Raw genomic sequence first — 69,018 nt, forward strand, 5'->3', positions numbered from 1 at the left:
CCCGCCATTCAATAAGGGAGGATCTCTGGGAACGCCAGCAGCTGTCCCTTCTCCCCCTAGACCCCCGCTTCTTCGCTCCTCTCCCCGAGCCCCCCCCACCCCCGCTCCTTCCCTCCTCCCTCCTCTGCCCCACGGACCCCGGCTCCTTCGCTCCTTCCCTCCTCCCTCCAGCTAGGACTGTGCAGCCACGCCCCACGGTGCTACAGCACCCCGTTCTGCCAATGTCGTCTCCGCTGCGCCAGGCTCCGGAGGCTGCGCACTGCTCGGGCACTGCGGTAAAGGCGGCGGCAGCGGCGGTTGGCAGAGGCTGCAGATGCCGAGAGAATGATCAGGGCAGCGGTCCTCCGGCAGCCGCGAGGCAGCCTCGGGCGCCGGCGGAGCAGGTCCCTGCCGGGGCTCCTTCTGCTGCAGCTGCTGCTTCTGGCCCCGCGGTCGGACGCCTCGGACCCTCAGGTGCCCCTGCTGCTGTGGTCCAGCATCCCGGATTTGCGGCCCTCGTTGGAGAACCCTTACGAAGGCCACATCTACACTCGTCCTGAGCTTTACTCCTGCCTGGACCCCATCTTGGAGAAGGGCCCCCAGGCTGTACTGCTGATCCTGCAGGAAAAACTGAGGCTGGAGGATTTCACTGCTTTTGGTGAGGTGCCTGGTGATAAGCCCGAGAGCCCCTTCCCCAACCTGCAGGAGGTCCTGAAAGGGGCCCCCTCCTCCTTGGTGCTGCCTGCGGTAGGCTGGTCGGCAGCTGCCACCTTGACCTCTTACCTGACCCAGAAGTTGGGTACAGGACCTCTGCATGTGGACCAGGCGTCCCTCAGGGAGCTGAGGCTGAACACCACGCACCCTCTACTGCTTCTGGTCTACATACCCTCAACGGCCAGCACTGACTTGGCGGCTCACAAGGAAGCTCTGGCAGGCCAAGATAAGATCCTTGGGCAGGTGCTGAGCAGGCTCCAGGCAGAAGGAAAACCCTACACAGCCTTGCTCACTGCTCTCCGGCCTTCCAGGATTGCCCGAGATGTGTCACTTGTGTCTGGGGGACTAGGACAGCAGCTCCTGGGAGAGAACCAAGAGTACAAGTCCCAGCCAGCCTGGCCATCAGTCCTGCCACCAGTAAGCTACGGTGACACAGAACCCCGCATCCTGTTCTGGGCCAGACAATTTACCGTGAGCTATGGCAAACAGACACAAGACCTCACATCACTCACCTTTGGAGCCCCAGAGCTCAATCTGACCGGCTCTAGCTGGAATGATTCTGCTGCCCAACTTGTGATGACCTACAACAACCTCTTTGGTCCATTCTTGAGGCTAAAGTTCAGAATGATCAATCACTTCTACCCTGGGTCACACAGGAGCTGGTTCACCATGGAGGGGCTTGAGATCAAGACCCACAACTCCACAGCTTTCTTCAGTGCTGTGCAGGTTATTGCACCCAGCACCTACTCCTACCACTGCCAGTATGTAAGCAGTGACCCCTCCAAATGGGGCCTTCTGATGCCTCATGATTTTCGCTCCCCCTGGAGTGTAACTCTCCAGGATTTCCAGATCCAGGCCTTCAACCTGTCTGGTGGCAGCTTTTCAGGGGCCAGTGACTGTGCAGCCTTCTTCTCCCCTGCTATCTGGATGGGGCTGGTCTCTTCTCTCTTCATGCTCTTCTGTATTACTTTTGGGGTACATATAATCTTTAAACTCAAGTCCCTCAACCGATTTGATGAATACAAAGGGGACCCCCTTTTTGAGCCTCTTATGGACTAATGCTGTGAGACAATCGTAGGTCTAGTTGTATGTCTATTTGCCTTGTCCCCTTATCCTAAAGGCTTGCAAAGAGCCTCTGCTTTCACCTTGTTCTTCCTCAGTATCTATGGTTCCCTATGTGTATTATCCTGCCTAACTCCTCACCTCTCCTATCTAAGTTAGCAAGCATTTATGAGGTGCTTCCTCTGTGCCCAGTGCTGGGGACACAAAAACAAAAATGAAGGAGATCCTGCTTTCAAGGAGAGGCAGTTATTGCCTATTTGGGGAGCATCCACAGGCAGAGTTAATAGATCTAGAGCTGAGAGGGATCTTATAGGACATCTAATATGACTCCCGAATTTCACAAGTGAGGAAACAGAGACCCAAAGGAGTTAAGTGGTATCCCAAGGTCATATACCTAGTAAGTAAAAGAGAGAAATGGGGTGGGAATTCATGACCTTCATCTCCAAATGACTAATTTCTCCACTTTACCATATTGGTTTCAATCTCCCTTCCCTTCCTTTCCTAACCATTGCCCATAACAAATATCCCCCAGTGGAAATCTGGAAGGCTAAAAAAAGATGTAGAAGAGATTTGGGCTCTGAGTCTCAGAAATACCTTAGGATAATGAATCCTTGCTGGCATGGAGAAGGGAGACTACAGTTAATATCCTCTTTCAATCCCATAACCAAATCTAGGTCCACTATAAGGATCTGTTTTATCATTATATAAAAAAGAAAAAAAATTTAGGGAGTGGAGGTTGGAGAAAACACCAAAACTATTTAAACTCCTTTGCCTTCATGCTGTCTGCCTGCTCTTATACATCCTTCCCAATGTTCCCAGTCAGGAGGTAATGTTTCCCTTCCTTGAAGATGTATAAGCAATGGCTGGATTACTACTTTGGGGTACAGTGTTAAGAAGTTAGTTCAGGGAATAGATTTAAACAGATGACATCTCTTTCAGCTCTAAGATCCTGTGATTCTATCTTTGATAATATGAGTAAGAAAGTTTATATAAGGCCAGATATTCTCTGCCTAATTTACTGGCCTGCTTCAGGTCAGATGAATGAGAACTTTGCATGATTGATGGCTTCCTTCCATGGAACCAGTATTTATCTTGTTTGGACTGATTTATATATTTAGTTTACAAAAGAGATTGATATTATTTACCCCCAGCACTTAATATGGTGGCTAATAAATGAGGTTTAATAAATGCTTTTTTATTCATTAAAGTTTCCTTTCTTGTCTGCTGAGCTATAAGAGCTCAGGAGACTCAGGGAGATACAAAGGGCTTTCATCCTTCCTAGCTGTGAATCACACAGAGTGGTTCCAGCTGGGTCCCCAGAGCTGGGTGTGAAAAAGGGCAAATGCCCTCTCTCTCACCTGGCCCCCATGCGGTCATGATGTGGCCGTCCTTGTATTTGGTGTTTGTACTTACTTAACCTTTGTTGAGTATCTCCTGGTGCATGTGTCCAGGACTAAGTCAGCTTTGAATTCCAAAAGTCTGAAGATTACCAGAGGCATATGTGTGGCTGTTAACTGTTTCCAAAAACAGGAAGTTCATCACCTGGGAAGCTGCTGCCTCCAAGAGTGTGGACAAAGAAAGACAAGAGGTCTGGTCCAATCCTGACACTAGTTACCAACAAAGGAGGGCTAGAAATGGTGGGAAAGTGTGGAATTCTATGAAATATGAAACACTGATATGTCAGTTTAGCACAAAATACAGTTTATTATGCTGAAACTTAAATGTTGGCCTCTCAATGTAACTAGTTATAATGTAAATCCTTATTGCTTTTATAACTGTTCTGTGACTGTGAACCGTGATTATTTCATGTACAGCAATTCTTTCATAGTAGGAATAAACAATGTTTCATACCCAATAACTGAGTATCATTGTTTAATGCTTCCCTCATCTTTCTGAAATACTAGTGTTAGGTATAAATGGAAGGATTCCCCCTGTGAATCTGGAGGGAGGAGGGTGGCACCTAATCTATGAACGGGACAAAAGGAAGCCCCCTCGCAGGTGAGAGTCAACCAACAGCACGCCATACTCCATGGATTCTAGAAGCTCAAATGACTAGTGAAAATAGAGGGAACGTAAAGGGTTCCTCTCGCTACAGCGGGAGCTCATCACCTCCGAAGTCTCAGGAAGACATAAAAAGCACCGCTTCTCCTGGACCAAAGGAAGGAGGGGTCTGACATCACCAGGGGCGGGGCACTCCTTCCCCGGCATTCCAGGACAGCTCTCCCGCGGGTCTGGCCACTCCGGGAGAGGGGTACGCAAAAGAGGGGTGGGGAGGAAACTGTAGCTGTAGCTAGGCAGAAGAATCGTTCTCGGAATGACCTAGCTGGGAAGCACGTAGCGGCCCTCTGGAAGACCAGACCCCTGCCTCTTGGGTAAGGCCGCCGAGCCTCGCTCCGTATCCATAGCGACGGCGCTGAGTAGTGGGGGAGGAGGGAGAGGCGGATCACGTGGATCCCCTTTCTGTAGAGTTCGAGACGGCGGCTGACGAGGGTTCAGCTGCAGTGCGGTTGGGAAGAGCTGTGCTGCTGGTCCGGGCGCGAGCCCTTTAAAGAATCACGTGCTACGCCCTGCGGCACCCTGCCCTGCCCCGCCACGCTGCTGCGCCGCCGCGCAGTCATCCAGGATTTTCTGGTCCCAGACCACGACCTTACTAACCGGTAAGAAAGGACAAGCTGTTGAACCTGGACCCGCCTCTGTTGAGTTGCGATTCCCGTTACGAGCAGTGAGGAATGCGGAGCCCAAGGGCGAGCGTCAGGGCGGGAAACTAAGGCCCAGTCCCGGGAGGGGACCCCCCAATTCTTTGCTTCGGTTAGGCCCCAAGAGAGCCTTTCCTGTTGGCTGGAGGCCTTCCTGGAGGACGCGGCCACCCGCTATTCTGTGTACTCCTCGGGACTGAGCTCCTGTAGCCCAAGGCCGAGAAGTCCCCCCGGACGCATCCTCCTAGGGCAGCCGGGGTGGAGGGGGAGGGAGGGGATAGCTGGGAGTTTTCAAGAGGAAGTTGCTTTCAGTTTCTGCCGAAAGTGACCTCCTGGGAGCCGGCTGGCCCTTTCTGCCTTTCTTCCTTTTAAACGGTACCCGGGGCGGTGGGTGATGCCGGCGATGTGGTCACCGGGCCTCTAGATCTATGTGGCCTGAAGAGGCCCAGAGCCCCGGCTTGTTCTGAATCACCCGCAGGAAAGGAGTGACGAGGCAATTCGATTTATTGACTGTGCAAGAATGGGAAGGGGCGCTGGGCCCTCTATGTTTCTCATCGTTGGTGCTCCTTTAAATGCCCAACTTATTTGTGTCTTGTGTTTCTGCCTCTGAGATTCTTGCCATTGGGGCCTGTGACAGGTGATATCTTAGTGCAGCTGGATAGAAATAAAGAAGGAGTGGCAGAATTATCCGACCTCTCAAATTGGCTAGCAGAAGAGAAGGAATGCAGTTTGGAGCTGTACTTAGCCAGCCATACCAGTTTGAAAAGCAGTCAGATTTCAGAGATCCCAGTTTGTTCTCTGCACAGTTTAATCGGCTCCCCCTTCTTGATGTCTGTTCCGGATTGTCCAATGTGACTATGAGGTTGTGAAGGCTCATTTTCTTTTTTCATTTTTTACTGTGCTGGGAATCATAGGCGGCCATGTTTCTATATAGCCTAATGTGGGACTACATCTCACCTTATAACATACCACTCTTTGATCTTTTCCCTTCTCTTATCCCTTTAAAGGGATGTCTGTGAACAGGGACCCAGTTTGAAGGACAGGTCACAAAGTTTTTGAATCAGAGGGCTCATTTTCTGACTTAAGCCCTGGGAGGCCTTGATCTAATGTCACTTCTCCCATTTGATCGTAGGTTTCTTTACCTTATTCCCCCATTGGTTGATAAGAGAAGAAAAAAATTATTAATATTTATAGTAATTCTTAACAAATCCCTCCATTTGCCATGTCCTAAAAAAAATAAAGAAAAGAAATACATGCTTCATTCTGCACTCTTTAAGTCTATCAGTTTTCTCACATTTTCCACAATATTATGTGCAATGAATTTTTTGGAATTGTGCCTGTTCACTGTGTTGATTAGAGATGCTGTACTAAGTTTTTAAAGTTCATTACCGATACATAATTGTTATAGTATAAATTCCTCTTTTTTGACTCTATATTCATTGGCATCTTCCTGGGTTTTCCTCAACCATCCATTCAACATTTCTTTCAGCACATTAGTATTCCATCACATTTGTGTACCATAACTTTTTTTTTAACCATTACCTTCAGTCTTACAAACAATACTAAGTATCAGTTCCAAGGTTGAAGAGGAAAAAGAATTAGGAAATTGAGGTTAAATGACTAGAATGTATCTGAAGTCATATTTGAACCTACTATCTCCAGGCCTGGCTCTCTATCCTCTAAGTAACCTAGAGACATCATATACTATAACTCGTTCAGTCATTCCCTAGTTGACAAACATTCCCATGTTATTCAGTTCTTTGCCACCACAAAAAGATTATGATTATTTTCTACATTTTCCTCCTTAAATTTTTATTTGTGGGATGCAATTCATTTGGAATCAAATACTATATGCAATTTCATAGATTTTTTGGCCATTTTCACAAGTCCTCCAACACTTTTCTCACAAGCACCAGTATTTTTCATTTTTCCTTTCTAATAGATACTTCATAGTCCTTTTCATTTATATTATTTCTCTAAGTATTCATGATTTAGAACATTTTTTCCATATGAATAATGATGGGTTGAATTTTTTACTTTTAAAGATACACATTATTATGCATTGATGATTTCTCAGGGAGACCATCGCATGACTGTTATTCCTGGAAATTTGATCAATTCCCTATATATTTTAGAAATGACATCTTTATCAGGAAAATGTCCTACTGAATGAGTTTTTTCTCAATTTCCTGCCTTTTCAAAAAAAAAAAAATAAATCCTAATTGGCTGCCTCTTTATATGTGAAATTAATTTTTAAGTTGTACTTTAATATAAAACAAAGCTATTAAGGATTGATTAGAAGTGCAAGTTCAGAAGCCCAAAGTGTCTGAGGAGGTCAAGCTTCCAACTTTCAATCCCTGATACCCTACTCTCCCCACAACAATCTGATTTGCTCACCCTCTTCTCTTTCCTAGTGAATGAAGCTTGCAGTTTCCCCAATGTTGCTTACTTATACTTGGTTGTAACCTTCCAGGTTGCAACTGAAATGTGAAAAAATCATCTCAGAGACTAGACTCATCTGCTGGTGTAGTGAATGGGAGCTCTTGATTCTCAGGAAAGTGATTAAAAGGAAGCCATGAAAGAAAACCTGACTGCAGCTTCCTAAGAATGGTGCAAGCCTGGCAGTGCAGAGGCCTCTGCCAAGGGATCTGGAATACAAATTGCCATGACTCTGGGGCTTCCTATGCCACATGACATTTGATCCNTGACTTAGCACCTCCTCTCTGCCAAGCCCTTTACCTAGAGCATCCTCTTGGGACACGTGAGGAAACAGAGGCAAACGCAGGCCTTCCTTCCTCCAGGCCCAGGAAGGGCCGGTCTCCACGGACTGGGCCTTCTCTTCCCCGCCCCGCCTCAGAGACCCCGAAATGGACCAGGTTTTCCTGACTCTGGCTTCCCTGGGAGGCGCGGCCTCTCACCTACCCAACCGCGTTTGGAGGTTTGACGTCACCGAGGGCGGGCCCTCCCTCTCAGGTATCCCTGAATGCTGCTCCTCCCAGTCTCTGTGAGTAGAGAATGGGTCGACGAGGGTACTCTTTAGCTAAGTAGAAGAACGGCCCTCCTACATGGTCCGGCCCGGCATGCCCCGCGTTTGCTCCTCGCTAGGAGACTGGTAGCGGCCCTCTGGATGGTCAGGCCCCGGCCTCTGGGGGTAAGGCCACAGAGCCGCTCTCCGTGTCCATGGCGACCGCGCTTGGGGAGGGGAGGTGGCGGGGTGTGGCGTGTTGCGAGCGAATCTCCTCCCACTCGTGAGGCAATTACGGAAGCTGAAAAGGCTCAGGCAACATCGCATCCAGGAAGGCTCGTGGAGCGAAGCCCGACGTGGGCCCTTTAAGTAGTCACGTGTGTTGCGCCTAGCCTGACCGTGCCACCTCCCAGGTGGGCTCGCGCCGCGGTCCTGCAGGCGGAGGCGGGGCGGAACCCGGAGGCGGCCGCTGCTGTCGGGTTTGGCCGCCCAGGACTCTGGTTCCTGCGGCTGTCCCTGGCGGCTGCCGGACAGCAGACGGGTGAGCAGGCTGTGGGGACCACGACGCTGCTCCCAGGTACGGAAGGATGGGCCTTGAGGTGGCCCGGCTGGGCCTGGGCAGGCGGGGCTGAACTTTGGCCTTGGGGGCCTTGGCGGGCCCCCAGCCTGCGGGGATGCGGCGCCTGCTGCGAGCGGTGGGGGTGCGGAGCCCAAGGGCTACAAGCAGCGCGAGAAACTGAGGCCCTGTCCTGGAATGGAGACTCCCTGCCCCCCAGCGCGCCCTTGAACTTCCTCGGTGCGGGCGGACGCGGGACTGAGGTCTCTCCCCTAGATGTAGGCCTCCAGGAGACATTCCTGGAGGACACAGCCACCCGCTGGCCTAGCTTCTCCTAGGCCCTGACTCCTGCGGCCCCAGGCCAAAACCGCTGGGTTGGGGGGGTCAGAGTCTTGCGCCGAGGGAATTCCTGTCAGTTTAGCAAATGGCTTTCAATGCATTCTCTCATCCCACTGCCCCGCCACCCCATGGCCGGCGTCGGGAAAAGAAGGGATCATTCCTATTTCCCAGTAAGGAACAGAGAGACTCTGGGAGCCCCAGCCACTTCCCGGGGACCCCAGATCCCTGACTGGGGTTAAGTTCTCCTCCCACTCTCCGTTAGTTTCTCTGCCCTATTTGTCATCATTAATACTCCCGTTGTAGTTTTATCCTCATTTTATTGTTGAATAATTAAATTTAAAAGTTTAGGAGGCTTCTCAGTCATAGAAGTGTCTCCCTGGTCCTCTGCTGCACATAGCTTGGATAATTGTTAACAAAATTGACTAATTGTGGCACAAGTGCCATTTTCCAGAGCAGGGGAGGGTGACTGATAAATTCAGTAACTGAAGTCAGAATTCAGCACAGCTGAATTCCCAAGTAATTCCTTCCAACAAGAAATGTTTCCTTAGTGCCTAATATATATGCAAAACACTTTGGTAGAGTCCACGGAGAAAATAAAATCAATTCCTATTCTCACAGAGTTTATCTTCTACTGGGAAGAACTGTTTATATAATAAGTTTTTATATAATCTAGAAGAAATAATTTCATGGTGAGCTGAAAAGGGAAGAGAGCAGCTGATGGTGCAGTTGGTAGTGTTGAGCCAGAGTTCAAATCCATCCTCACACATTTATTAGATATGTGACCCTGGACTAGCCAGGTAACCTTTTGTGGTCTCAGTTTCCTTAACTGTAAAATGGAGATAAGAATAGTATCTAACTCATGGTTGTTTTGACATAATATTTTTAAAGGATCTTAGCACAGTGTGTGGTCACTTATAGCAACTATATAAATGCTTATTCCCTTCTCTCTTCCCTGCCTCATCACTCCGCCTCAGTAAGACTTTGTCTGAGAAGTGGATCTTGAGCCATTGCTAGGAACATATATCCAAAGGTTATAGTAGCCTGTTTATGGATAATCAGAAAGATATTGAAGAACAGTATCCATTTGTCTAACATGGGCACTCTCTGATCCATCTTGCTTTCTCCTCTAGTTGTCATAAGTATTGCCACCAATATTTTCCCTCAGTTCAGTAACTGGTGGACTTCTCAATCTGTCTTTGGGTCAATATTTGACAATCTTCTAATAGTAAACTTGGAGTAGTAACCTCACCTTGGAGCTGAGGTGGCATGTTAGTATTTTCATCCTTCCAGTATGGATCATTGATGAAGAGTCTGTGTAGAAATAATAGATGCATCATAGGATGACTTGACTCTAATCATATTTCTAAGAAGAAAGTTAAAGGCTTATCTCATTCTTACCTCAATCTAATTCATCTTCAGAAGGGTACTGAATATAGTGATTAGATTTACTGAAGATGGGACACTATATATTCTTCATCATTGATGCCACCTTTAGTAGCAAACTAAATTTTCTCTAGCTTGGATCTTGATCCCTGTGTTTCTGGTACTATGAGTTCTTCCATGGTCTGAGATAACTATCATAATATAGATTATTAAAATAAGGAGGAAGTTGCAAAACTGTCGCTTTTTTTTCCTTTCAGTAATATTAACTAGAAAGAAACAAAATAGAATGAATGGAATTTGAAGCAATACTGGATCTAGTGTCCTATAATTTTAAGTAATTTTACTTTGATCTTTTGGTCTTGGAAATGCCCACAAGTATCTCAGCTGTCACCTACCCTATCTTATAGTTTATTCTTAGTTTTTCAAGAGCCTCTGGGGCCTTTGTAGAAGTATTCATTGAAACAAATTTAACCCTTCTTATTAAACTAAATCAAACATATATTTTGAATGTTCTCACCAGAATTTTCTCCTTTTGATTTTTCTCCCATATTAATTTGCTATTCTTTGTTCTGAATAAGTATGAATTAGTCTAGTTCTTTTATTCAACTTTTTTTTTTTTTAATCTGCAAGTTCAGTGATCTTTGAACCATTTCTAAGCCAAGGTTTTTTGACCACAGCTGTTGATTCTCAATATTGTGTTTTTGTGTAGTGGTCCTAATTCATGATGCTGTTTTTCAAAGGCACAATTGTCTACTTTGGTCTAATTTGAAAGATCCATATCTTTTCATCAAAGACTCCATTTTTTTTTTCTACCAAAAGTTTTATTAGTTGGGGGCATGGGGGTTGGTGGAGGGTTTCCGTCCATTTGTCTTCTGCTTTTACCTAGACTAGTACTGTCCAGGTTTCTGCTGCTGAAACTCATGCCTATTCAATCATTTCAGCTCTGGGAAGGAAGAGAAATGGGAGTGAGAACGTTGAGCCTTTCCTGGCAGTTCTTGATAGTTCTGGTTTTGATCCTGCAAATCTTGTCCGCGTTGGATTTTGACCCATACAGAGTCCTAAGGGTCAGCCGCACAGCCAGCCAGGCTGATATTAAAAAGGCTTATAAGAAGCTCGCCCGGGAATGGTAGGTGGAACAAATCACAAATAGAAGTTTAATATGAGCATACATACCTCTTTCAGAAGGGCCATATAGCCTAAAGTTGGACTGATTAGCATTAATGTTTGTCTATTTACATTTATACCAAATATCTATGTGAAACATTTGCAGATATGTCACATTTTATTTTCTATATTTTTAAGTAATCAGGTCTAGAGTTTATGATAGCATTTTAGTATGATCAGAAACAGTGAGAGTTTTACAATTCACAATGTCCTTTCATACACATTTTTTCACTTGGCCTTTATAGCTTATCCTTGGAGTTTAGACAAGTAACATTTTCCCAGTTTTGCAGATGAGGCAGCTGACCCAGAGATGGAAAGTGACTTGCCCTTGGTCAGAGAGCCACAAAGTGTCCAAGGCAGGACTTTGTTCAGTTATCTGACTCCCAAGCTGTCTTCTGTCCACTTCACTGTTTCACTTCATTGTTTGTTACCAGTTTAGAGAGAGAGAATTTCAAAATTCACTAAAACTGAGAGAGCATTTTGATTTAAAAGGAAATACCATTTAGAAAAATAATTATGGTTAGATGCATACTGTTAAGGATGAGGGCAGGGGCTGTCTTTCACTTTTCTCTCTATCCACAGCACTTATTTAGCACAGAGCCTGGCACATAGTGGGTGCTTAATGAATGTCTATTGACTGACAGACCAATGGCAGGGAGAGGCTTAGTACAGAAAGAGAAATTTGATGTAATCCACAGATAATCCAAAATTAATATATGACTGTTCACTACAGCTTGGTCTAATGGATAGAACTGGCCTCTGAGTTGGAAAGAATTAGATCCAGATACTGGCCAGGTGTTGCTGGGCTGGTACTTCACCTCCTGAGAGAAATAGTATAGGAAGAGAGGGAAACAAATAGTAGGAAGGGCTTGGGCCACATTCTCCTTCCCCAATCCTTGCACACACATGCACACATACTCTCTCTCTCTCTCTCTCTCACTCACACACACACAGACACACACACACACACACACACACAGAGTTGTTTACTACAGTCAGTCATTTCAGCTCTCTTGACCTTGGTTTCCACATTTATAAATTCAGATCTCTGGCACCCCTTCCACTTCTCAACCTCTGATCTTATAATCTATATTAAAAAACTAGCAATAATGGAAAAGGGGGGGGGGGGTTCTTGATGAACAGAAGTTGGATGCCTAGTTCCCTAATAGAGAGTTAAGTGAAGTCATGTTACCTTCTGTTCCCAGCTTTTTCAAACTATAGTAACAGCATTATGTGACTTTATAGATTTTATAAAAGCTTTGCCAATAGTAGAAAAATTGCCTACTCAATTGAACAAAAGGAGGAGATTTGATGGCTGAGTATCAGGGAACCAGAAAAGTAGAATTGGGTAATCTGTCTGAGACACAGGACTGGCTCTGTGCCCCTGGCCAAGTCACTGCATTTCTCCCTCCCTCCCTCCCTCTCTCCCTCTCTCTCCCTCTTCCTCCTACCATCTTCCATCACTTACCTTCCCTCTTAGAATCAATGCTCTGTATTGGTTCTGAGGCATAAGTGCAGTAAGGGCTAGGCAGTGGGTGTTAAGTAACTTGCCCAGGTCACACAGCTAGGAAGCATCCAAGGCTAGTTTTGAACCCAGGACCTCCTCTCTCCAGATCTGGCTCTCTGTCCACTGAGCTACCAAGCTGCCCCCACAGTACATCTCTCTTAACCCAAGTTTCCTCATCTATAAATTGGGGATGATAATAGCACCTACTACACAAATGCTATTGTGAGAATCCAGCAAGATAATGCCGGTAAGGCACTTTGCAAGACTTAAAGAACTCTGTAAATGAGGGCGATTTATTCTCAGGAACGTGATTAGAAGGAAACCATGAAGGAGGATGGGGCTCCAGGGCTGCCTAGGGACCTCAGAGGCCCTGCCTCAGAGGCTTCTGCTATGGGGGTCTGGAATAAGAAAGAACTCCCATGTGTCTGGAGCTTCCTATGCCACATGGCTTTTCATCCCTCATAGCATCCTTGGGAGGGAGGGCAATTTACAGATGAGCATTATGAGGTTCAGAGAACTGAAGAGCCTTACTCCAAGTCCAGTGAGCAGAAGTGAGAGAGAAGGCAAGTCTCCTAGCCAGGTCCTTCCTCTTGGCCCAGCTCTCCTTCATTGGCTTCATAGTCATACCTATGAGTAGGTGATGAGCTACATTTTGGTTAGAGAAGCTGCTCTGGCAAATAAGAAAAGACTTTTTGGGGATTGTCATCTATGGTGTCAGGAAAACAAACTGGATTTCTAAGATCCTAGGCACTCGTGAAGCCTGACTCTACTCTGACTTTTTCTTGACTTGATAGCAATATTTCTTCCCAGGGCCAATCTTCACTCCAAAGTATGATGCGTTTTTGTCAATGATCAGTTACATGTTTTCCCTTTCATTATAATGTAAAAAGCACTCAACAAAATTGTAGTTACTTTATATGGCAACATTCTTCTTTTAGAACTTTAGGGTCTCTCCCCCTTTATAAGAACTCTTAATGACTGTTTTCTTATGAATGCAAGGAGACAGCATGAAGTTTCATCTTCCTGAGCTGAACAACATTGTGTTATATTAATTCATTGAATCGTGCTTTTTCCCCTAGAATTTCTTTTCCTAGAAGTATCCATTCAGAGTAGACATAGATCATGAATGACTGTGAAGTTTTTCTTTGTTCTTACATTTCCATTACACCTTTATGCCCAGTTACTGCAACTGTGCAAATGCTTCCTAATGGAAAGAATTGATGTTTTTGGTACAAAATAGTGTATACCTCTTATTTTTTACTAGTAGACCTTTATGTAAAGTATGAGCTTTAGCCAAGGAAAAGATGACAGCTTATGGTCTTTGGTACATCTTGACTTATTGGGTTTTGGTCTTCTAAAACTTCATCCTTAATCTTTACAAATCCATGTGGGAGAAAAACGTTTAAAATAATGTGTACTCTTCTTTTCTTGTGTATATTTGTGGTTGTGTTAGTCCATTTTTTCCCTCAGGAAGACTGTGTGGGTGCTTCCTGTAGATTATTCAGTTGGTACCAGAATTTTTTTTCCCAAGCCTTTAGCAAAAAGAGATATAAAATTAATTGAGTCAGATAAATACTTTAGAAACTGCATTATATGTGTTTTACATAATTATTATATGTTAGAGTTGGAAAGGCCCTGAAAAGGCCTCCAGGCCAACCCTATATGTTGGACTTCGCCATAACACTTTTCTTACTCCCATTTTTACTCGTAGAAATTGTCAGACTGTCCAGAAGTCACCAAATCCAGTATTTCCTTCCTGACCAGCTTTAGAGACCATTTGTTATTACTTTAAAGTGTAAAAACTCTACTTGGATTTGTGAAATTATTTCAGAGTAATTGAAATGGGCATTATGACAACACTTGACAACACTCCTATAAAGGGATGATTTCTAAGTTATGGCTCCTGGAATGAGGTTCCTTCCATTCCACTGAACTGAAAGCTATTTCCTCATGGCTTCCCACCTGTTTTTTTCTATTTAGCCAGCTTTGTTTAGTTATCAATCTAACTTGAAGCATTTTTCTTTTGACCCAGACTCTTTACAAGCTTAATTCTGCTTTGTACTAAAGAATTTTATTGAACACTATATTCTTAACAGCTAAGTTTAGGCAACTAAAACATTTTCACTCACCATCCAAAGGTGTAATCTAGATCCACTTTCATTTCCATGAAGCAAAAGCTTCAAAATAGCTGGCCACATTTCTTTTTTTTCCTAACACATCTCAGCTTTCTCTTCTTTTTACCCCAAATAATGTCATTGAGTCTTAATTTATGTTAAATGTTAAATTTGGAGTTGTTCAACATAGTGAAAATTTGGGGTATTTTACTTCTATAATGTCAAAGTATATCATAAAGTTGGTTTTGATCTTCAGACACTTTCCAAAGCCAGATTGACTAGTTTCAGGAGCTTCCTTATTCCAAGAGGTAGTTATTTATATCACTGAAGGAGTAAGTAGAATAGATTTTGTACAGGTTAGACCATATAGTAAACACAGTATTTCATTTCATAAAACAAAGATTGATTCTTTCAACTCACCAACACATAATTATTGAACATATCTACTGAGTGCAAACTATATTGTTAGTCACTGGGGTATATAGCCATGTAAAGTTGTCCCTGCTCCCAGGAAGCTTATAAACCCCTGTGTGAAGAAGAGGACATCAGCACATTACACAGGAAGGGCAGTAACCAAAGAAATGTCACAAGGCAGGATATCACTAATTGCCAAGTGAGTAGCTGGACCTTAGTACTGTTAGCTCAGGTTTATTATGTTTTTTGTTTAAATTAATTTTAATCATTAGATTTTGAAATCGTATGGATCCCTTTGCCTCGTAGAGAACACTAGTGAATACTTATGCTGTGGTGCAGCTAATAGCACAATATGGGAACCAAGGTGACTGCCTGATTCCATCACCCTCCTTAGAAGGTCAGCACCTAGCTACTGTGCAGAATATGACAGTTTCTGAGCAGGTTCATTGAGCAACATAAGTGCAACCTGAGCCATTGTATTCAAGCTTGTGTACACTATTCCAGGGCTGCAGTGATATTTTCTGTGTGTTCTTCTTGCTGATGGGTTCAACCATCAGCCAAATTTAGCACTGGTTGGTTGTCACTAGATTAATTTCAAAACATAGTTGTGTCCTATTTCTTTGTAATAGAATCCCAAAAGATAGACCTGTCAGCAAAAACAATATGGCACTTTAAAAGTTTGCCCTTCTTGTGAAGAAATGACTTTAACTATTCTAAGACTCCACCTGCTTTTTAGCCAGATGAGACACCATTCTAACCAAGTTTCATGCTGTTTGCCTCTGGCTTCACTAGCTATGTCCAAGGGCATTGAGGGATAGTGTCTAAGAGGACATCTGTTCTCACCATGGGCTTCTTGTTTTGTTTCAGGCATCCTGACAAAAATAAAGATCCAGGAGCAGAAGACAAGTTCATTCAGATTAGCAAGGCTTATGAGGTATTGTACCAAGCTTTGTCATTTATGTCTCATCATTCAGTACAAATAATAATGAGGATAATAATGACTTCTTAATTTCTACATTGCTCCGTAGTTTTAAACACATTTGTTTTTTGTTTTTATGTAAATCATCAGTTTTTTAAAAGAGGACTTTATAGACACACATACACATCGCTTGTCTTTGACCTAGGTGCTGTATAATGTTTTATAGATTCTTAAAAGTATTTTTACATCTATTATTTCATCTTTACAAATCTTCATGAGATAGTCCTTGTCATTTTCATTGTATATATGAAGAAATTGTCTCAGAAAGATGTCTTTGAAGTCACATGGCTAGTAAGAAACAGAAATAGAACTAGTAGTACTCATATCTACCTTTGAGTCCTAGTCCTTTCAGCTCAATCAATCAATAAGCATTTATTAAGTACTTACTATGTGTCATGCAGCTGGATGGCTCAGTAGATTGAGAGTCAGGCCCAGAGACTGGAGGTCCTAGGTTCAAGTCCGGCCTCGGACACTTCTGGCTGTGTGACCTTGGGCAAGTCACTTGACCCCCATTGCCCACCCTTACCACTCCTGGGCCAAGGACGGTCCCTAGCCCGGATGAAAAAGGAGGAGGGTTGGGCGTGGGGCTAGCAACCCCACCCTGTAAAAACTGCATCTGCTAAAGAAACTGCAACCTAAAGTGGAGGCAGCTGGGCTAGCTCAGTGGATTGAGAGCCAGGCCTAGAGACGGAAGGTCCTAGGTTCAAATCCAGGCTCAGACACTTCCCAGCTGGGTGACCCTGAGCGACTGTGTGACCCATTGCCCACTGGTTGTGGCCCTATGCTCCTAGAATGGAGTCCCAGGATAAAAAAAAAAAAAAAAAGTGTCATGCACTGTACTAAGCACTAGGACACAAAAAAGAGGTAAAAGCAATCTTTTTATCCCTCTAGGAGCTTATAGTCTAATGGTTGAAACAACATTCAAACAAATATATACAAAGCAAGCTATATACAGGATAAATAAGGAGGGGAGTAAGGAACAGAGGGAAGGTGCTAGAATTAAGGAATGGCATGTGAATCCATAACCTAATTCTTATTCCTTAACCTGTAGGGCTGTGTTAAATGAAATCAACTAATGTTGATTGAAATCTTCTATATTCTGCATGATATTCCTTAATTTTTTTAATCAGAGATTTGTTTTGATTACCCCTGATCAGTTAGGGGAGATTCATACTGTTCACCAGTACTATCATCTTTGATTTGTCCTATCTAATCTTCTTGTTTCAGGGTTGTAGAGTTGTAGACTTTCGAGTTCCCTGTAGGACTTAGAGGCTTGATTTGTAAAGTGTGTGTAGCTGTACATAGCATCCTCTTTCGTACATGGTAGAGCATGTGTAAATGGCCCAGCAGGGTGACTGTCCACTGTCATATTGTCCTTGGCCTGCTCTCTGAGGTGGCTTTGTTCCTCTTTAGCTCTTCAAATTTTGTTTCAACAGATTCTTTCCAATGAAGAAAAGAGGTCAAACTTTGATCGCTATGGAGATGCTGGTGAAAACCCTGGGTACCACCAGCCACAGCAGCCACAAAGTCACCACTTCCACCATTTCCATGACAGCTTTTACTTTGATGAATCCTTTTTTCACTTTCCGTTCCATTCGGAGCGGCGAGACTCATCTGATGAGAAGTACCTGCTGCACTTTTCCCATTATGTTAATGAAGTGGTCCCAGACAGCTTCAGAAAGCCCTACCTCATCAAGATAACCTCTGACTGGTGCTTCAGCTGTATCCACATTGAGCCTGTCTGGAAAGAAGTGGTGCAGGAACTAGAAGGATTGGGTAAGAGAGATGGTTCGCCATGCCAGCCTTGGAAAGATGCCTTATCTCTTTTTAATGTGACATTCCCTCTCCAGAGAGACAAGCTAAGGTGGTTTTGATTTTCATTCCCAAGTTCCTGTTGACTAGAAGAAATTCAGTGGGCATATGTTGAAAGAAACGTCTACAAGCTTCTTTCATGAACAAAAGATTATTTTATAATAATTACAATTACATAGCCCACTTATACATATAAGGAAATTGCATGTTATAGTAGCATACCAATCTTGAAGTCAAAAAACCAAACATTGGATCTTAATCTCTCATCTTTTTTTGCCTCTTTGAGTCATAGCATCTGGTGCTAGAAGGAACCATAGAGATCCCCTAGTTAATTTTCTAATTGTATAGATGAGGAACTTCCTGGCTATATAATCTTGGAAAAAATATTTCATTTTCAGGCTTCAGTTTTTACATCTGTAAAGTGAAATTAATAGTACTTAGACTCTAGCTCTACCATAGGATTCTTGAGAGGAAAGTCCTTGGTAAATTTCAAAGTCCTATAGCAATGTGAATAAGTATTATTTTCTCATCTGACCTTCTATCAAGCATGTAAGATAAATAGTGCAGGAGGTGTTCTTTATCCTTATTTTGCCAATGAGGAAACTGATGGAACTTGCCCAGGTCATTCAGGTAGTAATTGATGAAGCCAAGCCTCCAGCTCTGGCCTTCTGACTTCAGTATCCTTTTTGTTCCATCAGGCAGCCTTTCAGTAGGCAGGGTCTCTTAGGCTATCCATGGGAACATTTACCCTTGAGAGTCTGAGGCCCATGAGTTTTGCAGAATGCAAAATGATTTTACCACCAGTGGTGGTCATAAGGAATTTCCCTTTGCTCAAGATCTACCCTTAGTTGTTGAATTACTCCTTCCTCTTCCAAAGAAGTGCTGGGAAAATCCCATTGACCCAGGTAGAATATTGAATAACTCATAGAAATGCCTTGCTATTAACTCTTATTAGTTCTCAATTACTGAATTCTGTGACATTCCCTTTTTTCGAATGGGCACTCTGCTGCTCCTTTCCATTGGTTTTTGGTGCCTTGCACTATCTTACTTAATCAAATGATGTATTAAAAATTCCATCCTAAATTTTCTCAGGAAGTACTGACATTCACATGAACTAATTTCACCACAAAATCTCATAACTTTCATTTATTCCCTCTGTCCCCATCAGCATTCCCTAGCTATTGGTTCTTGTTCAGTGTTCCTCTCCCTGGCCTTCTTGTGTGTGCTGTTTTACAGGTTCACTTTTCTTTGCCCTAGCAAACCCTTGCAGGGACCTTTGTGTGTTATGATTTGGGCTTGCATTGATTCATGGTTTTTCGATAACAAAGTCAAAGGGCTGAGAGGTGAAGAGGCAACTTACATGTCAAGAGTCTGGTCTTGGAAGTCTTCAAGATTTCTGTGCTGTGCCTCATTCTTCATGCTTAACAGGCTTCATTACATTGTAGTTTTACATAATGTAACCTAATTTATTGAAGTATTTTCCTGTTTGAGCATATTTAGGTTCTTCCAGTCTTCTGTAATGATATGCCATGCAAATCTCTGAAAATACATTCTTTTTTTAATACAGATCTTTTAAAGATAAAATTTTCAGTATATATTTCCAATGGTGTAATTATTGGGTCAGAAGGCAAGAATATTTCTGTCACTTTTATTTCCAAATCTACTTTTGGCATTGCCTCTCACTGAGGTAACTAGCAAAGTGACTCCTGACTTCCAGGTGATCCTGTGTCAGCCTGCTCTTGTGATGAGTGTGTTTGGATCTTTCATTGAGGAGTAAACTTCTTTGAGTGCCTATAGGTAAGGGAGATAATTGTTTCAAATATCTTTGTGTTATAGGATCTTTGATTTAGAGCTGGAAGAGAATGAAGAGGCCATCAAGTTCTACCTCCTTATTTTACAGATGAGGAAAAAGATTCAAAGTTCAAATGGCAGAGTCATTAAGCATTTATGTAGCACCTACTGCTACCAGGCCAGTGCAAAGTGCAGAGATAGCAAGAGATAATCCCTGCCTTCAAGGAGCTCACACTCTAATGGGGGAGATAACCTGAAAGCAACTACATAAAAACAAGATCTAAACAGGATAAACAGGAGATAATTACAGTGGGAAGGTGCTAGAATAAAGAGGAAAGAAATAAAAGGAAAGACTTCTTTAAAAAAAGTGGGATTTTAGCTGGAACCTGGAGGAAGTAGAGATTCAAGGAATAGCCCGGAGGCCAATGTCATGGATAGAAGAGACTGGGTTAGAAAGTAAGATGTCGGAAGAAAAGGTTATAAAGGGCTTTGAATGTCAAGCAGAGCCTTTTGTATCTGATCTTGGAGATGCTAGGGAGCCACTGGAGTTTGGTGGAGGCAGTCACGGGGGATGACAGTCAGACCTGAGGTTAGGAAGATTACTTTAGGGCAGCTGGGTAGCTCAGTGGGTTGAGAGTCAGGCCTAGAGACGGGAGGTCCTAGGTTCAAATCCAGCCTCAGACACTTCCCAGCTGTGTGACCCTGGGCAAGTCACTTGACCCCCATTGCCCACCCTTACCACTCTTCCACCTATAAGCCAATACACAGAAGTTAAGGGTTTTAAAAAAGTGATGAGTAGATGAGTATGAGTAGAAGATAAAATTGAATAAGGAGAGAAACTGGAGGCAGGCAGATCCACTAGCAGCTACTGCAAATAATCTAGGTTTGAGGTGATGAGGGTCCACTCCAGAGTGGTGACAGTGTCAGAGGGCATGTTGGAGAGATATTGCAAAGATGAATTCAATTGGCTTGGCAATAGCTTAGAAATGGAGCATGAAAGAGTGAGGAGTTGAGGATAATACCCCAAGTTTTGAGCCTGAGGGCACCGAGAGGGTAGTGATGCCCTCAACAGTAATAAGAGAAATTTGGAAGGAAAGATTAAGTTCCATTTTGGATATGTGGAATTTAAAATATCTACCACAAACTTGTTGGCTATGGGAGGTGGGTTGAGAGGAGGGAAGGGAAAGAACACGAATCATGGAACCATGGAAAAATATTCTAAATCAATTAATTAAGTAAAAATTTTCAAATAAAAAATAAATAAATAAAATATCTACCACATGTCCAGCCCAAGTCCAATAGGCAGCAGAATATGTGAAGCTGGTGATTGAGGTTAAATAGGTAGGTTTGGGAATATTCAGGATGAAGTTAACAACTGAACCATGGGAACTGATGAGATCACCAAAGGAAATAGTATAGTAGGAGTAGGGAGTAAAAAAAATCACAATAACTAGCATTTATATAGCAATTACTATGTGCCATGCTAAACTCTTTACAATTATGATCTCATTTGATCCTCATAACAATCTGGCAGATAGGGGCTATTACCATCCTCATTTTTACAGATGAGGAAACTGAGGCAAACAGGTTAAATGACTTGTCCAGGGTCACACAGCTAGTAAGTGTTGTCCTCTTGACTCCAGGCCCAGCATCCTGTCTATTACACCACTTAATTGCCTAGAGAAGAGCCTCCAACCATATTATTGTAAGACCTATATGATGAGAAGAGGGAGTTTGGCAAATATTCTCAATTTTTTTTTTTTTTTCAGTAAAATCTGAGGCAGCTGAGAGAGTGGGGAAAGGAAAGGGAACCATAGGAGGGTAAGAAAAAACTTAGAAGAGCCTCTAAAGAGTGGGAGAATGAGTTGTCAATGGATGTGTAGAAAGATCACCTTGCAGCAGTTTTGCTTTGATTTTATGCATTCAGAAAGTATGAAACAGCCTCTATATGTTGGGCTGAATAAACAGCAAGCAGAAAGGAAACTGAGAATCATTCCACACAGCAAAAATAATGTAATTTGAGTAATTTTTTAAGGTCCAATGATAATGTGTCTATTCCTTTTTTTAAAAATCAAAGTTAAGGCTAGGGAAAATGAGGTGGTGTGTGATTATGAGATGAATGACTGGTAAGTAATCACAGCACATTTTCTTATCTAAAAGGAAGTGATGCTTGCTCTGTGTGTGTTGTGTGTGTGTGTGTGTGTTCGTTCATTCACGTGTTTATTCATGTGTTCCTTGAACCCTGAAAAAGAATTCATGTTTACAAATGTTCTAAGGGGAAAGGACTTTGTAAGGATTACAGTCATTTCACTTTACATCTGTGAGCTTGATTGGGGATTTTTGTTTGTAAAATAATTTTATTAACAAACTTGAACTGAAATGAGCATAATCTTTGAGGTTAATAGGGTGCAGACAAGGGGGCAGCTGGGTAGCTCAGTGGACTGAGTCAGGCCTAGAGACAGGAGATCCTACGTTCAAATCCGGCCTCAGACACTTCCCAGCTGTATGACCCTGGGCAAGTCACTTGACCCCATTGCCCACCCTTACCACTCTTCCACCAAGGAGCCAATATACAGAAGTTAAGGGTTAAAAAAAAAAATAAGGTGCAGACAAAAATGGGTTTGTATAATCTGTAACTAGAGGAGAAGGGAAAGGGATAGGAACAAGCATTTATTAAAGGTCTGCTGTGTGCCAGACACTTTACTAAGCACTTTACTAACATTTGATCCTTACAACTGCTCAAAAGTAGGTGTTATTATGATTCCTATTTTACAAATGAAGAAACAAAGGCAAATGGGGTTAAGTGACTTCTTCCAGATCTGACAGGTAGTAAATGTTTGAGGCTGGATTTGAACCCAGATCTTCCTGAGTCCAGGCCCAGTGCTCTGTGCCATCTGCTAATGCTAATCATCTCCTTAAAAGGAGTTGCATATGGCTGGTTTGGAATTAAGACAAATATAGCCCAGATATCTTGGAGCAGGGAGAGTTATTTTTTCAGTCAATGAAAATTTGCTTTTTCTCCCTTCCCTTCCACCTTCACCAACCCCCTCTGTCCCTACTGAGATGGAAACCGTAACCTCTGTTACAAACCTTCCAAGTCCAAGCAACGAAAATTTAATGGGTATCTTTTGAAGATAAATAGACAGTTTTCACTTTACATAAATGATTTTTGCATAATGTGAATTTACTCTCTGTTTTACCATGGGAGGAAAGGAGGCAGGGAAAGGGAGTGAGTCCTCAGGAGGAGTGGGCCAGCTCATTATTCTAGGACTCATGGAGGCTGGGGACAGAGAAGTGAGTGAAGGAAGAGGGGAGCACACAGAGCCAGGGCCAGCTACACAGGGGCCTGGCCAGCAGCACGAACATATCGAAGAGTTCAGGTTTCAAGCCACATCCCCCAATCCACCATCCATCTTTTCTGCTTTCACTTGGAGGGATTTTTTTTCTTTTTCTAAGGGCTCTTTCGTTGTTATCATTGTTTTTGTTTGGGGAGCCACTACAGCTGAGAAAGAAAATAGGACTGCATGGTACAGTTAACATAGCTGGTGTTTTTAGAATGTGAATTTCTTTCAGAATTCTTTATGTAAAGTCTAATTTGTGTGATGCAAATTTATGTAAAGTGAGAACTGTCTGTACTTGAAAAAAGTGGCTATTATTTTTTAACCTAAATCCTTTGGAGTCTGAAGGCCTGGGCTCCCATCCCAGCTCTGTTATTTATTCTCTCTATGACTTTGGTTAAATTGCTCAAGTTACCTGGACCTCATTTTCTCACCTGTAAAATCAGGTGGCTGGCTCTTAATCTGGGATCCATGGATAGATTTTGGGAGGATCATTCAATTTTTTTTTAAGCTCTTCTGTCTTAGAGTGGGTACTAAGTATTGGTTCTAAGCCAAAAGAGTGGTAAGGGCTGGGCAATGGGAGTTAAGTGACTTGCTGAGGGGGGAGGGGAGAGAGAGACCATTAATTTTAAAAATATATTGATAACTACTTCAATATAATTGATTTTCTATATTCATGTGTATTTTTTTTCTGCATTTAAAAGCATGATTCTGAGAAAGGGTCCATTCCTAGATTTCACTAGATACTGTCAAAACTCAGCTTTGACAAAATGATCCCTTTCTTTTCCAGACTCTCTTTAACACTCATGCCTAATTCAAAGTTGTGCTTGTGTCTTGCCACTGCTACTAACTAGTTTGATGGTATGACTTCCTTAAGAATTACTTGCCCCTCTCCACACCCACTCCCCTCAAAAAAAGAGAGACTCTGTTCTATATCCTGGGACCTTGCCCCTTCTATAATTTCCTCTTTTTTTTTCCTATAATTTTCAGTCTCTGCTTTACCACTGACTCCTAACCTGTTGTCTGCAGCATGCCCAAACCTCCACCAACCTGTTAGATTTAAATTTAAAATTCCAGGTACTTATTTCCATAGAGTTTATTAATAATCACTTGAAATAAAGAAAGTAGATGGAGCTGGGAATAGGAGCAGATTCCATCTACACAAACCTAACCTTCACTCAACCTCACCATCCTCTCAAGCTGTGGCCAAGCTCTTCTTTCCCAGCCAAAGCTTGTGGGGAAAAAAAAAATCACTTTTCCATGTTATCTCCATTTGCTCACTCCCATTTAATTCTTAGTGTCTTGTGATCTCAATTCTAACCCAACCACTACTCCAAGGATATTTGCCGTCTCTTCAATCTATTATTTGGGCTATTCAGGGAGGACTAGTACTTCTTGTGGGAGGACTTGCTGAGCTTTTTTCAGGACAGCTCATCCACTTTTGGTGTCTATTACCCAGCTCAAATTTGACTTCAAGAAGTGGAAGCACGCACATCAACCACACCCTGGAAAAACTATCCCAGGAGACAGGCTAAACCAGGCTGAGGGTAATGGACAGGCTGCAAACCCATCAGTGAAGACTTCTCCAACCAGAATGGGAGAAAGAGAACATAAAAGCCACTGAACTAGGCAGTGTATAGCGCTTAGAGCTTAGTCAGACATTAGAGATGCTGAGGCCATCCATTGCATCCTGGGCCTTCACCAATGTCCTGACTTTTGTCCTGCCACTGGACTTGGATGATACTGGAATGGAGAGCCAGACTGATGACTATGTGCAATTCTGCCTCGATGATACTGGAATGGAGAGCCAGACTGATGACTATGTGCAATTCTGCCTCGCTTCAGTCCAAGTCCCAAGCAAGTCAGGACATCATCCTGTCATGCTTTTGAAAACGAAGAACAAACAACAATTGAATATTATTTATTAACTTTCTAGACTTCCTTCGTATTAACAACCTTCTATTCTCCATGTTCCAGACATACCAGTAGCTATTCCTTACACTCAGCATTTTGCCTTCTCTACCTTTGCAAAGTGCCCCCTTCCTCCCCTCTACCTCTTTATCTTCCTTCCCAGTGTTACCAGTCCCCTGCAGGATGCCTGTGACCAGAAACCTCTATAAACCTTGGTTGTGGGGATTTCAGACCCTTTACAATTTGCCTGCATAGTATCTTTGCAGTCTTCCTTCCTATTCCTCCCCTTAAGGGTTCTTCCCCATCTCCCATTCTTGCCTTTCACTACACCAGCTGTCCTGTACATGCTTTTTCCTGTTCCTAGAATAGACTTCCTATGTCCCCTATCTCTTACGCAAAGTCTTCCCTTCCTTAAAGACTTGGCTCAAGTGTCACTTTCTCTGACCCATGATAGGATAAACTGCTAAGATAAAAAACTCTCCTTACTCATATCTCTCCTACCATTTTGCCCAGATCCATCTTTTGTGTTTACCCCACTCTCTCTTCTATATAGTTATTGGTGTTTCTTTCTCTTTGCTAGATTATAAGTTCTTTGCAAGCAGGGACTGCCTCTTATTATCCATGTTTGTATCCTCAGTGCCTAACCCCCATTAGTATTTTGTTATATTTTTTTAAATCTTAACCTTCCATCTAAGAATCAGTACTGTATTAGTTCCAAGGCAGAAGAACAGTAAAGCCTAGACAATAGGGGTTAAGTGACTTGCCTAAGGTCACACAACTAAGAAGTGTCTGAAACTAAATTTGAACTCAAGACTGCCCATCTTTAGGCCTGATTCTCAACCTACTTAGCCACTTATCCCTATCCCCTACCCCAATAGGTTTTTAATAAATGTTTGGAGGGATAGGAGGAAGTAAGGGTCAGCCATAAAAGCCTTGTTGCTAACGGTATCTTAGAAACTTTCAGAATCATTATTGATTTGGTATTGTTTCTCAAGGTTGAGTCTTGAGGAGGGGAAACTGAGGGAAAAGATACACTAAGTGTTCTCATTCCTGCCTCCCAAGTAGAAAAAGTTCTAGATTATTTATGAAAGAGAGAACTCTGTCTTGGTCAGTCTGTCCTCCTCCTTCCACTTCCTTTCACCCACCTCAGTATTCTGGAAAGTCTTCATGTGGTTTCCCTCCTTTTTCAGGTGTGGGAATTGGTGTTGTTCATGCTGGCTATGAAAGACGGCTGGCCCATCACCTAGGAGCCCACAGCACTCCCTCCATCCTAGGAATTATAAATGGGAAAATCTCATTCTTTCACAATGCAGTTGTTCGAGAGAACCTTCGACAGTTTGTGGAGAGCCTCATTCCAGGAAACTTGGTGGAGAAGGTGGGTTTCACAAGGGATTGATCCCAAAGAATATGGAAGCTGGAAAAACCTTTCTTTTGGGGGTGTGGGTCTATTTGTCATCTGAGCCTTGGCAAATTTAAGTTTCATGTTGGACTGGGCCATAAACAAAGTAATTAGTTAAAACCAAGTCACTTGAGTGTGAAGGGGAAGCCTAACCAAGCACAGGAGTGGATAATGAACTAATTAATATATTAGTCACTTTTCAAATGTATGTGATACCAAATTGACTCTATAATGATGTTCAGATTATAGGATCCACGACTTCTGGTTAGACACAGTGATTGTTGAGACAGGAAACTATTAAAGGAGCAGAATTCTCTCAGCATCTAGTTGATTTTGACAGACTCAATCCCATTCCATTGCTTGTGCTTCATTCAGCTTGAGCACACCACCCTCCCTTTTGGTGCCCTCAACAGCTCCTGCATTCCCTACCTCTGTACCTTGGATTGAATTCTTCACTCCCTTTCACACAGATTCCATTCCTCCTCATTTCTTGTCTGTTTATATCCTGCCCCCTCTTCCACGAAGCTTTTCCTGACAGCCTTCTCCTGGAAGCAATCTCTCCCTCTGCTAAACTGTTTGCTTGGACCTTTCTTATCCACGCTACCTTGTATTACCATTTTTTGTTGGCCTGTGCTGTCTGTCCTTGTGGAGTGCAATCTTCCTGAGGGCAAGGACCTTATCTTACATCTTTTTTTCTCTCTCTCTGTCAGCTCCTGGCCCAGTGACTGCTATACAGTAGGCCCTTATTCATTTTTTGTTGCATTTAATTGAGATCTCTTGAATATCTTGTGGCGAGCCCCAAAAAGACAAGTAGGAGAATTCTCTTGTTTTCTTTTGAAAGATTTGTCCTTTATATTAACAAAAGAAAATACAGTAAGTTCTAGTGTTTTCATTATATTCTCAACACAATTGTGAAGGATTTGGGTCATGTCTGATCAGGAACTGGAAGGAAGCATTTTTTGAAGAAAAGTGTCAGTTCCAAAAACATTGATTTGGCACCTACTCTGTCTTAAGTCCTAAAAATTGCTGAAGGAACTATCTAGATGAGAAAGACTTTCAATATCCTGGCAGTCAGAAAAGCCCAGCCTCAGTATCACTATGGGTCTTCAGGCCAAGGCAGCATGCCCCTGGGAAGGTGTTGTGCGAGTTGGGTAAGAGGGGCTGCAGTGCCTCTCTGGCATCCTCAACTGGCTGGCATGAATAAGTCCTTGTCCTCATGTCACTCACTTCAGTAGGGGTCTGACATATGCATACCCTTGCCCTACTGTAATTGAAGAGGAAAAGTCCTAGCATATGGGCTGTTTAAAGGCTGGGTGGACTTTAGAATCTGGAATCTCACTTTCTTCAGGTTTTCAAATCATCCCTTCCCTTTGTGGAATGTTATACATGTATAGACTATATGTGTGGATTAGACAGCAAGATTAGAATGTTTAAAATACTGTCAAAATGTCACCTTTTTTAAAAAAGCAAAGTATTGCCTTTTAAAAGAGAAACTAGATATTTCACACAAGGATTAGTTTGACAAGGGATGTTTAGCCTGAAGAAGAGAAGATGAGTTGGGAGAGGAACAGAGGAAGGGAAGTGGATGATCCTCGTTTTCAGGTAAAAAGGAACTGTCATGTGGGAGCAGACTTGTTTGTCTTGACCGCAGGGGGCACAACTAAGCCCAATAAGGGCAGTTGAGCATTGGGAGGACATGATGCTTAGTAGCAGAAATGTAGTTTTCTATTCAATATAAAGAAAAACTCATAACATAATATTCTTCAGAAGTGGAACGTGTGCTCCATGTGAAGTGGTTGGGTTCCCTTTATTGGAAGCTGAATGACCACTTGTCCGTGGTATCATAGAAGGGAGTTCCTAGAGTTGGAGTAGATAAATACTGTCTTTGGTCCCCTTCCAACTTTGGGCTTCTGAGTCTGCATCAGATGTTGTTCATTATAACAAACTTTTCAGATTTTTCTGAAATGCAGGATATATAGGAAGGTCAAGGCTTATAAAGAAAGAGCTTGCTCTTCATTCATATCACCCCTCCCCAGAATTCTGAAATGCTTTATTTCAGAAATAATTCTTATCATTGATCAAGTTACCTTTCCCTATTTTTCATGTTAGGGATATTTTATGTATGCAGAATAAATGCCTTGTCTTATTAAAAAAAAAAAGTATTAGAGAACGAACCAAAGTTGGAGTTTTTTGGTGACATTGCCAAGAATTGCTCTGGAAAAGATTATGTTTTCAAGTAAAGAGAATCTGAAGCAATTGATTTATGAGATCCCAGCTCTTTTAAATAATTTTAGAAATAAGATGGAAATAAGATCTATTGGCTGCATTTTCATGAATCTTTTAAACATACTTATGACTTTTTCTCCTTTTATGACCACTATTAAAAATTAAATATTTAAATATTCAGTTTTCTTTTTTTCTTTCTTTTTTTAAATTTTAAGGTCACCGATAAAAATTATGTCCGTTTTCTCTCTGGTTGGCAGCAAGAGAATAAGCCTCATGTCCTTCTGTTTGACCACATGCCACTGGCACCATTGCTATACAAGGTACATTACATGCTAGAGGTAATGCCACCATCTGTCTCAGTGGAAGGAGGGATCTCTGTAGTGAAGCACTGAGCCAGAACCTCCCTTTAGTAAATACCAGCTGTTCCCCTGGGCACTGTGGGAAGATCAGAGATTTGCTATTGCCACATCACTTCCCTTTGTACTGATTGCTTACTTAAAAGGGTCGTGGTTCTGTTCTAAAATTTTTCAAGTTGAAAAATATGACTAGAATCAGTTGACCGTCACTGTTCCCAGTTTTTGTGTGCAATATCTATATATACGTTTTTACACAGATGCCAAGAACCTGAATGTTAGGGCTGTTCATCATGACCTGGAAAAGGTGGGGAGAGTACTACTAATAAAAGTCAATGAGGTTACAGCCCCCCAAAGAACCTAGGGGCCTCCATCTGGAGGAATACAAAAGAATAGGAAATTCAGCAGAGGTTATTTGCTCCCCAGGCCAAAAGAGAGTGAGAACATTATGTACCTTATTTTATGATTAGGAGTTGGATTTGCCCTTTCTTCTAATGGTGGTGGGTGACGTTAACTCATACCATATTCATTTATTGAATGCCTCATGTAGCTGACTTTATCTAGCACACTGAGGTAATGAAGACATAGTGGGGGTTTTTTTTTGTTTGTTTTTTTAACCCTTGTACTTCGGTGTATTGGCTCATAGGTAGAAGAGTGGCAAGGGTGGGCAATGGGGGTCAAGTGACTTGCCCAGGGTCACACAGCTGGGAAGTGGCTGAGGCCGGGTTTGAACCTAGGACCTCCTGTCTCTAGGCCTGACTCTCACTCCACTGAGCTACCCAGCTGCCCCCTAGTGGGGTTTTAAATGCCATCCATCAAGGGGAACAATTACATGACTGATTTCAGACCTTACTATTCAAAACTTACTGTTTATTTCCACCTTTCCCTATCATATCCCACCAGTTGACTGCTTTTGCCTACAAGGATTATTTGTCATTTGGATATGTATATGTTGGCTTGAGAGGGACTCAAGAGATGACAAGCCAGTACAATGTCAACACCTACACTCCCACCATGTTGGTCTTCAAAGAACATATAGACAAGCCAGCTGATGTTGTACAGGTACGTGTTGTTCAGTCATGTCTGATTCTTCGTGACCCCATTTGGGGTTTTCTTGGCAAAGATACTGGAGTGGTTTACCAAGTCCCTCTCCAGTTCATTTTACAGATAAGGAAACTGAGGCAAATGGGGTAAAGTAACTTGCCCAGGATCACATAGGTAATAAGCATCTGAGGCCAGATATAAACTCAGAAAGATGAGTCTTCCTAACTCCAGGACCAGCATTCTATCCACTAACCACCTATGTACAGATACAAAGGTTTCCATAAAGGTTCCAGAGACTCTTAATTGTCATCTGAAGACTCCGGGTTTTGTGAATATTGAAACCAGACATAGCATGTGACAGGGAGAAAGCAAACTTCTTTGAAATTTTGCTTTTGCAGTTAAATAAAGATTTACTCATATTCTTCTCAGTTACCTGTATTTAATCTGGTTTAATATTTAGTCCTTAAAAAAAACTAGAATATAAGGGGGCAGCTGGGTAGCTCAGTGGATTAAGAGCCAGGCCTAGAGATGGGAGGTCCTAGGTTCAAATCTGGCCTCAGACACTTCCCAGCTGTGTGACCCTGGGCAAGTCACTTGATCCCCATTGCCTACCTTTACCACTCTTCCACCAAGGAACTAATACACAGAAGTTAAGGGTTTAAAAATATATTAAAAAAAAAAAAACAAAAACAAGAATATATCAGAAATTCTCCTGCTAGAGAACTAGCCAAATCCTTTAGCAGTCTGTGCCCCCTTCATTCATTCCCTCTGCCTCTTAAAGAAACCTGATCTGTGCAGTCCGATACATGATTTCTAATCTGATTATAAATTTTCAACAAATACAAGAATTGACTTCTAAACTTTAAAGTGCTATATAAAACATGAATTGTTGTTAATATTTATATCTAGCAATGCTCAGGGGGAATTTTAAAGCTGCCCTTTAAATAACCCATTCACCAGCTCATTCAAATGTTTTATTCAAAACATTTGCCCCTCCTTTACAAGAAATGCTGTGAACAGAATCCTTGATCTTGATCTTAACTATATGCATGTTATAATTTTCACTGAGAATTTATCACAGAATCCAGAATTAAGAACAGATCTAAGGACTGCTAGATAACATAGGGGATAGAGCATCAGGCCTAGAATTGGGAGGATCTGATTTCAAATCTGGTTTTAGATGCTTCCTAGCTGTTTGACCCTGGACAAGACACTTAACCCTAGTTGCCTAGCCCTTGCTGCTCTTCTGTCTTAGAATTGATACTAAGACAGAAGATAAGAGTTTTTTGTTGTTTTTTTTTTAATCTACCAAGACAGATAGTAAGAGTTTTAAAAAAAATCTAGCAAGTACATATTCCCAAAGATCCAATATTCATGGGGACCACAAAAAACCAGATTCGTATTCCTTAGACTTTTGTTTTCTGACTTAATACAATCCTTGCTGCATATATCAGCCCATTAGGAAGACATTTGCTCTGGTAGACCTCATGTCACTCAGAGCCACTAGATGGCTTATAGCTATGGAAGGTGCCACTGTGGCCCTGAGCACTTGAGACCAGACCTGTAAATGGGCAATAGGAATTATAAGAAGGTTTCTGCAATCTGTTGCAGGAGAATGGACCAAAAACCCAATGTTCTTTGTTCTCCAGGCTCGAGGTTTGAAGAAACAGACCATTGAAGACTTCATCTCACAAAACAAGTACCTCCTAGCAGCCAGACTCACCAGCCAGAAGATGTTCCATGAGCTGTGCCCTGTAAAAAGATCTCATCGCCAGAGGAAGTAAGAGCTTGAGGCTTTTCTTTTCTTGACCCCAGCAACTGAGGTCCAAGGGAAAGAGCTGAGAATGTCTCCATACCTAGTCATGCTGCTCCTGGGTTGTGAGACTGGGCTCCATATATTTCACAAGACTTTTAAAGAGTTCAGAGACAGTAGAAATGATGATCAGGAGTCTAAAAGCCAGACTTACAGAGAAAAGCCAAAAGCCTGAAAGTTGTGCCAGGGTTGTTTTATATTGTCTCACTGGAGCAAGAACTGAAGGTAGACTAAGGAAGAAGGTAGTAATTTGCAAACAGTGAGCACTTAGCCAATATGTATTTAATTGAATTGACTACCTTACTAAGACTCAGTGATCTGAAGAAGATTTTTAATTGTTATATTAGCTTCTGGCTCAAAGGAGTGATTCTTTGGAAAAATATTTCTGGGATAGTAGTGGGGAATTAATAATCTTCTTTCATCAGTGTGAAATTTCTTGAATACAACCTGGATTCATACTGCAAAACCTGATGACTTATTGGGGTGGGAAATTCATTTATTCAGCAAATATTATTAAACACCAACTGCATGCTAGGCCCTGGGGTTGCAAAGACATAAGTGAGACAATTCCTGCCCATAAGGAGCTTACATTCTATTGAAAACAAACTGAACATTCACTAATAAATAAGTGCAAATATAAACACAAAAGTCACAGGTTGGGGTTTCTTCCTGTAAGTCAGTGATTCCCAAAGTAGGTGCTACCACCCCCTGGTGGGTGCTGCAGCAATTCAGGGAGGCAGTGATGGCCACAGGTGCATTTATCTTTCCTATTAATTGCTATTAAAAAATTTTTTTAATTAATTTCCAGGGAGCTAAGTAATATTTTTTCTGGAAAGGGAGCGGTAGGCCAAAAAAGTTTGGGAACCACTGCTGTAAGTGGTAGCCCTTGAACTGGACCCCTTGCCCTCTTGAATTATGTAAATCAGATGATGTCTGTTATCCTCACTAGGCATGGCCAAAACTCACCTCCTGGAAGTGTTTTTACACTTTGATTCTTGGACTAACAATGTTACACCTTCTCTTGGTTTGGTGTAGGTACTGTGTGCTCTTACTGATTCGGGAAGGAACAAAGTCAACTCCAGATTTCGAAGCTTTCCTGTCTTTTGCTTTGGCAAATAGCCAGGACACAGTGAGATTTGTACATGTCTATAGCAACCGACAGCAGGAGTTTGCCAACACTTTGCTACCCAGCAGTGAAATATTTCAGGGGAAATCTGCGGTGAGTCAAGTGGGTCAATGACTCTTCTCCTCCATTCCCCAGGTAGTCAGAGGTGTGCTAGATTCCCATGATTTAGGGATTCTATTTTAGAATCCTTAAGGCCTAGCCCTTTATCATCTCTATCTGACTCTTGTAGTTCCATTCTCTCTAGCTATCCCAAGCCTTACTTATGGAGGCCCTGGCCCACAACATGACAGTGGAAAAGGAAGGGCATTAGCTCCTCTCTCCATGAAGCATCATCAACACACTTCTTAATAAAACCTTCCTTCTATCACTAAGCTTTAAAGATTTTATCCCTTCTGTTTATTAGTAACGGACTCCTGCCAGAGAGTCCTAGAAGCTCAGAACTGGAGTGAACATTAGAAAGGGAGTTTCTAATCCAGCCTGCCATATGAACAAGAACTCCAATAAAGGGTCATAGAATAGAGCCTCTACTTCAAGACTTTCAGGAGGAGGAAAGCCTCCACATCTTGGGGCAGCTCATTCCATTCTGAACAGCTGCAGTTGTAAGGAAGCCCTTCAATGGAATGCTTTCCCATGTTCCTGGTTCTGCCCTTCCATGTCAAGCAGAGGAAAAATCCTTTGTTTCCACACGTGGGCTGTTGTGTTCCTTAGCTTTCTAGGCCTTCTGTATTGTTGAGGGCCTTATTGTAATACTCCTGTTAAATCCTTTCACACATCCTGGGCTTGCCTACTGTTGTATCAGAGGCCATAGAAATGAAGTCTCTAGGACAGACAGAACAGGTCCTGCTTGCCCACATTCTTTTTTTTTTTTTTTTTTTTTTTTTTTTTTTTTTTTTTTTTTAACCCTTAACTTCCATCTTGGAATTAATACTGTGTATTGGTTCCAAGGCAGAAGAGAGGTAAAAGCTAGGCAATGGGTGTGAAGTGACTTGCCCAGGGTCACACAGCTAGGAAGTATCTGAGGCCAGATTTAAACCCACGACCTCCTGTCTCTAGGCCTGGCTCTCAATCCACTGAGCCACCTAGCTACCCCCCTGCCCACATTCTTGATAGAAGAATGAGAAAATAATTTTCTTTTAGATTTTATCTGTTGAAAACCTATATGGCATAATTGCCTGTAGCAGGTTTTTCTAGCTCTTCCTCAAAGAAGCAAGTTGTTACCATCATAGCTGAGACTTTGTTTCTTTTTGTTGTGGCCCAGGTCTCTATCTTAGAAAGACGCAACACAGCCGGAAAGGTGGTGTACAAAACTCTAGAAGATCCCTGGACTGGCAGTGAGAAGGATAAATTCATTCTTCTGGGCTATCTGGATCAGCTACGAACAGATCCTGCTCTTCTTTCCTCCGAGGCCATCTTACTTGACCTAGTTGATGAACTTGCTCCTGTAAGAATCCCTGGCCCTTGAAAACTCATGAACAATAACTTTGAATGTTTTAGCACTGTAAAGATTTCCAAAATATTATCTCTGCAGCAACTCCGTTAGGTAGCTGGTGTGAAAAATATTATCCTCATTTTATTGATGGGGAAATGGAGACTTGCAAGGTTCAGCATCTTCCCCATAGACATTCAGTGAAGCAGTGTCAGAGCCAGGTTTCTTCTACTCTACTGTTTCTCAAACAAGTTCACAGAAGACAGGGTTCCTACAGTTCTCATGATCTTGTAGCAGGAATAGGAGAGAAGGAGATGCCCCCGAGCAAGGGTGCCATATTGGAAAAGGACATTGCTAATGCAGTAGAAGTTGGTCAGTAGTTGATGGCCCCTGTGCTGAGACAGAAGAACCTTTGGGTTCTTTCTGAGGTGAGGATGTAGAAGAACAGCTATGTACTTGGCATTTGGGTTACAATCTTTGAGAAACAATTGATACTTGTAAAAACACTTCTGCTCAGAGAAAAGTTCATTCAAGCAGTTTCTCTTGCTCTTTGGAATTCTCTCTCCCAAGAAGTTTGCACTTTGATTTTTCTGGTAACCCTAAAAACAAAAATCATAGCAAAGTACATTAATTTACACTAATTTAAATTTGGACTTTGTTGGGTGTTTTTTTTTTTTTTTAATTTCTCTTGCAGAATAATTACGATATTATCATTGATGCACCCTTGGAGAAATAGCATCCTGAAAGTCTCTTTTAATTATTCCCCTTTTATTCTTGGCAGAGGTGAGCAAAAAGATACTTTTTAATTGAATTAAATAAACGTCTCCACACTTAGCCAGCCTAGCTAACTTTCAGCCATAAATAATAAGTCTTATTTCAGAAAATCAAAATCCCTCCCTAAAAGAAATTAAGTGTTCTGTTCAAGGAATAAAGATTAGGTCTTTGAGGTGAGATCAAGAACTTCTTCCTAGCACGCCGTCCTCAATATTAGTCATTAATAGCTATGACACAACTGAGGTCTTGGCACTGTGTGAGAAGCAAGATCACCATTTGATTCATTATTCTTTCTTTTGCAATTAGGTATTTTTCCTTCGATGGATCTACTCCACTTCTGAATACTTATCAGACTTCTGGGACAGTGTACTTCACAACAATTGGTAGGAAAGTTGCATATATTAAATGATTGTTTCTGTGCTAATACCAATATTGCTTTTTTTTAGGAAAGAAATATTCCATCTTACCACAATTACTGAGAAGTACTTGTTGGCATGGACAAGGAAGAGAATACTCAGGAGTATTCAAGGGAGAGCAGGACCTTTCCTCTCACTCTTGCTCAGTAGCCGAGGATATACACTAATACAAGTGTAACTTGTATTGAATGATAAATTTCTATTCTTGGGATGATTATGAATGGATCACATTATCAAAAGACTGGAAAGGCCACTTCTACTTTGTCTAATCTTCAGCCTTCACAAAGAGCTTTACTAAAATTATCCTAGCCATGGGTTTATAGAAAACCAGTTATACAGCCCATTCATTAACCTTTTTCAGTGTCTAAAAAAACCATCCTCATTGTAGGGAAATTTCTTACGTAATTCTGCATATTGCCCCTAAGATCCAGAGTTCATGCCTTGGCTTCATTTCTTTGAGTTAAAGGTTTTGGAGAAAATAAAGTTTACTTCTTTGGAGACAAGAGACAAAATGCATTAGAAATGGGAAAAGCCACTCCATGTTGGTTGTTAGAAAAGAAAAATGCTCAGTAAAACGTGTTTTCCACATCACAGAAGCCCAGTAAGAACTGCCTGACTGTATCTGTCTATTTTGTTTCTGTCTATCTTGCTTTAGGCGGGAAATGATGCCCCTTCTATCCCTGATCTTCTCCGCTCTCTTCATTCTTTTTGGAACAGTCATTGTTCAGGCTTTCAGGCAAGTACTTGAATGTTTGTTGGCCCTGCCTTCAAAGTGTTTCTACAACAAATCCCTTACTTCCTTCAGAACCCTTTCCCTGGATCATCTAGGTGACACAGTGGAGAGAGTGCCAGAGCTGCAGTTTGGAGGTCCTGGGTTCAAGTCTGGTCTTAGACACTTCTTCACTGTGTGACCCTGGGCAAGTCACTTAATGCCTAGCCCTTGCCCTTCTATCTTAGAGTTGTTAGCCAGGAATTAAGAGTTTAAATAAAAAAATAAAATAAAATCTCTTTTCTTTCATTTGTTCAGTGATTCCAATGAAGAGCGAGAGTCACGTCCTCCTGAGAAAGAAGTCAGTGAGAAGACTGAGAAAACTGAAACCTGCTTCAGCAAAGAAAACAACAGGTTGCATAAAGAAAATCATTCATAGTAATAAGCCCCCATCAGTGTAGCACTTTGAAAGATTGATAAAGCACTTTCTTGGCAGCTCTGAAAAACTTTCCCATCTTAGGGATTGACAGGAACCAGACCTACTGTGGTTCTGGTGTGTAGGGACCTCCCAGCCCCCGCAGCTTCATGTCTTGAATTGCTTAGAGTTCATCTAAAGCAATGCATTGTGTACACACACACAAATGTATATAAATGTACACATAATCCTCCAATCCATGCAAGTCATGCTTACTTGAAAGGAATTGCTGGCTAATTAACTAGCATTCAAACCTGTTTTTGTTAGTTTCTTTTGAACAAATCTTATAGCTATATTTTGTTTTTATATTATTTCCCAGTGTATCACAGTTCCCTTCCCAGAGAACCATCTTGTAAAACAAAAAATAGAAAGAGGAAAAACAGCTCACAAAACTAATGTCTGACATGGTAGACCATGATTTACCCTTGTCACTCCTCGGCTGTACCAAAAAGGGACTGAGGTGCTTTCTCTTATGTCTGCCCTGGGATCAAGCTTGTTATAGTTTTGTAGCATTTGGTTTCAATTGTTTCGCTGTGGTTTTTCATTTCATTTATATTGTATTTGTGGTTTATATGTTGTTTTCCTGGTTTTGTTTCCTTTATTTTGCATCAATTCGTCAAAATTTTCTCATACTTTACATTCCCATCTATGGCTTGTTTAGCCATTCCTCAACCAGTGAGCTTCCTGCTTTATTTTCATTCTACAAGTATTTTATAATATATGTATTTCAGCTTTAAGTATTTTAGGCTATGTGGAGCCCCTTTTAAAAATCGTTAACCTCTTTGGGGTTTATACCTATCAGTGGGACCTCTGGGTCAAAATGTATGGACATTTTAGTCTCTTTATTTGCAGAATTTCAAACTGCTTTCCCAAATAGTTATACTGCTTCACAGCTCCACCAACAATGCAGTAGTGTGCCTATCTTTCCATAACTCTTCTAACATTGATTATTCCCATTTTTTGTCAACTTTGCCACTTTGTTGGACAGGATGAAACCACAGTTGTTTTCATTCACATTTCTATTATTATTAATGATTTGCAGTATTCCTCCATGTGGTTATAATTTGCTCCCCTTCTTTTGGAAATTGTTCATATCCTTTTACCACTTATTCCCTTGGGGAATAGCTCTAGTTATATCTTTCTGTTAATTGCCTATAAATCTTGTATATCAGAACTTTATAAGAAATACAAAAAGGTTTTCCCCCTAGTCAATTGCTTCCCTTGTTGCTATTCTCATTCCAGCTTTAATTTTGTTTGTGCAAAAACTTTTAAAATCCTTGCAATCACAACTACCTGTCTTATATTTTGTAGTCAGCTTTACCCTCCTTGTTTGGTTAAATTTCACTCCCTACCTATAGCTTTGAAAGGCACCTCATTTGGCTCTTCTGATTGTTTTTATGGTATGACTTTTAATCATCAATTTACATATCCATTTTAAATTTATTGCTACATATGATATAAAAAGGTTGGTCTAAACCTAATTCCTGCCAGATTGCTTTCCAGTTTTCCCAGCATTTCTTGTTAAATAGAAAGCTGTTCCCCAGGTAATTTAGGTTCCCCAGGTAAATTATTGAGTTCAATTTTTTTTTTTTTAACTTTTACCTTCTGTCTTAGAATCAATGCTGTATATCAGTTCTAAGGCAGAAAAGCAATAAGGGCTAAGTAATGGGGGTGAAGTAACTTGCCCAGGGTCACACAGCTAGTCTGAGGCCACATTTATACCTAGGACCTCCTGGCTCTAGACCTGGCTCTGCCACCTAGCTGCCCCATTGAATTCATTGTTTAATGATTTTCCTCACCCAGTCTGTTTTACTATTTTTTAAAGTGGTACCAAGTAGTTTTTATGACTATTACCTTGTGATATGATTTGAGGTCTTGTAAATGTTTATCCTTCCTTCATTCCTATTTTGTTCCATTGTTTATCTTGCTACTGTAGACCTTTGCTACCATGAGTTTTTACTGAAATCCTTTGGCTTCTGATGGTCACTTCTACAATACCATCAGATTTTAGAGGACTGCGTTAAAGTAACTAAAGTAATAGAGGTCCAGTGAAGAACTGTGTCTTTTGTCCTAGAGCCTGATTTCAGAAAGATTCCCGGCCAACTCAACCAACAGGTGATGATTTTTTTGGCGGGTGCTACACCCCCCAAAGTCTGTTAAGTTTTGGAAGGTTTGTAATGTACATGTGTCATGTAAGGGAGTACTCATTCCCTGGCATGTGAGATCCTTGAATCATTGGAGCATTAGCCACGCCTCTTCTGCCCACCTTTTTACTTTTCGGTATTTCTCCACAGCAAGATTCCCAAGAAGGGTTTTGTGGAAGTGACTGAGCTTACAGATGTCACATACATGAGTAACCTAGTTCGGCTGAGGCCAGGCCACATGAATGTCGTCCTTATTCTATCTAACTCCACCAAGACCAGCCTGCTTCAGAAATTTGCTTTGGAAGTATACACATTCACAGGGTAAGCTTTGAAGCAAATGGCAAAAAGCAATTAGAGAGATTTCTGAGCTCACACTGGAATAAGAGGCTTTTTGTTGGACTTTTCCCCTTTTTAAGCCCTTTGTCTTTGGGGTAATCCAAGCCAGACACAAATTTAAAGCCTGGATTTAGAGTGGAATGCAAGATATAAAGAATCCCATTTATGTCCCCAAAACCCACAGGTACAATCAGAGATAGAAGAAAGAGTGTTTGCTTATAGCCATGGCCTGGATTCTTTTGCTTTGATTGAGGCAAAAGATTGAAAAGATTCCAACTTTCTGGGCCCTTCAGAAGAAGCTCTTTTGGTTTCTTGTGAAGAAATGGGTGAAAGTTGCCCAAGGATAGGTTTGCTGTGGGCGGGCCAACCTGGGTCAGGGCCCTCTGGGCTCCTCCTTCAGCCTATTCTCTGCCCCACCCCCAGAACGGTTAAGGATTTGTCCACAGGTGAGTCTGACCAGATTCTGGCTAATCTGGTGCTGTTCTTCCCACAGGAGCAGCTGCCTTCACTTCTCCTTCCTGAGTCTTGATAAACACCGAGAATGGTTAGAATATCTATTAGAGTTTGCCCAGGATGCTGCTCCCATCCCCAATCAGTATGATAAGCATTTCCTGGAGCGTGACTACACTGGCTACGTCCTGGCTTTGAATGGACACAAGAAATACTTTTGCCTCTTCAAGCCCCAGAAAACAGTAGATGATGAGGAAACCATAGGTCCGTGTAGTGACCTTGACTCTTCCCTCCATTTGGGTGAGACTCGAGGGAAACCTTTCTGTAATCCTGGATCCAAACCCATCAAAGGCAAATTAAGCAAGTTGTCCTTATGGATGGAACGCCTTTTGGAAGGTTCTTTACAGAGATTCTATATCCCATCGTGGCCTGAACTAGACTGAGAAGATTTTTTTTTAAATTGATTCAGACCCTCTGGACTTTGTAAGAAGATAACCTATGATCAGTCCTTCCCAGGAATCAGACCATCACAACAGACAGACAGTAGGTTTTAGATACTCTTCTAGGATGGTGGCTAGGAGAATCTTCCCTTTGTCTTGCTCTAACCTAGGAGTGAAATATACCACAAGTTGAATTCTCTGTACCAAAATATTTGTTTGGGGTTTTTTTCCTTATTTGGATGCTGCACTATTTCAAGCAGACCCCCTCTTCCTCTTGTGTCCTCACCACCCTCCCACACTGTGTCCTGGCTCTTCCCTGGAGAGACTGAGATTTGGAGAGGACTGAACCTTACAAAGCTTGTGGGCAGCGGCGATCATCCGCTCCTCTCCTGTTCCTCATCCCTCTCCTGCCTTGGCACCTGCAATAATCCTGGGGTGGGGGTGGCCAGGAGGGCATTTGGGGGCATCCCCCTTTAGCTGGCTGTGACCCTCTGCATGAGCAGAGGCCCTGCACGTGCATTTACTTTCCTTTCCAGGGGAAGGGAAGAACAAAAGTGTCTGAGAATGTTTAGTTCCGTGTTCTTGTGGTCGTCGTGGCCTATGCATATGGACAAGCCTCACCTGCTGAGCCGGTAGCCAAGGCGAGGGCGGACACTGAGGGAGCACTGCGACCACTTTGAGCCATTGCAATGTCTGTTGTTTTCAGATGCCTTTCTGTCTCAGTCAGTCTTAGGGCACTCTCTTTCATTAGGAGCCATAATCTTTGGTTGTGTTCTCAGACAGGGGGACAAGCTGCCATGAGCCAGTAGATACAGAGAACCCAGGTCAAGCACTGCTGCCTTCTAGCAAGTCAGGCCGAAGGAATCTTTTCAAGCCCCAGGCACAGCTTTAGTACAACAGACATCTCTTTATATCCAGGAAATAAATGTTTGTCAGTCATTTTGGTTTTGGGCTGTTCCCCCATAGTGCTGTTCCCAGTGGGACAGACAGACGTCTCTAGTTGTAGCAGTTCATTTAGACATGCTGGGTTTAGCCTTGGCCTCCTCTGATGGATCATCTCAGCTGTTTTCCATATTAACTTACAATCACCCTCAGCAGCTTCAGAGTCAAACCGAAATCACCAGCTGTTTCAGCTCGCTGTTGGCTCCAAATGAGACATTGCCAGCCCTTTGAAGCTGACCCCTTCTCCAAGGACAGAGCTGCCAATAGAGGCAAAGGACTGACTGCTTTCTAAACTGTCCACAGAAGCTACTCTTTTCTAAAGCAGGGAGCAGAAATCGGGGACAGAACTCTTAGGAAAATGATGTGGATTTTTTGAATTACAATTGCTTTAGACTAAATCATTTGATTGCAAAATAACCCAGAAATAGTTACATCATGAAAGCCTATAGGAAAGTGGTGAATGATTTAAACCAAGATTCTTTGAATATTAGCCATGAAGGGGTGGGGGCTAGCAGTGGGTGGGGGATTCTGCCAGGCTTTACTGTCTCTTTAGTCCTCCAAAAAAATGCTTGGGTAACCTGGCAGCCCATTTCTTGGACCCTGTCACCCAAGTCATAACTAGAACACTGGAAACAGTTGAGTCAGCATTTGGACTCTGCTAAAGCAATGCTCAGCTTTGTTCATGGGCCTGGCGCACAGGATGACCAGCTTGCTCATTCACCTGGATTTCTAGTGCAAACCTGGATTTTTGTTTTTAATGTCTGTTCGCATGGGCTTCCTTACCTTAGGTTCTGAAAACCAAAAACCTCTTTCTAAACTTGCTGCTTCTTTTTTTGCACTTCGCCTTGTGTAAACAACACAAGCCCAGGGTCTGGTTGGACTTTCAGCCCCCTCCTGCTAACATGAAGCCAACTGTGTTGGCACTGGAGCCACTACTGAGGAAGGCCCTTGGGGGAGAGGGGTTTTTGTCAAGTTAAAAGAAAAATTTTAAAGTAGGGGCCTGGCAAATGATTTTTGAGGCCCCTCCCAGCTTGATGCTCTGTGGTCTAAGATCTGTCAGAACAGTCCTACCATTCTATGGTTATGGTTTTGTGATTCCTTTTGTACAGAATGGATTCTGCTTTTCTCTTTTCAAACCAAACCCCTCGATAATCGAAGCCTTTACTCCAAAGAGGAGATTCAGCTGATACTATTTGCCCTTATTTTTGGAGGCGCCTGCAATCGAATTGTTCATTCAAACCAGCTTTCTCATTTGAGGTGAATTTTGACATATGACCGGGTTGATAAGAAGCAACTTATCAAGTTGAGTTCTTTCTTCCTCATCGATAAGGACTCTGTGTGTAAGTACATTCACAACTAAGAACGATACAGACAGATAGGACTACTGAGCCAAAATGAGTCTGTGCAGAGCATTGCTTCTTTTCAAAAGGAAATGCTAATTTCTACTGGCCACACACAGCTTCAGAGCTGTGTACCTCATTGGAGCAATAATAGCCTGACCCCAGCTCCCACGTCATCATGAAACTTCACGGAATCTCCCCGTCACCGCCGCTGCTCCCATGGGAGAAAGTGTCCCATGGCAGCAGCAGCCTCTGCCTCATCACCTCCCCTCTCTGATGCTGTCTGGACCCATCCACCTCTGCCACAGCCAAAAAGCAATCAACTCCAGGGTGTCAGAATTAGGGATGGGGTACACACAGAGATCCTCTTTTTTTTCTCATTTTCTTTTTTATTTATTTAGTAAAAATTCTTAGAAACTGAAACAAAGCATCTTTGCAACAAAGGGAACTGTAGCTGACAGCCAAACCCTGATGTATTCTTCCTTGAGAGCTGGCTGACTGTGCTCCAGGCAGCAGCATCGCATAGGTGTGGGCAGGCCAGCAGGCTCTCAGTTCAACCCAAGTCTGTAGAGGGGGTGATCGTACGTGGGAGAGAGGTCTGAAAAGAAGGTGAACGTTTTGCACTTTTGATACTTTTAGCAACAAATAACTTATTTAGCAAATTGTCTTTTTTTATGTTTGTTTTTTGTATTGTGAACGGGCATTGATGTCGATGTTATTTTTGTTTTAAGACTTACAGACTGGAAACTGAAATAAACTATTTTAATGTGTGACGATGGTGGGTTTGCTCTTGGATTGTAACAATGGCCACCCAGATCACGGTCGCTGTGGTAAAGTGGCTGTGAGTGTGAGAGTGTGACTGTCACCTGGCCCCACGGGGCGTGATCAGAGGTGTCAGAATCATCAATACTGACATCCTGGAATACTATGGGCAGTCAGAATTCCTGAGTGGTTCTGGAGGATGGAGGGTGGGGGGGAGCTTCTGTTTTGGGGTTGGTTGATTATTTTTCCAGATGATAGGAAGAATCATTGTCCAAGTCCACTTTTCTGATCCTTTCACGTTATTTTGTACCCATACCACAAAAACTATGTTATTTAAATTTTTTTAAACATTTACTTTCTGTCTTAGAACCAATACTGTGTATTGGTTCCATGAGAAAGGAGCGGTAAGGACTAGGCAATGGGGGTTGAATGACTTGCCCAGGGTCACAAAGCTAGGAAGTATCTGAGGCAAGATTTAAACCCAGGACCCCATCTCCAAGGCTGGTTCTCAATCCACTGAGCAACTTAGATGCCCTTCCCCCCAAAATTATTTATATATGTATGTATGTATAGATATATTTTTTTTTGTAAATGGCCTTGGAAAAGAATTACCTTATATTGATAATAATTTTATTTTTCCATTTATAGAAGTTACACACCTAAGACACATTTAACAAAAAAATCATTGTTCGGCTTGGCAAAAGCTTTGTTTGGCGTGCTGTTTATCCTGGGGATGCTCTGGTTAGGCTGCTTGCCTGTAAAGTCTTCCTGTCCACCCTCGTAATGGGATTTCCCTTGGAGGAGCCCCGAAGCCCAGAAAGTTCAGGCAGTCTTCACTTTGGGGAGAATGCAGAGCATCTCGAAGAGCAGATTGGCTGCCAGGAGAGCTGTGTTTCCTGAAAAAGAAGATGACCCACGAGAGTTTGCTAAGCAGCTTCTACCCGAAGGAGCCTCTCTTAGCAGAGCTTTAGACCAGACCTGGAACCACATGCCCTAGCAGGAGTTTTTCCCACTGTCCATCCTTTCTTAGGACTCCTAACCACTTGACTTCCGTCTTCCTAAGACTGCATTTAGTCCCTTCTCTCATTTGTGCAGAAAAAAAATGACGAAAGGAAAATTCATAATATAGCATTATAGCATATATCATCATTGGGGGAAACTAGGTGGCTCATGGAGAGAGAGCCAGGCCTAGAGCTGGGAAGTGGGGTTCACATATGGCCTCGGGCGCTTCCTCTCTGACCCTGAGCAAGTCACTGCCCCATTGCCATTGCCCTTACTGCTCTCCTGCCTTGGAGCCGATTCTTGATACTGATTCTAAGACAGACTTGAACAAGGCCCTAAACCTCTAGGCCTTTCTGGCCTGAAATCCGGGGCCCTGCATCCATCATGAATATTCTCTGTGAGAGAGAGCAGGCCGGCGCCTCTGTCACGCAACTTGTGGCCTCCCCTCCCTTTCTTCAGAAGACAGATGAGAAAAGCTAATAATACTCCGCTCTCTCCCTGGGGTTTTGTTAGGGTTAATTAGCTTGTGTTGGCAAGGAGCAGAATCTCAGAAGCTGCTTCGCCTCTCCATTAGAAATGTTCTCTCCACTGCCCGAGGGGCACCTCAAGCCTCTAGAGACCAACCGCATCCAGCACTGCTGGCCCAGCTGGGCCCCACCACTGACCAGCTTCATCCCCTTTACTCACCAGAAGGGTCGTACGCTGGGGCGACTTCCACGAGGTCACAACCCACCACATTCAGGCCTTGACATCCCCGGATGATCTCCAAGGCCTAAGTAAGGTAAATTGTCACGTTAGCTAAAGAAACAGGAATTGAGCCCATCAGCATCTCTCCCACTGTGAACCTCAAGCTATGACTCTTTAAACCCTGACCTTCCATCTTTGCATCAATATTGGGTATGGGTTCCAAGGCAAAAGCCGGTAAAGGCTAGGCAATGAAGGTGAAGTGACTTGCCCAGGGTCACACAGCTAGGAAGTGTCTGGGAATAGATTTTAAGCCAGGACCTCCTGTCTTCCAGGCCTGGCTCTATCCACTGAGCCACCTTGCTAGGTTCCCCCACTGTCCCATGCTAGGACTTTTAGGATCCTGTCTATACCTTCCTACCAGACCCACAAACGAACCTAAAGTCAGAAAAAAATCCCTATCCTGAACTGGAAAGGTTCTCCAATATAATTCAGGGTCTACTAGATACCCTGGACAGAACACAAAAAGAACAAACCCCTAATCTCAGGAAGCTTGTGGCCTTCCAGGGTTCAGAGGTTTGCCGTGTGCCTAGGCTGGTAACTGAATTGTACCCAGAAAGTGACTGAGACCCCTGAGGAAATCTGCAAAGGGGATCAGACACCTGGACTAGGCTTTGAAGGAAGCAAAGCAGAAGAGTGGAAGAAGAGTATTCCAGACATAGCAATCACCTCTACAAAGGCATGGAGGTGAGAAACCCCTAGCAAAACAGTTTTGAATCAAGTACATGAAGGGAACTGTGAAGAAAGACTGGAAAAAGGGCTACTGGGTGGCAAAGGGTCTGGCCTCAGACATTTCCTTGGCTGTGTGACCCTGGGTGAGTCCTGTAATCCCAATTGCCTAGCCCTTATTTTCTGCCTTAGCATCAATTCTGAGACAAAAGGAACGGGTTGTTTTTTGGTTTTGGTTTTGTTTAAGAGAAAAAAGAAGGAAATGAGCCCAAAGAGGTGGTTATTTGTTCAGGGTTGCAAATAACTACAGTAAGTAAAAGAGGCAAAATTTGAACCCATGTCCTCATTCATAGACTGAAAGTCCAGTGGGTCTACAGCAATGATTCCCAAAGTGGGTGCCACCGCCCCTTCCTGGGTGCTGCAGCAATCCAGGGGAGCAGTGATGGCCACAGGTGCATTTATCTTTCCTATTAATTACTATTAAAAATTTTTTTAATTAATTTCCAAGGAGCTGGAAAGGGGGTGGTGGGCCCAAAAAGTCTGGGGACTACAGGTCTACAGCCTTCTACTTAAGCCAAAAATTCAGACACAGATTCTTTCAGAGCCTCCTTACTTGACTTGGTGTGAGTCCAGCAATTTCAGGAGTCCCTGTCCCTGGGGCATAGGCTGGATCCAAGGCATCGATATCAAAGCTGATATAAATGGGTTTGTCTCCCATCTGCTGCCTCAATTCCCCCATCAGTGGAACCAGGGACTTCAGCCAGCAATCTTCAGCTAGGACGACACGGAAGCCCTAGGAGGTAAAGTTAAAGATCTCCGGGTTTGACTCCTGCCTTTTGTCCCCACTCAAAAATCAATCATGATGAAACTAACCGAATGTCCCTCGTGGCATTCCAAGACAACACTGGCCAGCTCTTCTTCCTCCGGTTCATTTTTTTGATTCATTCCTTAAGCATTTATTAAATACCAGCTGTATGCCAAGCTCTGTGCTAGGTGCCAGGGATACAGCTCCCTCCCTCCCCAAAACAAACTGCCCTCAGGTAGTTTACATTCTACCAAATCAAGGGTCCATGGACCCCGCTAGCCATCTGGTAAGGCCAAACACTACAGAGGTCCCTTGCTACCTTCCTAATTGAAGAAAACGCTCAGTTTCAATTACAGATTGTGAAATAAAGATCTGATCTATCCATGGCTTTCGTGGGCATCAGTGGACGGACCCCCAGGTCAAGAATTCCTTTGTAGGCGGATGTGTTTGAACAGAGCCTAGACCAAACCTGTGAATCCATTGGTTTAAAAAGCCCTCTATCAGCACAGAGCGGCATCTGCTTTGCCACATTTAGAGAAGTAACTGGGACACTGCAAAGTCCAGCGGCCTGGGCCTGGTCCCACAGTCAGCGGGTGGGAGGAGGGGGCTTGAACCCAGGGCTTCCTGCCTTCCAGGCCAGCCAGCTATTCATCTCCTCTGCCAGGCTGCCTTTCGAAAAATATCATTTCAGGTGAGACAGAACACAGCCAGGTACCAGGAAAGGGGCTTCCCGTTAGAGATGGCACAGGAGCTTAGTCTGGCAGAATGTGTTTTTGTCACTCCAAAAAGACACTAATAAAGCTCTGTCGTGGCTGGGCTTTAAAAGCTTCACCCTAGAATGAAACAATTCCTATTCTGGTTCCCTCCTTGTCATATATAAGGAAATGTGCTTTCTGGGTTTGTTTCCCTGCCAGATACCACTTAGCTCTGTGCTGAGAACAGCCGGCAATATTCTTGGTACCATTCCACCAACACCCTCCTTCCTACTTGTCTCTCCACCCCCAAAACGTGGTATGTCATCCCACCGGCCAGCATCCTTATCTGTCTCCTGTTGGTTTTTGTTTTTTTTTTTTTTCTGGTAAAAAACAGTCAGTCACCCCCAGCATTCCAGGCATCGTGACTAAAGCAAGTTCCTAGCTTCCATCTTACATAATTTTTAGGAAGAGATTAGAGAATGGTCTGAGGAAAGGGAAGAAGAAAGACTCCTTGGCTAGTCAGTCACCTGGTCTCGATTGTATTTGTAGGGGTTCAGGGTCATGGAAGAGCCCCGGATGCCTATCTGCGCCACTCGCTTACAGTCCAGGAGGCCTTCTTCTACACAGCGGCGAAAGGGGGTCCCATGGTAGATCTTCTCTCCCAGGGCTTTGTCGGCTGTGTCCGTGTGGGCATCGACATGTAACAGCCCCACAGGACCGTGCCTGGGGACAACAGAGTGACCATAGAGGAGACAGTCATATTTCTTTGGAAGGCCAACTCAACAATGAATTCAACAAGCACCTGCTAGGGGGGCGAAAGAAAGTTTAGACAAGAACATAGTCCTCACCCTCGTGGAGCTTCTAGTCTAGTAGAAGAATATGGCACACAGATAACCTCGGATACAAGAAATAGGTGATAGACACATTCAAGTGGTCAAACATGGGGATGTGGGGGGTTCCATGCCCATGTCTGACACCTGGACTAAATGTCCTTTAAGTACTTTCCGTCTCTTAATCTTATGATCCATTGACTAGGGTGGATCAGAGAAGGCTTCCTTGGGAAGGTGGCATTTTGAGTTGAGCTCAAAAGAATAAATAAGAGAGAGCATCTGGGTGGCTCAGTGGATTGAGATCCAGGCCTAGAGACAGGAAGTCCTGAGTTCAAATTTAACCTCAGACACTTCCTAACTACATGACCTTGGGCAAGTCACTTAAGTCTTTACTGCTCTTCTGCCTCAAAACCAATAAACAGAACTGATTTTAAGATGGAAAGTATGGATTTTTTTTCAAGGAGAGGCATAAAGAACAACATGAGCACAGAATAGCACAAACACCCCCAATGCATAGGAGATAAATGCTCTTCTCCCTGGAGAGTATATGGAAGGCATGACATAGGCTAGAAAAAACAAACATGGCAGCAGATTGTAGGTAGCCTTCAGCGCCCAGGCAGAAGAATCTGTATCACTCAGGAGGAAGCAGGTAGTCCTATTCCCAAGACTTCCCACTCTTCCACACCTAAAGATTCTGAGATTGGTTTGGCTTTCTTGAACTGAGCTCAAGCAGCCTGTGGGCCCCAAACCTTAATCACAAATGGTCAAATCATACCGGTGGGGGCAGCAGCAAGCTTGGAGAAGTGAGTCTGGAAATCTTGATTGCCACCTAGGATTTTTATTTTTCTTAGGACTGTATTGTCAGAGCTATTTGGAAATGGATTTAGAAGGGAAGATTGGTCCAACTCTTCATTTATAGAGGAAAAAATGGGAGGCCCCCAGAGGTCATGACTCATTGAAGGACACATAGGTAGTAAGTGACAGTCAGGATTTGAACCCAAGTCTCCTGTCCCTAGTCCATCCTTTCCATCACATCATGCCATCTTGGTAATAGCTATAGGCACACCAAACCCAGATGGGCCCTTTTGTTCTCTGTTCTCCATCCAGTGGACAATGGAGCATTTCTCTGGTCAGCTTGTCTCATGAGAGAACTAGTCTGTTGTCTGGGGACCTTTTAGGTAGAAAATAGCTCCTGCCTCCAAGCTCACCCTTATCTAAACCTTCTCAGTTGTTCCTTTGTCATTGACTGCTAAAACCAAACTAAATAAAACCCAGTGATCGAGAGACAGGATATTTCACTGTGGAGCAGACTTGAAAGACCAAAGGAAAGTCTAAAATGCACAGCACACCAGCCAGGACAAGATGGAGGTGGGCACCAGAGGGTCAGGGTGCTCCGGAGATGCACAAGATTCTGACTCATGCCTGGCAGATCTTCACAGTGCCTTTCTTCATTCATCCTAAACCCACGACACCAGCCCAACTGCTTTGCTAGCCAACCTCCTAATATTCACCCACCCCCAACCAATGATCTAAAGCAAACCATGCTTGGATTTCAAAAACAAATTAACTTGAGATCTGCCAGGACTCACTTTTCTGCCAACGCCTGCAGAATAGGGTAGGTGATGGTATGCTCTCCTCCTGTAATGGAAGAGAAAGAAACAAAATCACCCTCCTTTGGAACGCCAGCGGGGAGTGAGGGGCTCTCCTCTGTGCCTCGATAGAACAAGTTGAAATTACTTCACATAGAGCCCTTTCCAATAAGACAGAAGAACTGGAGCCAGAGTTGGAGTTAGAGAGGGTCCCGTGATGGGGTGACAAGGTCTGAGGAAGGGCAGAAGCCTCTGTTGGAAAACTCACTTAAAAGACATTAGATAAACTGAGTCACCCACCAAACCATGCTCAAGGAAATTTTAAAATGGGAAGCTGACATAGGCATGGAGTTCTCTCCCATTGCCTCATGCCAATCAGCAGGTTTGTAGTAGCTGCCTTTTATAAGCGTCACACTGGTCCAAATCCAAGTTATGAAAAAACATGACCAACCTGTGAGTTTCTTTTTATTTTGTTACCCTCCCCACAGGAAGGATGATGAATTAAATCTTTTTTCTTCTTTTCTTCCTTCCTCTCTCCCTTCCTTCCTTCCTCCCTCCCTTCTTACCTCTTTCCTTCCTCCCTCCTTTACTTCCTTCTTTTCTAACCTCCTCCCTCCCTTCCTCCATTTCTCCCTTCCTTCATTCCTCCCTCCCTCCATTCCTTCTTTCCTTCCTTTATTCCTCTCTTCCTTCCTCCCTCCCTCCCTCTCTGTCTTCCTTCCTCCTTTTCCTCTTTCCTTCTCTCTTTCCCTTCCTTCCCCCCCTCCCTTTTTTCCTCTCCTTCCTTCCTCCTTTCCTTCCTTCCTTCCTTCCTTCCTCCCTCTCTCCCTCCCTCCCTTCCTTTCTCCTTTGGCACTCTCTGTCTCCCTCAAGCCTAACTCTTATTATTCCTGGAGGCGCCCCCCATCTTGGTGCCTGACTTAGTGAGGACACCACCACCTGAGTATGAATCAAGCCTTAGACACTTAGCTGTGCGACTGTAAGCAAGAGACTTAACCTTTGCTCGGCTCAGTTTCCTCAACAGTAAAATAGGATCATAATAACACCTACCTCTCAGGTTTGTTGGAAAGGCAAAATGAGGAACCATTTTTAAAGCACACCTAACAGTAGCTTCATAAATGCTTGTATTAACCCAGATTGGATTGTTTATCAACTCTGGGAGTGGGGACAGAAGAAGGGAGGATAATAGCATGAATCATATAACTATGGAAAACTTTAAAAAAAAATTTTTAACCAATAACTCAAAAAATAAATGGTTGTATTCTTCCCACCAACTGCAAGGACTGTAAATGTGGGCCTTCACTAAATCTGGACAGCAAAGGAAACAGTAGTCTATACTTGCCCTGGACAAGCAGCTAGGTTCAAACCTATTATAAGAAAATTAGCTAATGATAATAGCAAGTATTTACACAGCACTAAGCGCTTTACAGATGGAATCTCATTTGATTCTCACAATAACTCTGGAAGGTAAGTGCCACTCTGATCCCTGTTTTGGATCTGAGGAAGATGAGACCAGCAGAGGTGACATGACATGCCCAAGGTCACACCGCTAGCAGGTGTCTGAAACCAAATTTGAATTCAGGACTTCCAATGCTACCCAACTGCCTCATGATATATGAAAATAAACTGCTGCTGCCAGGCCATGGAGAGAACTTTCCCGTATCATCACTTCGGTCCCTTACCCAGAGTAAGAGGAATACAGTTTGCCGCCGCGATTTTCCGATAGGCTTCTCGAATTAACCGGCAGCTGTCCTGAAGGTTGTAGAGGTTGACATCCACGTCGCCGATGTCAGCCACCAAGAGGGACTGGAAAGGGAGAGCGCCTGTGCTTGGGTTCACCGTCCTCAGCAGCACGGATTCCTCCCGGATGCGACGAGGTCCAAACCTGGGAGATGAGGAACATCCTGATTCATTCATTACCTGCAAAAGGGGAGGGTGGCCCCGTCCCATCCTCTCCAATGGTGCAGAGCCTCCTCGAGGAGCCAAACAGCTCTTCCCAGATGTCCCTTGGAAGAACCCTTGTCTCCAGACCCTACTTCTTCAGTGAGAAGAATTCCTATTGTTAGTTAATAATAATAACATTTTTAGTGCCTTCTATGTGCCAGGCACTTTACAATCGTTCTCTCGTTTGATCCTTACAACAACCATCCCCATTTTACAATTGAGGAAATTGAGGCAGGCAGAGGGAAAGTAGCTTGCCCAGGATCACAGAGCTAGTGTCTAAGTCAAATTTGAACTCAGATCTGCCTGAAGCAAGGCTCAATGGCCTATCTGCTACACCTCTTTTCTGCGCAATGAACCATTTGTGCAAGAAGAAAGAAGTAATTTTTTTTTTAATAGCAATGATGGAGACAGTGGATTGAGAGCCAGGTTTAGAGACAGATGGGCCTAGGTTCAAACATGACCTCAGACATAATATCTGTCTTATAGTATAGTATTTCTAGAGTGCAGATGTTTCTTATATCTTACAGTATTCTTATAGTTCACATGTTATATATGGTATCAATTATATAATATAGTGTGTGGCAAGTGACTGGGCAAGTCACTTAACTCCCATTGCTTAGCCCTCACCACTCTTCTGCCTTGGAACCAATACATAGTATTGATTCTAAGACAGGAAGTAAAATAATTTTTTTTTCATTTAATACCACTCTTCTGCCTTGAAACCAGTACATAGTATTGATTCTAAGACAGGAAGTAAGAGTACATTTTTTTCATTTAAAATTTTAATTTAACTTTTTTTTTAATTTAAAAATTTTATTAAAAATTTTTTTAATTTAATTTTTCTTAAAGAATAAATTTAAAAATAAAAACAAAAGAAACAACAACAAAGTATAGCCTATTCATTATTTAGAAAGATATATTTAGTAGAAATATAAAAGCAATCCCCCCCAAAGAGCTTTGTCAATTTTATTCCTCCAGAAATTCAAGGCCTAAGTCTAATGTTAGTCATAGTTCTGTTCTGATAAAGTCAAAGAGAATTCTGGTATTTAATAGACTTTGCTCCAGGTTCATCTCGCCCTACTGCCTAGGCAGGATCATCCTAGCTCATCCTTTTCATCAGATTCATGAAAGAGGCTGGGCTTCCACAGTCTGGGGAACTGGAATGTTCCTGGCCGTGGCCCTAGCAATGTGAGCTGGGTGGGCATCTACCAACTCATGGGGGTTAGTTTCAGGACATCAAATTCCTGGGATTTGGCCCTCCTTTCACCAGAACAGATTGTGGGGCTCCTGAGGATTCAATGGATGGTCATCCAAGGCTCTAGCCACCAACAAAATCATCACCCTGAGACCATCCTGGTGACCAGCTGAGCTGGTCCTACAAGAACCGGCATATTGTCAGTCAGTCATGGAGCCCAGGGTCAAAGTGTGTGCCACCTGATGGGACCTAACAGATCTACACTCTGCTGACCTGGCTTCTGATAACCCAGAGACACCCTTAATAACCAAGTAGCCAACCCACTTTCAATGAACGTCTTCCTCCAATATTAGGGACATACCCACTGTGGGGAGCATGTTAGACTTACCATCAAGAAGATGGGTTCAAATCCTGCCTCAGACACTAACTTGATGAGTGACTTAGGGCAAATCACTTAATCACTCTGTGCCTCAGTTTCCTCACCTAAAAAATGGGGAGAATAACAGCCCCTATCTCTCAAGATTGCTGTGAGGATCAAACAAGCTAACAAATGGAGAATGTTTTGCAAACCTATAAATATGTAATATGTGTAATACATAAATATTATACTATGTAATATATTACTATATAAATACCATACTATGTGACTAATACTATATGTAATGTGCACTATAAAAACACTGTACTATATGATAGATATGATATGTTATGTATACCACAGAAATACTATACTATATAATTGATACTATATGTGGTGTGTACTATATAAATACTCTGCTTTATAATTGATACTATATGCTACATGTACTCTATAAATATTATACAATATAGTATATCAGATATTGTATATAATGTATACTACATAAATACTATATTATATAATTGATACTATATATAACATGTGAACTATAAAAATACTGTAAGATATTATAAGTAACATATGCACTCTAGAAATACTATTCTTTTTTTTTTTTAAGAAAAATTTTCCATGGTTACATGACTCGTGTTTTTACTTTCCCCTTCACCCTCCCCTTAACCCTCCCCCCATAGCCTACCAGCATTTCTACTGGTTTTAACATGTGTCATCAATCAAGACTTATTTCCATATTATTGATAGTTGCATTGGTGTGGTTGTTTTGAGTCTACATCCCCAATCATGTCTTCATCAAGCCATGTGTTCAAGCAGTTGTTTTCTTCTGTGTTTCCACTCCTTCAGTTCTTCTTCTGAATGTGGGTAGCATCTTTTCCATAAATCCCTCAGAATTGTCCTGGATCATTGCATTGCTGCTAGTACAGAAGTCCATTACATTCAATTGTGCCATAGTGTATCAGTCTCTGTGTACAATGTTCTTCTGGCTCTGTTCCTTTCACTCTGCATCAATTCCTGGAGGTCTTTCCAGTTCACATGGAATTCCTCCAGTTTATTATTCCTTTGAGCACAGTAGTATTCCATCACCAGCATATACCACAATTTGTTCAGCTATTCCCCAATTGAAGGGCAAACCCTTGTTTTCCAGTTTTTTGCCACTACAAAGAGCACAACTATAAATATTTTTGTGCAAGTCTTTTTATCTATGATCTCTTTGGGGTACAAACCCAGCAATGCTATGGCAGGCAGTCTTTTAGTGCTCTTTGGGCATAGTTCCAAATTGCCATCCAGAATGGTTGGATCAGTTCACAACTCCACCAGCAATGCATTAATGTCCCAATTTTGCCGCATCCTCTCCAACATTTATTACTCTCCCCTGCTATCATTTTAGCCAATCTGCTAGGTGTGAGGTGATAACTCAGAGTTGTTTTGATTTGCATTTCTCTAATTATTAGAGATTTAGAACACTTTCTCATGTGTTTATTGATACTTTTGATTTCTTTATCTGAAAATTGCCTATTTGTGTCCCTTGCCCAATTATCAATTGGGGAATGGCTTGATTTTTTATACAATTGATTTAGATCCTTGTATATTTGAGTAATTAGACCTCTGTCAGAATTTTTTGATATAAAGATTTTTTCCCAGTCTATTGTTTCCCTTCTGATTTTAGTTGCATTGTTTTTGTTTGTACAAAACCTTTTTAATTTAATATAATCAAAATTATTTATTTTACATTTTGTAATTTTTTCTAACTCTTGCTTGGTTTTTAAATCTTTCCTTTCCCAGAGATCTGACAAGTATATTATTCTGTGTTCACTTACTTTACTTATAGTTTTGCTCTTTATATTCAAGTCATTCACCCATTCTGAATTTATCTTCGTGTAGAAAAAGAAGGTAATATTAAGAAAAATGGGAAAACAAACAAAATGGAGTAAATTTATATTCCATAAAGAAGCATGTGGGGCAAACAGGGAAGAATAACAATACACTGGAAGGGTAAAGAGGCGTGAGAGAAGAAATATTTAATACTTAATTGCATTGAAGTCAACTTAAAGAGGGAAGAACAATCAGATCCACTGGGAAAGAGAATTGATTCACGCCCTATAGAGAAGTAGAAGGGTAACAAAAGGACTGATGAGGAGGGAAGTAACACTAGGAAGGGAGAGGGTGGGGGTGGGGGGTAGCTTAAAAAGATCCTAAAGAAGAATAAGAGGGGAATGAGAAGGGAAAGGGGAAAAAGGGAAGTACAATAATTGAGGCAATTAGGGGAACTGATTAAAAACAAAACACTAGTATAGAAGGAAATAGTGAAAGAAGAAAGGGCAGGACAAGGAGGGAGAATCAAAATGTCTGGGAATACACAGTTGATAATTATTACTCTGAATGTGAAAGGGATGAACTTGCCCATAAAATGGAAGCAAATAGCAGAGTGGATTAGAAACCAAAAGCCTACCATATGTTGTCTGCAAGAAACACACATGAGGGGCAGCTGGGTAGCTCAGTGGAATGAGAGTCAGGCCTAGAGACGGGAGGTCCTAGGTTCAAATCTGGCCTCAGTCACTTCCCAGCCGTGTGACCCTGGGCAAGTCACTTGACCCCCATTGCCTACCCTTACCACTCTTCTGCCTTGGAGCCAATACACAGTATTGACTCCAAGATGGAAGGTAAGGGTTTAAAAAAAAAAAAAAAAAAAAAAGAAACACACATGAGACAGGCAGACATATATAGAATAAAAATGAAAGGATGGAACAAAATCTATTGGGCTTCAAATGAGAAAAAGAAGGCAGGGTTTGCCATCATGATGTCTGACAGAGCCAAAGTAAAAATAAATCTGATTAAAAGAGATAGGGAACCAGCTGTGTGACCCTGGGCAAGTCACTTGACCCCCATTGCCTAGCCCTTACCACTCTTCTGCCTTGGAGCCAATACACAGTATTGACTCCAAGACAGAAGGTAAGGGTTTAAAAAAAAAAGAGATAGGGAAGGTAACTATATCCTAATAAAAGGCAATATAAACAATGAAGAAATGTCAGTACTCAACATGTATGCACCAAACGTTATAGCATCCAGATTTCTAAAGGAGAAGCTAGTGGAACTCAAGGACAAAATAGAAAGCAAAACTATACTAATGGATGAACTCAACCTTCCCCTATCAGACCTAGATAAATCAAACCAAAAAATAAATAAGAAAGAGACAAGAGAGGTGAATGAAATCCTAGAAAAATTAGAGTTAATAGGTATATAGAGAAAAATAAATAGGGACAAAAGGGAATATTCCTTCTTTTCAGCAGCACATGGAACATTCACAAAGCTAGACCATGTACTAGGGCATAGAAACATGGCAAACAAATGCAAAAAAGCAGAAATAATAAATGCAACCTTATCAGATCATAATGCAATAAAAATAGTTATTAGTAAGAATACATGGAGAGGCAAACCAAAAACTAATTGGAAATTAAATAATATGATTCTCCAAAATAAGTTAGTGAAAGAACAAATCATAGAAACAATTAATAATTGAAGACAATGACAATGATGAGACTTCTTACCAAAACCTATGGGATACAGCCAAAGTAGTTCTCAGGGGAAAATTTATATCACTGAGTACAAATATTAACAAATTAGGGAAGGCAGAAATTAATGAATTGGGCATGCAACTTAAAAAACTAGAAAATAAACAAATTAAAAATCCCCAGATGAAAACTAAATTAGAAGTACTAAAAATAAAAGGAGAAATTAATAAAATTGAAAGTAAAAGAACTATTGAACTAATAAATAAGACTAGAAGCTGGTATTTTGGAAAAACAGATAAAATAGACAAAGTACTGGTAAATCTAATGAAAAAAAGAAAAGAAGAAAACCAAATTAACAGTATCAAAGATGAAAAGGGGGGGCAGCTGGGTAGCTCAGTGGATTGAGAGCCAGGCCTAGAGACAGGAGGTCCTAGGTTCAAATCTGGCCTCAGACACTTCCCAGCTATGTAACACTGGGCAAGTCACTTGACCCCCATTGCCTAGCCCTTACCACTCTTCTGCCTTGGAGCCAATACACAGTATTGACTCCAAGATGGAAGGTAAGGGTTTAAAAAAAAAAGATGAAAAAGGAGACCTCACCTCTAATGAAGAGGAAATTAAGGCAATTATTAACAATTATTTTGCCCAATTATATGGCAATAAATATAGCAATCTAGGTGATATGGATAAATATTTACAAAAATATAAATTGCCTAGATTAACAGCAGAAGAAATAGGATACTTAAATAATCCAATATCAGAAAAAGAAATTGAACAAGCCATCAAAGAACTCCCTAAGAAAAAATCGCCAGGGCCTGATGGATTCACAAGTGAATTCTATCAAACATTCAAAGAACAACTAATCCCAATACTATACAAATTATTTGATATAATAAGCAAAGGAGTCCTACCGAACTCCTTTTATGACACAAATATGGTACTGATTCCAAATCAAAGCCAGGTAGATCAAAAACAGAGAAAGAAAACTACAGACCAATCTCCCTAATGAACATAGATGCAAAAATCTTAAATAGAATACTAGCAAAAAGACTCCAGCAAGTGATCGAGAGGGTAATCCATCATGATCAAGTGGGATTTATACCAAGAATGCAAGGATGGTTCAACATTAGGACAACCATCCATATAATTGACTATATCAACAAGCTAACAAACAAAAACCACATGATTATCTCAATAGATGCTGAAAAGGCCTTTGACAAAATACAACACCCATTCCTATTGAAAACATTAGAAAGTATAGGAATAGAAGGACCTTTCCTAAAAATAATAAACAGTATATATCTAAAACCATCAACAAGCATCATATGCAATGGGGATAAATTAGAAGCCTTCCCAATAAGATCATACATAAAACAAGGATGCCCATTATCACCTCAATTATTTAACATATTACTAGAAACACTAGCAATTGTAATTAGAGAAGAAAAAGAAATTGAAGGTATTAAAATAGGCAGTGAGGAAACTAAGCTATCACTCTTTGCAGATGATATGATGGTCTACTTAAAAAATCCTAGAGAATCAACTAAAAAGCTAGTAGAAATAATCAACAACTTTAGCAAAGTTGCAGGATACAAAATAAGTGCACATAAATCATCAGCATTTCTATATATTTCCAACACATCACAGCAGCAAAAGTTAGAAAGAGAAACACCATTTAAAATCACCCTAGACAATATAAAATACTTAGGAATCTACCTACCAAAACAAACACAGGAATTATATGAACACAACTACAAAACACTTTCCAAACAATTAAAACTAGATCTAAACAATTGGAAAAACATTTATTGCTCATGGGTAGGACTAGCTAATATAATAAAAATGACCATCCTACCCAAATTAATTTGCTTATTTAGTGTCATACCTATCAAACTACCAAAAAACTATTTTTTACTGAATTAGAAAAAACTGTAACAAAGTTCATTTGTAGGAACAAAAGATCAAGAATATCAAGGGAAATAATGAAAAAAAAAACATGAAGGAAGGTGGCCTAGCAGTACCAGATATTAAACTAAACCATAAAGCAGCGGTCATCAAAACAATATGGTACTGGCTAAGAGACAGAAGGTAAGATCAGTAGAATAGACTTGGGGTAAGTGATGTCAGCAAGACAGTGTATGATTAACCCAAAAAGCCCAACTTTTGGGACAAAAATCCACTATTTGACAAAAACTGCTGGGAAAATTGGAAAACAGGGCAGCTGGTAGCTCAGTGGATTGAGAGTCAGGCCTAGAGACAGGAGGTCCTAGGTACAAATCCGGCCTTAGACACTTCCCAGCTGTGTGACCCTGGGCAAGTTACTTGATCCCCATTGCCCACCCTTACTGCTCTTCAACCAAGGAGCCAATACACAGAAGTTAAGGGTTTTAAAAAAAATCGGAAAACAATATGGGAGAGACTAGGTTTAGATCAACATCTCACACTCTACACCAAGATAAATTTAGAAATACTATTCTATAAGACAGATATTATGTGTAACATCTGCACTCTAGAAATACTACAAGATAGATATTATATGTAATATCTGAACTCTAGAAATACTCTACTATATAACTGATACTATATATGAGGTACTCTATAGTAATACTGTACTATAATTGATACTATATGCTATGTGTACAATATAAATACTATACTATATGAGATAGATATATATATGATGTGTACTATATAAATATTATACTACATAAATGATACTATATGTAACATGTGAACTATAAAAATACCATACTATACAATAGATATTATATATATATCATCTATTATATATATATATCATCTGCACTATAGAAATACTCTACTATATAATTGATTCTATTTGTAATGTATACTATATAAATAGTAGCTAACATTTATATTGATTAGCAAAGCACTATCCATTTGTTAATTCATCTGAAATTCAAAACACCCCTGGAAATAGGTGCAATTATTATCCCCATTTTACATATAAGGAAACTGGACACAGAGGGGTTAAGCGATTTACCCCAGGTCACACAACTACTAGCCATCTGAGGTGCTATTTGATCCCGGGTCTTCCTGATGCCCAGGAGCCCCTCCACTGTCCCACCTAGTTTAGTAAACAGTTAATAAATAGTTTTTCATTTATCCATTCATAACAGTCCTATGAGGTAAGCAGTGGATTATTACTGCTTATTTTACAAATGAGGAAACAGAGGCTCAGAAGGTGAAAGGCTTTGCCCAAAGTCACATAACTGCATACGTTAGAAAGCTGGCATATAAGCCAGGTCTCTGGCTCTGTGTCTGGTGGACGTTGGGCACTCTGTCGCCTCTCAAGGATGCTTACCTTGTCCCAGGTCGGTTGGAGGTGCCAATATCTAGAGGAACTCCCACAAATGCTGCATCGAGCCCTTCAGGGGAGCTCTTTAAGGGCAGCCTCATCATGGTGCAGACCCCCACTGACCGGGCTACAAACTCAGAGCTAGGAGGCACATTGAATGTGGCACTTGAGGTCCAGCGGCGTGGGATGTCTGACCATTGGAGGTGCCTCTTGGAAAACCAGGTGGCAGAGCCAGCCCGGCAACCAGCATGGGCCCAAGGGAGCACTGGAGAGATCCTGGTCAAAGGCCTTTGGCTGACTCTTGACCATAGTAGTTTCCTGAGTCCTGAAGAAGTCCCCTGGGGGAGTCCATCCTTCCACAAACTGATTTGGAGCAGTTTGCTGCCCTGGCAGGAAAATAGCCGCTCCATGTTGCCCAGGGGGCTAGGGAAACCCCTCTTGGCCTTTGGGCTTTCCTCTGTAGCAGCAAAGTGGATTGATCAGTAACAGCCCTGGCTCAAAGGGCAGAGGAACAGAGAGGCTCTTCTGGGCCAACTTTGGTTCAAAGGTGGCCGGGGAGGGGATTCCAAAGCTAACAGAAAGGTTCATTCATTCCCTCCACTCCTACCCCACCCCCCAGCACTACCCCCTACCCCCCAGCGCCTTTAGAAGCAAAGCTGAGCCTGAGAATGAGTAACACAGTTGCTTGTTCCTCTGGCCCTTTTCCAGTACAGAAATAATAACAATTGCTCCAATTTCTCTGGCACATGCATTCTTAACCAGTGGGTAAATTTTATGGGTTGGGAGTATGAACTTGGATGAAGAAAAAATTCCAGAATTTTCTTTAGTTATAAATTGTTTTTTTTTAAGCAATTTTTTTTTAAACCCTTGTACTTCGGTGTATTGGCTCATAGGTGGAAGAGTGGCAAGGGTGGGCAATGGGGGTCAAGTGACTTGCCCAGGATCACACAGCTGGGAAGTGGCTGAGGCCGGGTTTGAACCCAGGACCTCCCATCTCTAGGCCTGACTCTCACTCCACTGAGCTACCCAGCTGCCCCTATAAATTGTTTTTTATTTTTGTTTTGTTTTTTAAATTATCCTGAGAAAAAGTCCCTTTTGTTGATGTTCCTGTCAGATTCTTTGTGACACCATTTAGAGTTTTCCTGGCAAAAAATACTGGAGTGATTGGCCATTTCCTTCCCCAGCTCATTTTACAGATGAGGAAACTGAGGCAAACAGGGTTAAATGATTTACCCAGAGTCACACGGCTAGGAAGTATCTGAAGCTATATTTGAACTCTGGTCCTCCTGTCTCTAGGACCAGCACTCTATCCACAGGGCCACCTAGCTGTCCCTAAGGAAAGGGGTCCCTAGGCTTTATCAGACTGCCAAAGGGGAACCAGGCAGGAAGTAAAGAATAAGAATTTATATAGCTCTTATTAGCTATTTATATAGCTCCTAACCAAACATTGTCCTAAACATTTTATATCTATTTTCTCATTTAATCCAAACAATAACCTTGGGAACTAGGTGCTGTTATCATCCCATTTCACACATGAGGAAGCTAAGACAGACAAAGGTGAAATGACTTGCCCAGGGTCACTTAGTAAGTATTGAAAGAAATGGGGGTTTTATACCCACTAAATAGAGGTCCCTTAGTGTGGATTTTATTTTAACAGTATCTAAGACCAGATTTAAACTCAAGACTTCATGACCCCAAGCCCAGCGCCCTATCCACTGCGCCACCTATGTTTATTGGTTGATTGATTGAATATTTACTGAGAAAGTATAGTCAGGACAGAAATATAAAAATATCTTCCCTGAAACGAGGATGCAGTCCCATTTCTAGATAGGCTGACACTTAAAGCAATTGCCACAAAACATTCTTTCCACCAAGGTCACTTCCATGGTCTGAAACACCAAAGGACAAATCACTCTCTCCTTTTCAGAACATGTTGTCCCAAGATCCTACTCACTGCTGGCCTGGGTCAAATGATGGCTTAGCTGCTCCAGCATGGACTCCCTGGATTCTCCTCCTGGTTCAGCTATGAGAACACTCTCTTAGTTGGTGACTTGCTCTAATGGTTCTTCCAATCTTCTGAAACTCCCAGGGTCAGGACCAGATATATTCTGTGTCTGGTCCTCATTATCCTGTGATCAGAAAAGAATAAACACAACAGTGTGGCTGGAGGCAGCTTCGGTACCCTTCTTCTCCCCACAACCTGGAGGCTTACAGCAGATTCAGTTTCTTAGAGGAGATTCAATGAAATGTTTTATGGGCTCCAAATGGAAATTTCCCCCAGTGGATCCTTTCCTAAACAATGATGATCCAAATGGAATTCAAAAATTTATCCAAAGGGGCAGCTAACATAGAGGACTGGAGTTAGAAGGTACTGGATTCAAAACTGGCCTCAGACGCTTCCTACCTATGTGACCAAGGACAAATCAGTTAACCTTGTTTGCCTAGACTTTGCCACTCTTCTGTCTTAGAATTGATATTAAAGGGAGCAGCTGGGTAGCTCAGTGGATTGAGAGTCAGGCCTAGAGATGGGAGGTCCTAGGTTCAAATCTGACTTCAGACACTTCCCAGCTGTGTGACCCTGGGCAAGTCACTTGACCCCCATTGCCTAGCCCTTACCACTCTTCTGCCTTGGAGCCAATACACAGTATTGGCTCCAAGGTGGAAGGTAAGGGTTTAAAAAAAAAAAAAAAAGAATTGATACTAAAGCAGAAAGTATCAGTACTAAACAAAGATGTCCCTAATGGCATAGCATCCATATTCCTAAAGGAGAAATTATATGAGTTACAGGAGAAAATAGACAGTAAAACATTGCCAGCGAGGGAGCTTAACTTTAATCCTCTTAGAAGTAGATAAATCCAACCAAAAAATAAATGAGAAAGAAATCAAGGAGATAAATAAAACTTTAGAAAAGTCAGATGTGATTGACTTCTGGAGAAAACAATAGGAATAGCAAGGAACATATATACCTTTTTCTCAGTAGTACATGGCACCTTCATAAAAACTGACCTTATAATAAGACACAAAAACTTCACAACCAAATGTAGAAAAGCAGAAATATTAAATGCATCATTTTCAGACCATAATGCAATAAAAATCACATCCAACAAAGGGCAGTAGATAGACTAAAAATTAATTGGAAACTAAATAATCATATCTTAAATGAATGGGTGTAAAGATGACTTGGGGAGTCCCAAAGATGTTATTTTGATGGATAGGCTTGTAAGTGTGATAAGCCTATCTAGGGAACTCTTCACCTTTACTTAGAGGGTATGTAGAGGTTATCTATGTGACTAGAGTAGCGGACAGAGATGGAAAAAAAACAAATCATAGGAACAATCAATAATTTCATTAAAGAGAACAATAATGAGGACAACAAAATTTATGTCAAAGTTGTATTTAGGGAAAGTTTATATTTTTAAATACTTATATCAATAAAATAGAGAAAAAGCAGATCAATGAACTGGACATTCAACTAAAAAAAACTAGAAAAAGAACAAATTAGAAATCTCCAATTAAACACCAAATTGGAAATCTTGAAAATCAAAAGAGATAAACAAAATTGAAAGGAAGAAGACCATTAAACTAATAAATAAGACAAGGAGCTGGTGTTAGGAAAATAAATAAATGAATGAATGAATGAATAAATAAATAAATAAATAAATAAATGGATAAATAAATAAATAAACTAGATAAACTATTTAATTTGATTTAAAAAAGAAAAGAAGAAAACCAAATTACCAATATCAAAAATGAAAAAGGTGAAATCACAACCAATGAAGAAAAACATTAAACCAATTATTGGGATTATTTGCCCAACTATATGTCAATAAATTTGACAATCTAAGTGAAATAAATGTATATTTACAAAAATATAAACTTCCCAGATGAGGAAATAGAATACTTAAACAATTCTATCACAGAAAAAGAAATTGAACAAACCGCCTAAGGATTCTCTAAGGAAAAGGCCCCAGAGCCAGAAGGATTCACAAGTGAATTCTACCAAACATTCAAAGAACAATTAACTCTAATACTACATAAATTATTTTGAAAAATAGGAGAAGAAATTCTTCCAAATTCCTTTTATGGCATAAATATGGTACTGATACTTAAACCAGGAAGAGCTAAAACAGAGAAAAAATGATAGACAGATCTTCTCAATAAATATTGATGTAAAAAAATTTTTTAAAATAAATTTATTTATTTAATTAATTAGTTTAGACTATTTTTCCATGGTTCCATGATTTATGTTCTTACCCTCCTCTCCCCCCCCACCTCCCCCTGGAGCCAACTAAAAATTCCACTGGGTTTTACATGTATCATTGTTCAAAACTTATTTACATATTATTACTATTTGCAATAGAGTGATCATTTAAAGTCAACATCCCCAGTCATATCCCCATTGAACCATGTGATCAATCATATGTTTTTCTTCTGCATTTCTACTCCCACAGTTCTTTCTCTGGAAGTGGATAACATCTTTCTCATAAGTCCCCCAGAATTGTCCTGGATCATTGCATTGCTGCTAGTAGAGAAGTCTATTACATTCGATTGTACCACAGTGTATCAGTCTCTGTGTACAATGTTCTTCTGGATCTGCTCCTTTCATTCTGCATCAATTCCTGGAGGTCATTCCAGTTCACATGGAATTCCTCCAGTTCATTATTCCTTTTAGCACAGTAGTATTCCATCACCAGCATATACCACAATTTGTTCAGCCATTCCCCAATTGAAGGGCATCCCCTCATTTTCCAATTTTTTGCCACTACAAAGAGCACAACTATAAATATTTTTGTACAAATCTTTTTCCCTATTATCTCTTTGGGGTACAAACCCAGCAGTGGTATGACTGGATCAAAGGGAAAGCAATCTTTTAAAGCCCTTTGGGCATAGTTCCAAATTGCCTTCTAGAATGGCTGGATCAATTCACAACTCCACCAGCAAGGCATTAGTGTCCCTGTTTTGCCACATCCCCTCCAACATTTATTACTTTCCTTTGCTCTTTGCTCATATTGGTCAATCTGCTAGGTGTGAGGTGGTACCTCAGAGTTGTTTTGATTTGCATTTCTCTAATTATGAGAGATTTAGAACACTTTTTCATGTGCTTATTGATAGATTTGGTTTCTTTATCTGAAAACTGCTTATTCATGTCCTTTGCCCATTTATCAATTGGGGAATGGCTTGATTTTTTTTGTACAATTGATTTAGTTCTCATGTATTGGGGAAATTAGACCTTTGTAAGAGGTTTTTGTTATAAAGATTTTTTTTACCAATTTGTTGTTTCCCTTCTAATTTTGATTGCATTGGTTTTGTTTGTACACACCCTTTTTAATTTAATGTAATCAAAATTACTCATTTTACATTTTGTAATATTCTCTATCTGTTGCTTGGTCTTAAATTCTTTCCTTTCCCATAGATCTGACAGGTATACTATTCTATGTTCACAATGCAAAAATTTTAAAATAAAAGACTAGCAAGGAGATTACAGTATTATATCACAAAGATCATACACCATGACCTAGATAGGTTTTATCCTAGGAATGCAAGGATGCTTCAATATTGGGAAAACTAACAGCATAACTGACCATATCAATAACAAACCAACAGAAACCATATGATTATCTCAATAGATGCAGGAAAAGCCTTTGACAAAATATAACACTTATTCATTCCTTATTTTAAAAAATTAGAAAACATTGGAATAAAAGGAGTTTTCCCTAAAGTGATAAAAGGCACCTATCTAAAACCATCAGCAAGCATTATCTGTAATAGAGATAAACTAGAATCCTTCATAATAAGATCAGAGGTGAAGCAAGAATGCCCATTATCATCACTACTATTTAATATTATACTAGAAATGCTAATAATAGCAATAACAAGAAAAAGAAATTGAGGAATAAAAATACATAATAAGGAAACAAAACTACCACTCTTCGCAGATGATATGATGGTGTATCCATATAGAACCCCAGAGAATCAACAAAAAAGCCTAATAGAAACAATTAACAACTTTAGCAAAATTTCAGGGTTCAAAACAAACTCACATAAATCATTGGCATTTCTATTTACTACCAACAAAGTTCAACAGTAAGAAATAGAAAAGGAAATTCATTTAAAGTAACCATAGATAATATAAAATAACTAGGAGTATGCTTAGCAAAACAAACCCAGCAACTATATGAAACCAACTACAAAACACTTTTCACAGTCAGACCTAAACAAATTAGAAAAATATTAATTGCTCATTGATAGTCTGAGCCAATATAATAAAAATGACAATCCTACCCAAATTAATTTATCTATTCAGTGCCATGCCAATCAAACTACCCATAGGTTATTTCCTAGAATTAAAAAAAATAATAACAAAATTCATCTGGAAGAACAAAAGGTCAAAAATACCAAGGGAATTAATGGGGAGGGGGGGGAATATGAAAGGAAGAGACCTAATGATATCAGATCTCAAACAATACTATAAAGAAGTAATCATCAAAATAATCTGGGCCTGGCTAAGAAATAGAGTAGTAGATCAGTGGAATAGATTAGGAAATCACCACATAATAGTTAATGGCCATAGTAACCTAGTGTTCAATAAACCCCAAAATCTAAGCGATTTGGAGAAGAGTTTACGATATGAAAAAAACTGCTGGGAAAACTGGAAAACAACATGATGGAACCTAGGCATAAACCAACATCTCACACTACGCAAGATATGGCCAACATGGGTATTTGATCTAGAAATAAAAGGGGATACCATAAACAACTGGGGAACATGGAAAAGTTTACTTGTCAGATTAATGGATAAGGGAAGATTTTGTGACCAAACAAAACATAGAGAACATTACAAAAAATGAAATGGATAATTTTGATTACATTAAATTTAAAAGTTTCTGTACAAACAAAACTAATGCAACCAAGATTCAGAGGGAAATAACAAATGGGGAGGGCAGATTTTATAGCAAGTGTCTCTGTCCAAAACCTCATTTCTCAACTGTCTAGAGAACTGAGCCAAATTTATAAGAATACAAAGCATTCCCCCATAACTGATAATTGGTCAAAGGATATGAACAGGCAGTTCTCAGATAAAGAAATTAAAACTATCTATAGTCATATGAGGAAATGCTCCAAACCACTATTAATTAGAGAAATGCAAATTAAAACAACTCTGAGATACCACCTTACATCTATCAAAGTGGCTAATATGAACAAAAAGGAAAATGATAAATGCTGGAAGGGATGTGGGATAATTGGGAGACTAATGCACTGTTGGTGGAACTATGAATTGATATGTTCTGGAGAATAATATGAAACCATTCCCAAAGGGCCATAAAACTATGCATAGCCTTTGATTCAAAAATACCACTACTGGTCTGTATCCCAAATTGATCAGAGATAAGGGGAAAGAACTCACTTGTACAAAAATATTTTTAGCAATTCATTTTGCAGTGGCAACAAATTGGAAACTGAAGGGATGTCCATTAACTTGAGAAAGGCTGAACATGTTGTGTTATACAGTTGTAATGGAAATTTTTGTGCCATACAAAATGATGAACAGGATGAGTTCAGAAAAACTTGGAAAGATTTCTGTGAACTGATGCAAACTGAAGTGAGCAAAACCAGGAGAATAGTGTACATAGTAACAGAAATACTGCATAATGATCAACTGTGAAGGACCAAACTTATTATCAACTTATTATCAGCAAAGCAAGTTCCCAAGATATCCACAAGGAGATCCATGATGAAAAATGCTCTCCACAGCCAAAGAAGGAACAGGAAAACTGTGCTGATATCTTAAAACCAGAGGGAAAAGTAGAAATTGAAATCATTCACTGATCAACTCCTAAAAGGGATCCCAAAATGCTAAGAATATTGTAGCCAAATTCCAGAACTCTCAGTTCATAGAGAGAATATTGCAAGTAGCCAGAAAGAAATCATTCCAATGCCATAAACCCACAGTCAAGATCACATAAGACTTAGCAGCTACCGCTGTAAAAAGAGTGGAAGGCTTAGAATATGATATCCCAGAAAGCAATGGAATTAGGATTATAAACAAGAACAATCTAGCCAGAAAAAGTGAGTCTAATCCTTCAGGGGGGGGGGGAAATGGATATTTAATGAAACTGAGGACTTTAAAGCATTCCTGATTAAAAGACCAGAGCTGAATAGAGAATTTGACTGAATTCAAAAAGAAGACTCAAAAAAAGCGTACAAAGGTAAACATGAAAGAGAACTCAGAAGGGACTTAATAAGGTTAAACTGTTTACATTTCTATATGAGAAAATGATATATGTAACTCCTAAAACCTTTATTACTATTAGGGTGGCTAGAAGTAGTCTGCATAGACAGAGGGCATGAGTGCTAGTCGATTAAGTTGGAATGGTTTAAAAAAAAATTGAAGAGTGAGAAAGAGGGATGCACTGGGACAAAGAGAAAGAGAAAGTAAGAATGGGGAAAATTATCTCACATAAAAAAAAAGAATATAAGGAAGAACTTTTACCTTAGAGGGGAAAATAGGGTGGTGGAGGTATGATGAGGAGACCAAAAAAATACTTGAACCTCACCCTTGTCTGAACTATTTCAAAGTGGGAAGAAAGAAAGAAAGAAAGAAAGAAAGAAAGAAAGAAAGAAAGAAAGAAAGAAAGAAAGAAAGAAAGAAAGAAAGAAAGAAAGAAAGAAAGATATATAGATAGATAGATAGATAGATAGATAGATAGATAGATAGATAGATAGATGGACAGATGGACAGATGGATAGATGGATAGATGGATGGATGGATGGATGGATAGATAGATAAATAGATTAGATAGATGATAGATAGANAAAGAAAGAAAGAAAGAAAGATATATATAATTTTTGTTTGTCATTAACAAAGTTATACCTATATTAGCATATTAGCTTCTTTGCACCCATGACCTAATTATGTAGGAATCATTTGGAAATGAGTTTGTGCAATGAGATAAGTTTTTATGTTAGTTTTTTTTTTTTAACCTTTATCTTCTGTCTTGGAAATTAATACTATGTATTGGTTCTAAGGCAGAAGAGCTATAAAGGGCTAGGCAATGAGAGTTAAATGACTTGCCCAAGGTCACTATCTAAGAAGTGTCTGAGTCCAGAGTTGAACACAGGACCTCCTGTCTCTATGCCTGTCTTTCAAGCTACTGAACCACCCAGCTACCCCCAGTTTTTATGGTTTTTAAAAATTCTTTTTGAGTGTGTGTGTGGGGGAGAGGGTGTATGTACTTCATTGCTGACTGCAAGTTTCACTGGGATTAAGTTCATCAATGTCTGTATACTCACAAATATGAAGAATGATCTGAAGTAATTGAGCTGTATTTATGTTTATCCACTGGTTTAATTTTGATTTTGTAAAAAGAAGAAAGAAAGAAAGAGAGAGAGACAGAGAGAGAGAGAGAGAGAGAGAGAGAGAGAGAGAGAGAGAGAGAGAGAGAGA

The 69,018-nt window shown here is 41.2% G+C and overlaps 3 protein-coding genes across 3 annotated transcripts; 2 read left to right on the forward strand and 1 right to left on the reverse strand.

Moving 5' to 3' along the window:
* Positions 1–324: 324 nt before the first annotated feature.
* LOC123240974 (V-type proton ATPase subunit S1-like) lies at positions 325–1,752 on the forward strand. The gene has a single exon (XM_044668684.1). It carries the CDS (start codon positions 325–327, stop codon positions 1,750–1,752), a length of 1,428 nt encoding a protein of 475 aa, XP_044524619.1.
* Positions 1,753–10,641: 8,889 nt separating this feature from the next.
* DNAJC16 (DnaJ heat shock protein family (Hsp40) member C16) lies at positions 10,642–42,910 on the forward strand. The gene is made up of 14 exons (XM_044667780.1): positions 10,642–10,820; positions 15,761–15,827; positions 17,309–17,648; positions 25,915–26,099; positions 28,565–28,669; positions 29,606–29,764; positions 31,396–31,526; positions 32,595–32,778; positions 33,944–34,126; positions 35,192–35,268; positions 35,957–36,037; positions 36,329–36,424; positions 38,780–38,950; positions 39,459–42,910. The coding sequence occupies exons 1-14, from the start codon at positions 10,654–10,656 to the stop codon at positions 39,856–39,858; spliced, it is 2,346 nt and encodes a 781-aa protein (XP_044523715.1). The 5' UTR covers positions 10,642–10,653; the 3' UTR covers positions 39,859–42,910.
* A 605-nt stretch (positions 42,911–43,515) lies between these two features.
* On the reverse strand, positions 43,516–60,014 carry AGMAT (agmatinase). The gene is made up of 7 exons (XM_044671284.1): positions 59,580–60,014; positions 50,916–51,118; positions 49,234–49,282; positions 47,342–47,537; positions 45,928–46,107; positions 44,589–44,673; positions 43,516–43,795 (listed from the first exon to the last, which is right to left on the reverse strand). Exons 1-7 carry the CDS (start codon positions 59,981–59,983, stop codon positions 43,722–43,724), a joined length of 1,191 nt encoding a protein of 396 aa, XP_044527219.1. The 5' UTR covers positions 59,984–60,014; the 3' UTR covers positions 43,516–43,721.
* Between the last annotated feature and the right edge of the window lie 9,004 nt (positions 60,015–69,018).

Source organism: Gracilinanus agilis, chromosome 3 (genome assembly GCF_016433145.1).
Source record: "Gracilinanus agilis isolate LMUSP501 chromosome 3, AgileGrace, whole genome shotgun sequence".
Classification (NCBI taxonomy): domain Eukaryota; kingdom Metazoa; phylum Chordata; class Mammalia; order Didelphimorphia; family Didelphidae; genus Gracilinanus; species Gracilinanus agilis.

Coding starts and splice junctions, on each gene's coding strand:
- LOC123240974 (XM_044668684.1), top strand. CDS start 325: ATGATCAGGGCAGCGGTCCTCCGGCAGCCGCGAGGCAGCCTCGGGCGC.
- DNAJC16 (XM_044667780.1), top strand. CDS start 10,654: ATGGGAGTGAGAACGTTGAGCCTTTCCTGGCAGTTCTTGATAGTTCTG. Junction 26,100..28,564: donor CAGGAAACTTGGTGGAGAAG/GTGGGTTTCACA, acceptor TTAAATTTTAAG/GTCACCGATAAAAATTATGT. Junction 32,779..33,943: donor TATTTCAGGGGAAATCTGCG/GTGAGTCAAGTG, acceptor GTTGTGGCCCAG/GTCTCTATCTTAGAAAGACG.
- AGMAT (XM_044671284.1), bottom strand. CDS start 59,983: ATGGAGCGGCTATTTTCCTGCCAGGGCAGCAAACTGCTCCAAATCAGT. Junction 49,283..50,915: donor CTGTATTCCTCTTACTCTGG/GTAAGGGACCGA, acceptor CTTCCATTACAG/GAGGAGAGCATACCATCACC. Junction 44,674..45,927: donor CTGGACTCACACCAAGTCAA/GTAAGGAGGCTC, acceptor TACCTTACTTAG/GCCTTGGAGATCATCCGGGG.